At 39.3% G+C, this 65,341-nt stretch overlaps 2 protein-coding genes across 2 annotated transcripts; both read right to left on the bottom strand.

Annotated features, from left to right (window-relative positions):
• Positions 1–2,256: 2,256 nt before the first annotated feature.
• LOC132774086 (di-N-acetylchitobiase-like) lies at positions 2,257–11,957 on the bottom strand. The gene is made up of 7 exons (XM_060773839.2): positions 11,678–11,957; positions 8,786–8,924; positions 6,132–6,340; positions 5,480–5,651; positions 4,330–4,427; positions 4,067–4,228; positions 2,257–2,598 (listed from the first exon to the last, which is right to left on the bottom strand). The coding sequence occupies exons 1-7, from the start codon at positions 11,828–11,830 to the stop codon at positions 2,401–2,403; spliced, it is 1,131 nt and encodes a 376-aa protein (XP_060629822.2). The 5' UTR covers positions 11,831–11,957; the 3' UTR covers positions 2,257–2,400.
• Positions 11,958–13,615: 1,658 nt separating this feature from the next.
• LOC132774087 (vitellogenin-2-like) lies at positions 13,616–58,900 on the bottom strand. Its single transcript, XM_060773840.2, has 31 exons — positions 58,853–58,900; positions 58,680–58,700; positions 54,885–55,036; positions 53,896–54,147; positions 52,345–52,506; positions 50,476–50,624; positions 48,785–48,935; positions 48,540–48,697; positions 47,843–48,008; positions 45,938–46,063; positions 43,598–43,813; positions 42,177–42,394; positions 40,993–41,090; positions 39,169–39,290; positions 36,838–36,939; positions 36,005–36,124; positions 35,740–35,911; positions 34,354–34,447; positions 33,175–33,360; positions 32,518–32,653; positions 31,921–32,149; positions 30,690–30,850; positions 28,566–28,778; positions 26,228–26,370; positions 24,561–24,699; positions 21,150–21,285; positions 19,119–19,305; positions 18,427–18,521; positions 15,790–15,887; positions 15,542–15,701; positions 13,616–13,933 (listed from the first exon to the last, which is right to left on the bottom strand). The coding sequence occupies exons 1-31, from the start codon at positions 58,890–58,892 to the stop codon at positions 13,911–13,913; spliced, it is 4,425 nt and encodes a 1,474-aa protein (XP_060629823.2). The 5' UTR covers positions 58,893–58,900; the 3' UTR covers positions 13,616–13,910.
• Between the last annotated feature and the right edge of the window lie 6,441 nt (positions 58,901–65,341).

Raw genomic sequence — 65,341 nt, 5'->3', positions numbered from 1 at the left:
ACTTTAAATCCATTGCTGTTTCTGGAGCATTGCCTCGTTTCTGGAACATGTGAAAACAAACTGGTTCCTTCCTCAATGTGGCATGCTTTCAAATAGTTAAACATGGTAATCATGTCCCCTCTCGACCTCTTCTTCAAGCTTAACATACCAAGCTCCCTAAGTTGTTTCTCATAGGACATGGTTTCTAAACATTTGGTCGTTTTAGTCGCCCTCCTCTGGACACCTTCCAGCTTGTCAGTATCCTTCAATTGTGGTGCCTCGCCAGGTGAGGTCTGACCATAGCAGAACTGGGGGGGACGGGGGACTATGACTTCCCTCGATCTTAACACTATACTCCTATTGATGCAGCAGCCTAGAACTGTGTTGGCTTTTTAGCTGCTGTATCACACTGTTGACTCGTGCTCAGCTTGTGGGCTACTAAAATTCCAAGATCTCTTTTACATGTATTGTTGTCAAGCCAAGTATCCTATATCTGTGCATTACAGCCTTTCTCCCTTACATTTACCCCGGTTAAAATTCATTTTGTTAATTTTGGAACAGCTGACATATCTTTTAAGATTCATTTTGGATTCTGAACCTGTCCTCTAAGATAACTACCACTCCTAATTTGGTGTCATCTGCAAATTTGATAAGTATCCCCCCTAGCCCACCATCAGAGGCGGCCCTAGGTAATTTTCAACAGTAAGCAAACAATATTTTGGTCCCCCCCCCCCCAACCAATCACTGATATATATTTTCTGTTCGTCATGGGAGTTCTGTGTGCCATATTTGGTTCAATTCCATCATTGGTGGAGTTCAGAATGCTCTTTGATTTTAGGTGAACTATACATCCCAGTAATTACAACTTGCATATGTCAAGGTCTATTTTCCCCCAAGAGCGCCTCAAGAGCGCCCCTGGGCAAAATCAAGTATACTGCAAATGCTTACTTTGCGTAATGGGTTGAGCCGCCCCTGCCCACCATCCAAATCATTTATAAACATGTTGAATAGCACTGGGCCTGGAACAGAAACCTGTGCCACTGGTCACTTCTCTGTAGGATTGGGAATCAGACAATCAACCAATTCCCAATCCACCTAACAATAGCATTGTCAAGCTTGTTTCAAGATTTTACCAGCTTGTTTTAAGAATATTATGAACGACCTTGTCAAAGACCTTAATAAAATCAAGATATGCTACATCCACATCATCTACCAAGCTTAAAGTCAAAACAAGAGATTAGACTACCATGACTTATTTTGCTATTAGTGAGCATGGCATCCCTTTCTAAATGTTTACAGATTGTCTGTTTAATTACCTGCTTTGGAATCTTTGATGGGGTCGAGCTAACTGGGAGATAGCTGTTTGGATCCTTTGTTGAAGATGAGGATATTTGTCCCTCTTCAATCTGGTATTTTTCACATTTTACAGTAATTATCCAAGATTATTGCCAGTGGTTCTGAGATGGCTTCTACCAGTTTTTGTATTATCCTTGGATGTAGGTCTACTCGCTCCGAAATTTTGAATTCACTTATAGTAGCCAGATTTTCATGTATTACCTCTTTTACCTATTCTGTGCTGCATTTTCCCTACTGCATTATCTGCCCTATTTCCTACAGGCTGATGTTTCCTTTTGGAAGAAGACCAAGGCAAAGTTGTTGAGCAATTATCTTTTTTCTTTGTGCTCTTTTAGCATCTATTCCATGTAGTAGTCCTACATTTCTTTGTTTTTCCTTTTGCTATGGATCTAGTCAAATGAATATGTCCTCACATACAACTTAATTTTTTTAATTTGATGTACAGATCTATAATATTCTTTCTTAGGATACATATTTTAAATCTAGACAGAAGCTATAGAAGTTATATTAAGTTCACAGCAAGTAGAATTATTTATTTCCTTAATACACAATACACTTAATGTGACTGCAATATTTGTTTCTACACACTTATAAACGATGAACAAACCATCCGGTTTGCAGTCACAATTCTAAAGCCTTCGCTTATGGATCCATCACTATTATCCCATCTCCTTGGAGAAAGGAATTTGAGGATCAAATTGTGGATTACAGATTATCTGGGCATTGTTATCGTGAAGGTAATAGGCAGAATAATGTATAGATGTAGAAGAACTATGGAAAAGAGAGGGGATTAATATTTAAGCGCTATTCTCCTTTTGAGTTCTTTTGCTTTCCCTCCATTCTGCATATTCATACTCAAAGCTAACAACATCAAGTACAGAGATGGAAGAAAACATAAATGGGATGATAAGATAGTTTAGATTAATTTAATATATTTCTTTATTGATTATGTTCATTCATTTGTTCTTTTTCCAAAAGGCAGTTTAACAATAATGCATTAAAATTATTAACATGTAATTAAGAAAAGATATATGTGAAAAGATGCACACAGCAAGAACAAGTTTCCTAATTAGACCAATCTGGGGTCAAGGCCTCCCACATGGCTTCTGTTTGCTCTTGTGCGACAGAACCTCCTGAGTAGTTAAGGCAATCTCCGTTCCACATACCGATACCCCTCAAGCCACGCTCTGTTACATAGGCTGCCTTCAGAGAAATGCTTCTGGGATCATCAAACCACACTTGATGAAAAACACCATTTGGAGCCTACAAAAGAATGAAAGGGAGAGCACATTTAAAGGTCTCTTTTTAAACCAAGTTCATAACCTTGGGTATTCCCATATTCAGCTAAAATAGGTTGATTATAGCTGCAGGAAAAAAGTGTGTGCTGTTGGTAAACTTCTCTGTTTCTACTTGGTTCTGCTTTTTGAAACAAGGAATCTGTACACTAACATGTTAGCATGCTTCCTGAATTCTTTTCAAACCAGTCTTACAAGTTTAGGTGTCCCTATACATACAGAAAAAATCCAAGGGACCCTATGGATTAGGGTTGCATTAAAAGGGTATAATGGTCAAGAAACTTAATGCTGTAACATAAAATAAGGAAGTCAATAGCTTTTTAAAGCACTGAAATTGCTCTTTAATTTCTGCTTTGTGTTTGATGCTTTTTCACCATTGTTTATATTTTCTTTTGTAAACCTATATTCTGCTCTGAAATCTCATGTTTATGGAAGTAAACAAGAAGGAAGGAACTTCATAAGAATGAAAGAATAAAAGCAAGAAAAGCCTCTCCCACTTGTTTACTGATTTCATATGTGTCTTTCCCTCTTGCTGTTGTCATCCTGTTTGTTTATATCCCATTTTCTCCCAATCCAGTATTCAGAACAGATCACGGGGCCTTCCAGACAGACCCTATATCCCAGGATCTGATCCCAGATTTTCTGCTTTAAACTGGATTATATGAGTCCGCACTGCCAGATAATCTGGGATAAACGGATTATCTAGCATCAGATCCTGGGATACAGGGCCTGTCTGGAAGGGCCCCACTACAGTTAAAATTAACATAGCAAAATAATGTCTTGTTCAGAATTTTAATAGGTAATGAAACTTATCAGTAAAATTAGTACCAATTGAAAGCACAGCCATTAGAAAGAAAGCAATGAAGAGACAGTACAGCACACGATAAAAGCCCCATGAGCTATCTTCAAAAGCTTGCTGAAACAAAAAAGTGTTTGACAGTCTCTGAAAAGATAGCACAGAGGAAGAAAGTTTTAACTTTTTAAGAAGACTTGTTGCAGAGCCCGGGAACAGTCACCCCAAAAGGCCCTGTCCCCTGTTAGCACCAGATGTTCTTGTGCAGGAAGTAGAAAGAGAAAAGGGCCTCCCAGAAGACATCAATACACAGGCAGGACGGCTATTATTTTTTGTTTTGTTTTCTAAGTTCCTTTGCATTATACAAATGAAATATCATAATGAGAATAGCTGAACAATATATTGTGCAGGCAGACATTTATGCATAGGATTTGGGGAAAGTAGAAGGGGACAGAATAGATATAATATTACTGAATTAATTCAGCTATCTGTTTTGCACTCAGTGAAAACGAAATATTGTATACGTGATTTATTCGACACCTGTCTTTAAAACTGCAGAATTGGGAAAGATGAGAGACATGATATTATTTTCTACTTGTTCTGCTTTCTTTTTTAACAAACAACTTTTAAAGTTGCAACTTACCTTGTATTCTAAAAATGGGGCTTTGTATTCATCATTCCACAGGATCCCAGTAAAAGAAGACTTTTCCTCAGACATTATTCCTTTATAGGGGACTTGACGTCCTGCAGCATCACTACATGGAGCCCCTCGGAAAGGGACTTTTGCAATGGAACAAATGTGATCCTGAAGAAAGGCAGGTTATGTTACATAATATAATAAAATACCAAGAAGAAATCGTTTTAAAATCCTCACACCCAAAAAGCAAAGCCTTTCTTTTCTCTTACCTTGGTTAAGCTTAGACAGGTATAATCATATCCATACCATGGAACACCCATCACAATCTTGTATGGGTCAATGCCCATGCTAATGTATTGTTCATATCCTAATTGAATATAAAATTAGAAAGTTCAAAAGGCTTGTATTCTTTTTTTATCTTGTAGCAACATTTGTATCAAAAATAATAAAAAGTTACCAATACAGACATTCAAGCTAAAATCTCTTTCACATTCAGAATGTTGTTTTTTAGTTTTCCTTGTGATTTATTTATTAACACAATCATGAAAAGAACACCTTAAATAAGAATATAGGAAATTAAAAGCAAGAAAAAGTAACAAGTAAATTAAGATTTTCTACTACTTCAGCTAGCCACCTATAGATAGAGTATCCCTTATCTGAAATACTTAGGACCATTAAAATTGTGGAGATTTTAGATTTTTTCAGATTTTTGGAATATCTGCATATGTACAAAATGAGATATCTTGGTGATGGAACGCAAGCCTAAATGTGAAATTTTCTTCTTCTTCAGAGCCTGATGGTTATTTATGTAGTATTTTAAAATATTTTTGTGCATGAAACAAAATGTGTGAACATTGAACCATCAGAAAGCAAAAATGTCACTATCTCAGGCAAACAACTTGCATGTGTGTTGCAACACTCTCATGTGTCTTTTAATGTGCCAAGAGGTCTCTTTCAAAGCATAGGTGGATCAAAAGGTTTTGCTTTTAAACAAGACTGATTATTCTTATTCCTAATATAAACATTTTTTTATTTTATAAACAAATAAAAATGAAAATGAAACATTTACATGGTTTAAAATAGCATCTTGCTATGTGTACCATTAAAGAGATGGTACACATCTCTAACACAGCTCTCCTATTAATTGTTATTCAAAAATATATTTCACTGTATTTAATGGGGTATATTTCCAGAAAAACCACAGTCTATATTTTGAAGAATTATAAGCACACCATGCAGTATAATTTTATGTGATAAACAGGGATTTTTGTCTGCTCTTCTGGGAACTTTTCTGACTGAAGCGCAGGATAAAAATGTTACTTAACATAAATTTTATTACTCCTGGAATAGCGAACCAAGTATTTCTCCCTCCACCCCAAAAAAAACCAACCTCAGCATTTTTGGCATTTTGGTTCTTACCAGCAATTGTTTGGTTGAATGGAGCATTGCCTCTTGCTATGCAGTCTGACCACACCTGACTCTGTTCATCGTAAGACATCACGAACACAAAATCACAGGACTCTGCAATCCCAGTGTAATTGTAACATCTTTTATCCACACAATCTGGACACCAAGCTATATCAAAGGTTACCTGTGAAAGAAACAAAGGGGGGAAATCTCTTTGAGCCATGACAGTTCAAGTGTCAAACTGCATTAATTCCGCAATGTAGATGCACCCAGAATTGTTTTACAATTAAAGATATGGACTGGAGTAGAGCCATGTTTATTGTTTTGAACTCAATGTAAGAAAGAACATTTTAGAAATGTTACTGATGATTTTTTTCTATTTGCCACGAGTCTAGATGTAAAAACTGACTTCAGCTTTTAGGAGTTTCAGAAGTTTGTTTTATTGATATTAGGCTACTGTTTGATTTCCTACATCCAAATTTAATTTAAAAAAACATGGTTTCTAACTGGGTGCTATACAATACATATCCTATTAATAATTTTTGCTTATGAGGCACTTTGAGGACTTTATACTTTTTAAGAGCAGCATATACATTTCTTGCATTAATAAATAAGATATCTGGCCAATGTGAAGTAATATTTCTGAAAGACTAGACATTTTTACCTGTGATCCTGGAATCTCTTTGTGAAAAGCATCCGTTGTTTCTTTAACCAAAGCTGTCAGTGCATAGTATTCGGGAGAAGATTTAGCCACTTCTTGCTCAATGTCTATATTGATTCCATCCATGTACTGCCTTTTGGCCAATTCTACCTGCTCATTTATCCAAGCTGCTCTGAAGGCAGGGTCAACAATTTTTGTCACAGCTACATCTCCTAAAGCACAAATAGTGATTAGTTGGCTATTACATTAATACAACAGAGAGACAACATTTATATTATCATGATAAAATATAATGGCATAAATTAATAAAACTGTGGTTGGGATTCATTTCTATCAGGAGAGACTGAAAATGAAGTGGTGGAAGGGCAAGCAACATTATGGGAGCTGATATACAAATACAGTACAATTAAATGACACCATTCTCAGTTATATGAGGTTTCACCCTACAAGGAAGGTCTTCAGGCAAGAGATCCAGTACAATTATCTTTACACATATAATTATTGCACTGCGATCCTATAGCCATGCTGGCAGAATCCCACATGAGGCAACAGACCCATAAGGAATAGGTTTTCACAAAAGTTGGGAGCCTTGCAGCAGAAGCTCTCTGTATGCATTGTAAGGCAAACATTATTTATCAGCAGGTCAGGGCTTCCATGAGGAGAAATTTCTATCCAAGGCAATATATACACACACCGGTATATGTAATTGAATTATTAGTGGCATTAAGTAAACTATGTATGAAATGCCTAGTAGAGGGTCACTTCTAAGCAAGATGTATCTGTGAGGTGCTGGTTATACTTCCACTGCTCCCAAATGTGAAGTCTTTCACTAATCTCTCACACTGGCACTGAATAAGAGAGTCTTGCCCTATCTCCAACTTTGCCTCCAATGTGAAGGCCTTTTCCTGTCCCACTGCCTTGGCCACCATCTGCAGAAATCTCCTAGATATCTGTGTGGTTCACATATGAGATGTCATTGATCTATTATCTTTATTGAATACCACCTTTATTATCTGCTGTCTGGACTAAGTTTTTAATATATTGCCTTCCCAGAGTCCAAAAGAATGTAATACAAAAATAATAAAGTAGGTTTTCAGTTAACCGGCATCCATAGGGATTGGTAGATGCTGTATAAATGTTCTTTTTAGTCACTTGAGAATTACCCCAATACTACACCCATACCACAAACTCTGTACTGATTTGATACAAATATTAAAATACAATAATTAAAAGCAAATTTATTTATTTTACTTATTTATTTGCATTATTGAAGACAAAAACAAACTTAACTGAACATAATGTAGTTTTACAATATAAAAACTGCATTTTCTTATATTATAAAAATGATTTTATTATAATTTTTATTTAAAGTAGTTTTTTTTAGTTTTTATTTATTTAGAATCATAGAGTTGGAAGATATCTCATGGGTTATCCAAACCAACCCCCTGCCATGCAGGGAAAGCACAATCAAAGCACACCCCCCCCCCCCAACAGATAGATATCCAACCTGTTTAAAAGCCTCCAAAGATAGAGCCTCCACCACATTCCGAGGGAGAGAGTTCAACTGTTGAACAGCTCTTATGGTCAGGAAATTCTTCCTAATTTATTTACTTATTCTTTGCTGGTTGCTTGAGTGTTCAGGCTGCTTGGGTTCTGGTTAATTGAAAGTCTACTGTGTTTACACAATTTGGACATAACATAAAAGTATATAAAATATTTAAAATCCTGTCCTTCGCTTTCATCTCCCATCAAACTCGAACCCTCTCCTAACTCGCTTAAATAATGCAAAGTCTTAAACCCTATTCACTAAAGAACCCTGATACCCTCTTCATTTCCACATCACCATCAAATTTATTCAAATTTCCTCAGACATTCCGCCAATCACCACTCACTGACAAAATTCCATTCTCTAACCCTGTCTCAACAGATTCCTATATTACTACTACGAACAAATTAAACACATTTTCCTGATTAATTCATAACATCACAGTATCATCAGACATGATTTAGGACAAGGTGACACTTAAAGCTTTCAAAAACATGTCCTGGTCATCTGAAAGGTTTGCCTAAAGGATTTAGTGAAACCTCTACTTGAGTCTTTTAGCCAAAAAATGAGAAGTAGTAGCCACCCTTTTTCAAGGGTGTACATTGTTTGCACAGAATCCCCTCACTGATCTGCATTTATCCCACTGTGATTGAAGTCTTCCAACAGAGTTGGCATAATATGAAGACGTTGGACTAGAATGAGGGGAAAATGGGTTCAAGTCCTGACTGAAATACAACATTTTCTGTGTGACCTTGGGTGGGTCACTCTTTCTCACATATTTATTGTGAGAATATCTTTGAGACCAGAGTATCATGTATACTACTTGGAGGAAAAATGGGACATTAATGTAACAATGAAAGAAAATAAATGACACAATGTACTCTTGTAGCATGTGGTTAATCAGAAATGATTTGTATCTTTTCCTGGATTTTTGCCCCAGCAACACTTTCTGGTGTTAAACTTATACTGGAGACTGGACTGGTTCCTTTTTAAAACCATGCCTAGTCCTGCCATTTTATTTTGAAGTGGAAAGAGTTTAGTTTGGAATAAAGGTACACTTAAAGATTTAAGAAGAAAAAAGATTTAAGAACAAACCCTTGTTAGAACAAACCTTTTAAAACGACTCTGGCTCCTCTTGAATGAGCATAACACATAAGTTCAGGATCATACTTTCCAAATATTGCTACTGTTGTAATATGTGTCCAGTTGTAGTATTTCCAGTTTGACCCACCTATATCAAATACCAAAACCTACAAAAATAATAATAATAATAATAATAATAATAATAATAATAATAATAATAAAACAACAACAACCATGGATCTCTGCTTTTTTTCTTGCAAACATTTCAGAATTTGACTGGAAAAGTTGAGAATGGGAGATCATAATTCAGTTGCTAATAAAATATAAGCAATTACATGAACAAAAACAGTAGAACAGTCATTAAATTCACACAAAAAAATGTTTAATTTTTACCAGAGTTTAAAAATTATAAAAGGGAAATGAAGGCAGATAAATACAAAAATTGCATTGTACATAGCTCCAAACACTATGGTAAACAACTGAATAATTGTTTATAATTCATAAGGTAAATCAACTACAAAAAGTGGATTTAAAGAAGACAAATCCTCTGTCAGGAATCCAGTTTCCTGATAGCTAACAAGTAAAACGCCTTTGCCCATTTCAGAGGTTGGTGAATCTACTCCAGATTTTAGATTCACCTTCAAGGAATTCAGTATCCTGGATAGTAGTACCTTTAAAATTCAGACAAAAATTAAGAGCACATTCATCACTCTTCTGATTTGGAGGGCAGGAGCTATGGATGCCTATCTGAATTAACTCATGCAAGATGTGAATATTCTTAATGAGATTAAATGTAATCCAAAGTAAAGTACAAAAAATCAAGCTGTTAATACAGTTCATCCCCCTCCCCCCCTTTTTTAGCAGCAACACAAGGAATCTTCTAATTTTAAATTATGTAGAATTATATAGAGCTTGACCTATTATTTTCGGGGTAATTGTAAACCAACATATGGGAATCTGCTTTTTGCTAGTTAGATGAGGTGGACTTCCCATCTAATCTGACTGTTTTAACATTTTATAACATGTCAGAAGGGGAGCAACTTTACAAAGCTATTCCTAGATAATAACAGAAAAACACATGAATCCTTAAAACTGACCTCTGATTGGGTTATTGTAGGTTTACCGGCTATATGGCCATGTTCTAGAGGCATTCTCTCTTGACGTTTCGCCTGCATCTACGGCAAGTATCCTCAGATGCAGGCAAAACATCAGGAGAGAATGCCTCTACAACATGGCCATATAGCCCGAAAAAACTTACAACAACCCAGTGATTCCGGCCTTGAAAGCCTTCAACAATATATTGGCCTCTGATTGTTTTAACTACTATTAATAGCACACCAAAATAAGAAGCACCGCTTCGTAAATATCTTGCCACAAGCTGTCTTCTATTTAGGTTGCTGTGACTTTTCCAGTCTGTATGGCCATGTCCCAGAAGCATTCTCTCCTGACGTTTCCCCCACATCTATGGCAGGCATCCTCAGAGATGTGAGGTCTGTTGGAAACTAGGAAAACTGGGTTTATATATCTGTGGAATAATGTTCAGGGTGGGAGAAAGAACTCTTGGAGTGAGTGGCTGAGCTGTATGAACAGCTAATAATTCCTGTTAATACTGGAGAGTTCTTTATTATGTTTAATGAGCCCCAGAAGAGGATGGAGCCACCTCGGGTATTATTTAGAATAGGCATGGGCAAACTTGGATCCTCCATATGTTTTGGACTTCAACTTCCACAATTCCTAACAGCCTCAGGCCCCTTCAGGCATAGGCAAACTTGGGCCTTCCAGGGGTTTTGGACTTCAACTCCCACGATTCCTAGCAACCTCGGGCCCTTTCCTTTTTCCCCTCAGCCGCTTAAGCGGCTGAGGGGGAAAAGGAAGGAGCCCGAGGCTGCTAGGAATCATGGGAGTTGAAGTCCAAAACACCTGGAAGGCCCATGTTTGCCCTTGCCTGATTTAGATGTTTACTATAGAAGTCCATGTCTATAAGAACTCTTAAGACATATGCCTTGTATGGCTCCCTGCAGCACATCTCAGATACTCTTCGTTGGAAATAAACTACAATGAATACATGGAGGGGGTGTCTAAGCGCACCTTGTAGTTGCAAGAGCCCCCATTGAATCTACACTGTACAATGAATGCAGTGTGACCCCACTGTCATGACCCAATGTTATGGAATCATGTTATTGTTCATTCGTTCAGTCGTCTCTGACTCTTCGTGACCTCATGGACCATCCCACGCCAGAGCTCCCTGTCAGCCGTCACCACCCCCAGCTCCTTCAAGGTCAGTCCAGTCACTTCAAGGATGCCATCCATCCATCTTGCCCTTGGTCGGCCCCTTTGGAATCATGGGAGATATCATTTTGCAAGACTTGTCTGCCAGAGTGCTGGTGCCTCATCCAACTCCAACGATCAACACTGAGCCATGACAGTTAAAGTAGGATCAAACTGCATTAATTATAGTGTAGATCAAGCATGGGCAAACTTGGGCCCTCCCTCCAGGTGTTTTGGACTCCAACTCCCATAATTCCAAACAGCCTCAGGCCCTTTCCTTTTCCCTTAAGCGGCTGAGGGGGGCAAAAGGAAATGGCCTGAGGCTGTTAGGAGTTATGGGAGTTGGAGTCCAAAACACCGGGAGGGCCCAAGTTTGCCCATGCCTGGTGTAGATGCACTGGAGACTCTGGGATGCACTGCCACTGCTTAGTTAAGGACGTTTTAATGATAACGACCGGTAAAAGGAACTTGCCATCGCCCTTGCAAATAGATAACATTAATCAAAGACTGCCTATCAATGTTGGTTTAGAAAAAGAAGAAAACGGTTCCGAACTCCCTGGGTCCTAGATTCCTCCTCTTCCTCCTTCTTCCCACCCCAATTTTTGCCTTTCTGTGAGAAAGCTTTGCTTGCTTGCTTGCAATCCAAGCGCACCTCGAAGTCCCGGCTGCCCGAGATGGGCTTGCAAAGCTCGGGCTCGCGACACGGGCACGCGCCGGAGGCCAGACGCAGCTGCAGCATTAGGAAGACGAGGAGCGCGAGCAAGGAGGAGCGCGCGCCCGCGCTACCTAGCAGCCACCGTTCCATGCCGAGAAAGTGGGAGGGGGGCGGCCGGCCTTTGGGAACAGCGTCTGGGGTGTGCGCGCGCGCCTGGATCCAATCGCTCTTGCTAGCGGCGCGAGAGGGAGAGTTGCAGGGAGAGCCTGGAACTTTAAAGGGGCCGAGGAGGAGGAGGAGGAGGGCGCTTGGCCCCGCCCAGAAAGGGAGGAGCCTAAAGGACGGCCCCGTCTTATTGGCTAGCCATCCCCATAGGAAAAGAAGTGCCTTTGGCTACAACTCCTTCACCCCACCCCCACCTCTTGTGCAGGTAAACATAGCACTCTCTCAAGCTAAAGTTCTCACGACTCCACTGTCTTATATTACATCTGTGCAGAGCTGATCATCTTGCAATCAAGAGCCAATCCAGATGAGCCTCCCTCAAGCAGTGAAAGAAAGCTGTTTGTTCTACCACATTTGCTTCAGATTTAATATACAGGCAGTCCCCACGTTACGAACAAGATAGGTCCTGTAGATTTATTCTTAAGTTGAATTTGCATGTAAGTTGAAACAGGTACATTTTTTAAGTGTAAAGTAAAGGTTTCCCCTTAACATTGAATCTAGTGGTGTCTGACTCTGAGGGGTGGTGAACATATATCCATTTCTAAGCTAAAGAGCCGGTGTTGTCCGTAGACATCTCCTAGGTCATGTGGCCAGCATGACTGCAAGGACTGCCGTTAACTTCCCACCAGAGCGGTACCTATTGATCTACTCACACTTGCATGTTTTTGAACTGCTAGGTTGGCAGGAGCTGGGGCTAACAGTGTGAGCTCACCCTGCTCCCCGGATTCAAACTACCGACCTTTCAGCAAGCAAGTTCAGCAGCTCAGTGGTTTAACCCGCTGCATCACTGGGAGCTGTAGTTTTTAAGTGTAATTTCAGCCAAATATATTGCTTTGGCTAGCATAGGGAAGGGTCAACACCCCTGTGATGTTTGTTTTGCCTTCTGTTCCCCTGTTGAGAAGATTTCATCTCACTTTCTGCCTTTCTGAAAACTTGACTCGTGGAAACAATGATTGGTGAGAAAGCTTCAGTGGAGACACTTTCCCCCCATGATAATAGCTCTTTCAGGAGTGAAATTCCCTTCTGGGCGGTAGATTTCTCTCACTTCCTGTTGTCCTTTCCCCGTTCTTAACTGTGATTCATTTGTAAGTTGGATGTTTGCAACTCGGAAACTGCCTATATACATCCGGTTGCTGAAGTGGGTTACCTCTGAGGACACCGGGGGAAGGAATTTTTATCTGGAGGGGCAATGCCCTTATTTTGCTTGATCTCACAATGTAGGAAAATAATGTGGTATTTGAGTGGATGTGAGTTTTCTGGGCTGTCTGACCATGTTCCAGATGCATTCTCTCCTGACATTTTGCCTACATCTATGTAGGCATCCTCAGAGGTTGTGAGATCTGTTGGAAACTAGGCAAATGGGGTTTATAAATCTGTAGAACAATGTTCAGGGTGGGAGAAAGAACTCTTGTTTGCTTGTGTCAAGTGTGAATGTTGCAGTTGGCCACCTTGATTAGCACTGAATGGCCTTGCAGCTTCAAAGTCTGACTGTGGTATTTCCCAAGGGATGGGAAATCACTAAATTGGGAGGAGTGGGAAGAGGGGAGAGCATAACCAAACATAAATATTGTTTAGATGTTTGGAAGAATTGTATTGGATATACATGCATATAGATTTATTTCACTCTTTTATTAATATGTAAATTGAAAATAAATAACATATTAATCATAAAGAAAATAATGTGATATTTCATTAGACAAAATAACATGCAGCTTTGTTGCAGATAATAATTTATTGAATATGTTATGATTCAGATTTTTGAAAGTATTGATTATGATCACAGGGAAAATCAGTCATTGAAGGGAAAAAAACGATAGGTGGTTTTGCAGTTTGAATTAACTTCATGGCTCTGCAGAAATACATTTGTCTTCCATCTTGAAAATGCTGGAACCTCTAATCCTTGGCCCTGCAGCATTCAATTATTCATTGTGGCTCTTAGAAACATGCTGTACAAGCATCAATTATATCTTCTGTCTTGTTGAATGTTTGGTCTACTGTTCTCTGTTCTTTAAGCTGGAATAGCAGCAGACTCTGGAATAAAAAAAATAAAAAGTTTGGTGGCTATTCAGAAATTATTTTTTCGCAGTGTGACAATGTATGTCTGCTTTAGAAGTTTGCATCTTGAGTAAAAACTTGATAGACAACTTTGTTAAAATTGACAGCAAACTGAAGGAAAGGTATACTGACTTTTGTGGATGTGATTATTCACAAATTTGATTAAAATGTTCTCTTCTTTCAGTGATGCTGGAGGACCTAGAGATTTCTAACAACTCTGTGGTTAATTTCTAGAAACTCCTAGAAAGGTGCTCTCTTAGGTAAATAAATAGCATTTTTTTCTTTGCAGCCTTTCACTTTCATGAAGGTCCTAACTCCAACAAATGTGGAGGGCTGACTGTAATTATTTTGTGGGCAAAAAACCCCTGGATATCGAAGGAATTAAATATTTTTTCTTACTACCGAAACCAGCAAATTCTGTGCCATAGCAAGGTTTCTGCAAATTCCACACTTTTTAATGAGTCTAAATATTTTTGCATGCAAATTGGCTTTCCCCACCACGGCTCCATTCATAGCATGAAATTCCTGCATGAAACAACTCAGTCAAAGATAGAATGGCCAAGGAAGACCTGACAACGCTTTCATGCTGGTCCAGAGTGGTGCAATATACTTTGTGTTGGTTTAGGAAGTGGGAATGGGATATCTGCTCAAATTATTTCCAGTTCTGAGTCTTGAAAAAAAAATTATGCCCCAATCTTTATATCTCAACAAGCAACCTGTGATTCACTCTCACCACATCTAGTTTGACTCATGTGAAGGCCAGGCAATTTGCCCAATGGAGCAAAAATGACCATATTGCTTTGTATATATGTGTGTACAGTTACCCTATATATATATCTGTTTTCCAAAAAAGGTTACCCTATATATATATATATATATATATATATATATATATCAGGAGTGACTTGAGAAACTGTAAATCGCTTCTGGTGTGAGAGAATTGACCGTCTGCAAGGACGTTGCCTAGGGGATGCCCGGATGTTTTGATGTTTTACCATCCTTGTGGGAGGCTTCTCTCATGTCCCCACATGGGGAGCTGGAGTTGATAGAAGGAGCTCATCCATGCTCTCCCCAGATTCAAACCTCTGATCTGTCGGTCTTCAGTCCTGCTGGCACAAGGGTTTAACCCATTGTGCCACCAGGGAAAAATAAGTCAAAAATCAGTCCCCAAAACCTGGGCAAACTTATCCTCTGATCAATGTTAGTACTGTCCATAAACTCTTATTTCAAAAGGAACTATCATCTGAGTGGAGCAGCAAAAGAAAAGAGCTAAGTCCAGAAAAACCTGAAAGAAGCACCAACACTGTTCTACTCTCTTCTCTGTGGTACCAATTTTGGCTTTTTTGAATTCAGGGAAATGATGGCAGTGACCAGGAGCATCTGGCCACCCAAGACAGCATTGGTACTTTCTCTTCTCTGCAGAACCCACAGGTCATACAAACATTCATAATTTTGGCCCCCAAATCTGCTCTTGATTTATACATGAGGTCGACTTATAAAGGAGTATAGTCTATACGGTAAGTAGAGGTGAAGAAAAAAGTAAGTTTGTGCCTAAAAAATGAATATTGTGCATAGTTTCCTGACCTGTGGCACAAGAATCATCTGGGACTGTCCATGACTGAACAAAGCTCATAGCATTTTCAGCTATGTATCCACTGGGCATCTTATATTCTTGTTCATATTCAGCATCATATCTTCCACATAATCCACAAGTTTTCCCAGTCATCCAGAAAGGTACTTGAATCTGCATAAAGCATAACAGACATCAATGGAGTGCTGGCTAAATATATTTTTTTAAACTGAAACATTAGGTGTGTGATAAACAAGAGTACCTTAAACATGTTCCCGTCATAGTAGAGCTTCTCGATACCAATTTCTGGAGCTTTTAATAACAAGTCATTCTCCTCATTGGTGTTATAGATATACACAACTGTAAGCAGAAAATAAAATTGCTTTATCCATTGAAATAATTTTTTCATCCTAATTGCTTTCTATCTATTTTCCAATAAATAGGGAAGAAAAAGAGTTGCAACTAGAATGCTGACAGTGCTTCATAAAAAGTTGTTTAGCAAATCACATTATCTCCTGAGACAATAGGAAGTTAGAGAAATCTACCCCTTGGAAGGGAAATTCATTCCTGGAAGAGTCATCATGGGGGAAAGGTGTCTTCGCTGAAGCTTTATCACCAATCCTTGTTTACATAACAAAACAAAATTTCCAAAATCCAATTCTCACAGGGACAGGAAGGAAGGTGATATTTTTTTGAACAGGGGCATAGACAGCAAAACAAACCTCACAGGGGTGCCAACCCTTCCCCATGCTACCCAAAGATATGTGTGTGTGTGTGTGTGTGTGTGTGTGTGTTACACTTATAAAATGTCCCTTTTCTGACGTACATGCAGAACCTATATTGGGGACTAACTGTATAGTTAAGTATAACATTAATATGATAAAAATAAATTAAATCTTGGTTTTATGTTTCAAAACGATTCAATGATAAATCTTGGATTTTTATCTTATATCAAGATCATTTGGCAATTGATAGTTGTGGGTACTGCATTTTCTGCATAATTTTATTAAAGTTTTTTAAAGGTTTTAAAATTTAATTCTGTTTTGATGTTTGAACATCTATCTTTTTCTCATTCCATCATACTGTGAGCTGCCTTGGGTCCTTTTTTGGGGAGTGAGGGCATATGCAAACCCAATAAATCAGGCATTGGGCAAACTTTCTAACTTGGGGGCCACATGGCAGGCCGTAATGGGATGGGCAAGCCGGGAGGGAGAGGGCACTCCTCAAGCCCCTTCCCTGCCTTTCCTCCCCTTCCTCTTCCTTTTCGGAGGCAGAAAGTGAAGGAAAGACAGGAAACGTTTGGATCTCAAAAGGGTTAGCTTTGGTCAGGATGAGATGGTGGATGGGAGAGAAAAAGTGTATCCATTAGATCCCATATTGCCCACTCCTGATATATAATCCTAGAGCTGGAAGAGACCCCCCAAGGATCATCCAGTCCAACTCCCTGCCATGCAGGAAGGCACAATCAAAGCACTCCCGATAGACAGCCTCTGTGGAAAAGCCTTCAGAGAAGGAGTCTTCATCACACTCCAAGGCAGCCTATGCCACTCTCCAACAGCTCTTACTCTCAGGAAGTTCTTTCTAATATTTTCCGTCAAATATTTTTTCCTGCCATTTGAAACCATTGCTCCCTTGTGTTGTAGTCTCTAAAACAGAAGAAAGTCAGTCCCCCCCCCCTCCTCCTCAATGGGACACCCTTTAAAATCTTGAAGCATGGTTCTCATGTTCCCTCTCAACCACCTCTTCTCCCAGCTAAACATCCCCCAGGAGGAAAGGAGGGGAGGGAGGAAAGACAAAAGGGAAGAAAGGAGGGAAAAAGAGAAAGGGGGAGGGAGGGAGGAAAGGGAAGGAAGGAAGTGTAGAAGGGAAAGAAGGAGAAAGGGAGAAAGAGGAAGGTAAGTAAGGGAGGGAGGGAAGGAGGAAGGAAAGAGAGAAGGAAGGATAGGATAGGATGGTGAGAGAGAGGAGGGCCTGAGGGCCGCATCCAACCCCTGAACCCGGGTTTTCCCATACCTGCAATAAATGAACCCATCAATATTTTTTAATGTGTAGTCCTGTGTTTAACAGACTTCCTATAGCAGATATCATCACCTGTTGATCTTGGAGCACAGTTTGACTCCCTGGGAGGTACTACCTATCCTTTTCCAGTGACCAGGGCCTCTTCTTCGTTGCCATATAATCCAGATTATTAAATCAGATAATCCAGATTATATGTTTTGAATTGTTTTTTCTGAGTCTACACTACCATATAATCCAGTTCAAATCAGATAATCTGGATTTTACATGTCATCTTTTCCAGCCGCCAACAAACAATGGCTTTGGCTTGCAGCTTTTCTGAGGCTGTAAAAATCCAGATTATCTGCTTTGAACTGAATTATATGGCAGTGTAGACTCAGCTAATCCAGTTCAAAGCAGATAATGTGGATAATCTGGTCTGATATTTTGGATTATATGGCAGTGTAGAAGGGCCCTCAGATAATCCAGTTCAAAGCAGATAATCTGGGATCAGATCCTGGGATATAGGGAAGTATAGATCCAAACTTAGTTATGACAGTGGACTAGCTCTAGCTCCCTACTCAAGTCTTTCTTCCAAATTGCTTTCTAATCTTAATCAATTACCAACCTCTTTGCAAATTATCTAACACATAGATATGTCAAGCAGTCACCCTAAAGGTTCAAGATTGTGTCAGATCTTGGAAGCTTGGATGGGAGATTGCTAAGAAATACCAGGAGCTGTAGGATATATTGCAGAGGAAGTAATTAGCAAAACCAGCTCTGAGTATTCCTTGCATAAGAAAAATCCTATGAAATCCTAAAAAGGTTGCCATAAATTGACAGGTGACTTAGAAGCACACACACTGCACACTTAAGAAAAAAGTCAGGGTGTTTTGTTACCTACCAGAACTGGAAACATATGGAAGATTCTCTGCCAATATTTCGGCACCGTTAACCAACAGTTTAACGATCCCATTTGAAGGAACCATGACAATTTCCCTTCAGATAAGAGAAGAACAAAATTAATTAAACAGCTCAATAATATTCTAATCATCACACAGATCTAAATCAAGCTGTCCTTTATCAAGTACTTCTATTGGATTCAATCTCCCCCTCTGCCCAATGGAAGACTCTTACATGGAGTCTTCCTTGAGTAAAGGAATAGTGTTTGCAGATTCCCATTTTTACTTTCCCCCCACTCTGTCCCATTATCTATATTGATACAAAGGTCTTCTAACTTTATGGAGCAGATTTTTGGAGAAATATATAGGGGGGGGGGGGGAGAGAGAGAGATTAAAGAATATCTTTTTCTATTTATGGAAGCATCTGCTAGATGAAGAAGCTTTATGTCATGAGGATAAAACCTTGGATTCAACCCACTGGAATAATAAATACTCCATCTTGTTATCAATCATACTGAATACAGAAAAAAAGGGTGCCTTGGCTACGTCATTGTAAAATATTTGAATTGTTTCTGGCAAACGTATGCATTCTAGTAGAGTACCTACTAGGGAATTGTTTGTTGCTATTGATCTTATTGCAAATTTTCATTCAGTAGCTGGCCTTTTAGATATTAATTTATGATGCATTACTTACAGATTAGCAAGGTTGATGTGAATGGTGCTCAAATTATTAGGGTCTTCTGCTTTTTTCTTCATCACCAGGAACTTCAGCTGTGAGCTACAGTCTTGAGCCAAGATGTGGTTGCAGCTTGCAGACATTGAATAGTTAAAAGTAATACCATTGAAAGTTGTGACACTATCTTGAGATATTGCACAAACACCTGAAAAATAAACACTATGAGTAGGCATTGGTAAATTTTAGTGATTGTATGCAATTTTCATATTTGTAACTAAACAACATCTCTTATCCTAACTCACCTTAATATCCAGCAGCAGCATCCTGAGATGGGATCTGTTCAACTGCCAATTGGAGTGGAAGGTGAATAATATTCAAGCCCCCTTTGTGAACAAGACTGAGATGAAGGGTTCAACTTCTGGGGTTCAAAGCTTCACCCGCTGATGGAAAAGGGCTATCAATAACTAATCAGAACTCCTTTACCTAATGTGGCTGTGCTGTTGTCAAGATTATTAATAGGAGCTACTTAGATAGTGGTGTAGTTCAGTCAATGCTTGCGGCTGATATTGATGTAAATTGGGAAGTGGATCATGGGGACTCTGGGCCTGCAAGCCAACATGGGATTTTAAATCCTGCAAATGATCAGTCTGTGTCTCCAGCAGTTAGTGAAAATCACATTTCAGAGAGGTGCCGAGATGGTGCAGAAGAGTCGTTCTCTAGGGAAATGAGTTCAGAGGCTGAAATCCCAGGTGGATAGAATAATGAGTTGTAAGATAATGAGCTGGTTGATAGGAGACTCCGTTTTTGTAAACTTCATGCTGCTCAGCAGAATCTCTGAAGGTCACAGCACTTGTTAGAGAAGACACCCGTATCAGGAAGTCATGGGAGAAGGCATGATTTCATGTGTATATTAGAGAGGCCGGGGGATTTTCCAGCCAGTCTGGTCAACAAGTCCAAGTCAAGCTTTATGAGGGAATTATAGTTCCATGTCTTTGCTCCTGTTTCATGCTTACAAATTTGAAGGCTTGTTCCTGGATTTTTGCATTGGATTCTATGTTGCCTTGTACTTCCTGGTTTCCTTATATTCCTGTGCTGGGTGTCCTGTTGCTTTAGGATTTGGAATAATCTTGTACCTTAAACCTTTTGGACTATTTTATATGTATAGACTTTGAAGTCTTGATTTTAATTTTTTTAAAATTAATAACAGTTTTTAATACAATATCTTAAAATGGGAGAGGAAGGGCAGAAAAAAGGTTTTGGGGTAGAATAGGGAAGAACTACCAGCTTTTTTTAAAAAAAGAATTTTCTATCTAAGGATATAAGTTAAAAGGGAGAAGGGAGAGGGATTTTGGTTTGACCTCCAATGTTTATCAGGGTTTTTAAAAAGTCTATTTTACTTTAATTCTTGATAAATTTGTGCTTCAACTTGTTCACTCTTTCCAATATGGGAACAGTTTTTCTTTTTATCAAAACTTTAACTACATTATCATTATCATTTTCTCTTGTTTCAAATACTCTAAATAATGTCCAGCCTGTTGTTTTTCTAACACTGCCTTAGTGGTGTGCAAGGAACTGAATTAATTTGTCCATATTCATTATATCTGCCTTGAAGTTTTTACTATTTTTGCTACAGTGCTTTTTATATAATCTTTAATAAGCTGCTTTGCTGATTTAACTTGGACAGGAGTGTGGTGGTTAAGTACTGTACATAGGTGTTTCCTGATCTGGAGTGCAAAAGGTAGTTTTACAGTATAGTTATGTAGTCTTACTGAAAATGGATCTGTAACTCTAAATTACAAATCTGCAACAGCAGGGCAGAGTGCCATCCATTTTTTTCAAACAATCCAGATGCTTGCATTATATTTTCACCTTCAGTTTGCAAACCCAGAAGATGGTCCAGTAATTTGTGTGGGAGTGATAGTTTGAGGCATGTGTTGAAGCATCTCCTCTTGATGAAATTCCTTGAGAATGATGCTTTATATTCCTCATAAACCATTTCATACTTACTACTTGCACAGGGAGAGCAATTGTCTTGGATAAACTACTAACCTTTAAGATTTTCAAGGACTGAAGGTGGCACGTCAGATATAAAACTCCAGACATGGGATTGCCTTGCTAAGGGTCCTGCATCTTGACCCACTGGAAGTGCGAGAGGGAGCTTGATGTTGGTGTTGTAGATTATAACCTGGAAAAAATAATTGGGATTATCCTATACTTTCCCATCATTTCAAGGGACAGTAAGTGGTTGGAAATGCAAAACAGGTGGAATTTAACTAAAGGCCCTTCCAGATAGGGGTAAAGGGGGGGGGGGGTGGTCAGCCAGGGAGAGCATGTAGCTAGCCAGCCCCAGGGAAAGCATGGGATTTGGAGGAGGACTGGGGCCTCAATTCCAGAAGGAACTGGGATAAAATATCCCAGTTCCTCTCGGGATTGAGGCATGTGTGGAAGGGCCCTAAGTTACTACATCTACATTCAGTAAGACAGACTTCTTTAACTATCAAAATTTAATACGTCATACATATCTCAATATGAATGTTTAATAGAACTGAGTTGTAGTCCTATTTGTTGTTGTTGAAGATAACACTTCACGGAGCACAAATTTTAATTTAAAGAGGCTTTACAAAATTAAGGGATCTTGTTTCCTAGTAAAGCAAAGTTAATGGAAGAAGTACTATTGGGCTTTGCTACACACTGCTGCACTTTGTCTTTTCTATAGTACTACCACCATCCAGTCTGAGGATGACAAACAGTGATATGTACAGTCCCATTGAAACTCATACCTCTCATTGCAGGAGAAAAGAGAATATCTCTGAAGATTTCTGTTCTATGGATGTAATGTCCTTGTGTACTCTCAAGTTTACTTCATTTTAAAATAACAGGAATAGTCATTTCAGGGAAGTCAGTATGCAATGCAGAATGAACTATTTGCTCACTTTTTTGGCAAGGTTAATCAACATGTGAAATGAGCAGTTTTGAGAGAAAAACTGGTTGCTGAAAACAACACCCTTGTCCTGTGATAATTTTGACTTTGTTGTAAATGTCATGCTTTCATCTCCACACTCTTTCCTCTTTTCAGTTCCTTACTTCTTGACCACATTGAGTTCTTTGGAAGGGAAAAAAACCATTTCCTTCCCTTATACAATACATTATCTCATGACAGGATTATTTCATATTGTACAGAAATAGTTATTGGAGAGTATTGCTAACCTTGTTCCCGTTTACATCAGTCCTTCAAGATCTGTGAGGGAATTATCTTGAGAACTGAGATAACATAACTTGTGGGGTAATTTGATTTTATGTGCTGATCTGTAATTTATTAACTAAAGCAAATAGATGGAATTTATCAGTATTTACAATTGGCAGTTAAGTCAGTGACATGTCCTTGTGATAGAAATGCACGTGGGTAATTGACAAAGGAAAATATTGCTGTAGAATGGGTAAAACAATTAAAAAAAACCCCTAATTCCTCATGTTACTCCCTACAGAGCCATTGAATCAATAAGACTTACCTATGTGTTGACATAAGGTAAAGGTAAAGGTTTCTCCTGACATTAAGTCTGACTCTGGGAGGTGGCGCTCATCTCCATTTCTAAGCTGAAGAGCCGGCATTGTCTGTACACACCTCCAAGGTCATGTGGCCAGCATAACTGAATGGAGCACCATTACCTTCCTGCAGAAGCAGTACCTATTGATCTACTGACATTTGCATGTTTTCGAACTGCTAGGTGAGCTGGGGGGGCTCACCCCGCTCCTCAGATTTGAACCAGTTACCTTTCGGTCAGCAAGTTCAGCCGCTTAGCAGTTTAAACTGCTGCTCCACTGGGGGCCCTATGTGTTGACATACCATTCAGCAATTGATTTAATGGGTCAACTCCAGTGAGAACTAACCAACTGGATTATAGTCAGCTACAATAAAGCTCTATAAGTAATTCATCTCTACAAGATCAAAACTGTGAGGAGACAGTTACTTTCTTTTCTATTTTAACATCCACAAGAGAAATTTCTAAAATGGAAATTTTAGGGCTGCCCTTGCGATTTAAAACACATAAGGTCAAAGTTTGATAAATATTTTTTTACAACAACTCTCCTCCATACCATCTCTAAAAGAGTAGTTCAAAACACTATGTTGTTGAAGGCTAAACGGTTCAGGCCCCGCCTATCTTCGCGATCGCATCTCCCTCTATGAACCGGCGCAAACTTTAAGATCTTCCGGGGAGGCCTGCCTTTCGCTCCCACCACTGTCACAAGCACGGTTGCTGGGGACGAGAGAGAGGGCCTTCTCAGTGGTGACCCCCCACCTCTGGAATGCCCGTCCTAGAGAAATAATCCCTCCCCTCCTTTCGTAAGAACCTGAAGACCTGGTGGTTTAAACAAACCTTTTAGAACGGCTAGTTCTCGCTCTGCCCCAGATACTGTTGAAATTGGCCATATCTTTTTCTACCAATTACCCAGGTCACTTTCTTCTATTAGGTCCTGGAAATGTGCAGGCATAGACTCTACCTATTTCCCGGGCCCTCTAAAATTGCACTAGCCCGGTCCAGCCTTTTAAACTGCCTTGAACAGGCAGGATTAGCTATATAAATAAAAATGTAATGTTCGTTTGTGGGATTGACGGAACTCAAAAACACTGGATGAATTGACACCAAATTTGGACACTACACCCCTAACAGACCAACAAGTGACCATCACACATGAAAACACTGAAAAACACAAAAACAAAACAAAAATACATTACAATGCATGTGCAAAACCACACACACACACACATATATACACACACAAACACACACACACATATACACAGACCGGGTCACAGCAATGCATGACAGCGGAAGGCTAGTTTTAAATATATGTGCTATTGTGGTTTTTAATGCTTATATTGTCTTGTTAATTTTATGTTTATGTTGCTTTCTTTGTATGTATTGATTATGTTACTTGGAAACCGCTCTGAGTCCCCTTGAGGAGATAGAACGGTATATAAATAAAGTTTTGTTGTTGTTGTTGTTGTTTCATGACCAGAACCACTGGGTTGCTATGAGTTTTCTGGGCTGTATGGCAATGTTCCAGAAGCATTGTCTCCTGACGTTTTGTCCACATCTATGGCAAGCATTGTCAGAGGTTGTGAGGTATGTTGGAAACTAGGCAAGTGAGGTTTATATATCTGGAATGTCCAGGGTGGGAGAACATTCAAAACATTGTTTTTTATTCAAGGTCTCATTAGTCTCCTAAATATGAAATTTAGATAAGTGAAAAGGAAGTGGGATGGAGCAGCAGCATGTGTAACCACGTGAGGACAAAAAAACTGACACATACATAAGTCATGCTTAATTCCCCTTGGAATCAGCATGACAACTTTGTCATGCTATCATTTTCAGGGGGACTACCATGACTCATTTAATCGTGTGGAGTATTGTTGTTTCTACTGGAAAGTATAAGAAAGCCACAACATGAAGTATTTACATGAGGTAGTTTGGCAACAAGACTGCAGGTCCTTGAAGAGGTGACAGCCAGAACTACAGAAGCCTGTTGTGAAGGATTCTTCTGTTTCACTTCAGGAAATCCAAAGATGTAAGCAGTGCCTGGAATGAACATAGAAAGCCTGGAGGAAAAGTAAGAAGAGACAGAAGGTTGCATAGTTATTCATTGATGGTCAGAGATGCAAATTCTTACTTATTTCATTCCCACATGCAAGAATATAGAAATGTGAATATTTTCTCATGGCTGGGAAAATTGTTGTGATCATTTGCTAGTGATTTTTCATGTTTCAGATTTCTTAGTCACAAAACGATGGCTTGTTTTAAAATTCTTTAAAAAAATAAAACCCAGGATTCAAAAACAAGCTATAGTTATTCTCACACAAAAAGCAGTACTGGGTGCAAGATATACTTTTATCCATATGACAATGTCATGTTTTATATAAGATTGTACACAGTTCTCAAGGTTTTCTACTCTGATTTTTTCCCCAAAAATACCTGCTGAGTTCAATTTATTTTTCAGGACTTTACTATTGCTAAGGCACTCTTTCCTCACTGAAATAATTTCATAAATCATCTGAACATTATTCTAATTGGGTTGCTATGAGTTTCCCAAGCTGTATGGCCATGTTCTAGAAGCATTCTCTCCTGACGTTTCGCCCACATCTATGGCAGGCATCCTCAGAGGTTGTGGGGTTTGTTCGAAACTAGGAAAATGGGGTTTATATATCTGTGGAATGTCCAGGATGGGAGAAAGAACAATTGTCTGTTTGAGGCAAGTGTGAGTGTTGCAGTTTGTCACCTTGATTAGCACTGAATAGCCTTGCAGCTTCAAAGTCTGGCTGCTTCCTGCATGGGGGAGCCTTTGTCGGAAGGTAATAATAATAATAATAATAATAATAATAATAATAATAATAATTTATTTGACCAGTCATATGACCATTTCAAAATAGAACAAGAGTAAAAAAAACAAGGCAAAAAGATGAGGACACCAGCTGACCTTCTATTTATAGAATCTTATTTTCCTGATTCTTCTTTCAGAAAATCTGCGCTTTTCTTAATAGCTTTCAGAATAAAAAGGCTTACTCTGATTATGCTGGATCTTTCCTGCCCTTGCAAGAGGGATGTCAGAATATCATTTCTGTTGGGGGACCTGCAGTTGGATAATATTGGAAGTAAATATCTGTCTCGCAGTTCAGTATATGCTGGACAGTCAATTAAGAAATGTTCAATGTCTTCCACTGTTTGTTCTCACCAGACGCCGAATCTCTCACTTCTTGGGAGAATTGTTAGCCAACCTTTATTGTATCCTGTTTGGAATTCCCCAGGTTTTTTAGTGTTGCACTTTATTTATGGTCCTGATTTTAGAGTTTTTTTTAATACTGGTAGCCAGATTTTGTTCATTTTCATGGTTTCCTCCTTTGTGTTGAAATTGTCCACATCACAGCAACCCAGTGATTCTGACCACGAAAGCCTTCAACATTATACTAATTGTTTCACTTCATCAATTTGTTTTTAATTATTTTATGAATCGGACTGTACTTCAGTGTTCATATAAACCTGGTCTAAAATGGCAGAAATACATCCATTAATTTCCTGAATTTCAGTATTAAACAATTTTTAAACCTCAGTTTCATGTTATTTAAGCCTTACTCTCTTCCAACTTCTTCTATTCTTGAAGGAATTCGGGGCCATTCCAGCTTAATCTGCATAGCGGGATGACCAGCAAAATGTCCATATGCAATCTTGGTTGAAATCTTGTAGTCACGACAATCCTTTCCCCATCTCAGGTAACCCTAAGAAGGAACAGGTAGCAAGCAATTTTTTAAAAAAATTAAATGGGAAAAATCTCACAGGAATTACTGCACTACAAATGCTTCCTTAACTACCAAAGGAATTTTCAGCTCTATACAATGTTTTGGACCAAAGCAGAACAGTAAGCACTTTAATATGCTTTCAAAGTCACCTATCACTTTCTCACTATTACAACCAAAGCCATAGAGAATGTCTGTTCTACAAGATGAATAGCACATCCTCTGACTATCTTGATTTGTCAAGGCAGTCCCAATTGATCCTTTTTCAGCTGCTTTTAAAATGTCAAAGTTTCTAACTTTTTTTTTTCTTTTTGTCTTTGCCTTCTTTTGAGGCTGGGAAAGTATGACTTTCTGAAGGCTAGTCAGTAGATTTTCATGGCCAAGTGGAGATCTGAATCCTTCCAGATGTTTTGGACTTCAACTCCCACAACCCCTAACAGCTGGTAGGCTGGCTGGGATTTCTGGGAGTCGAAGTCCAAAACACAAGAGGGTCAAAATTTGTCCATGACTGTATATGCCCTTAAAGCTTCAATTGGGTTGATTTCAGTAGTTTTTGCAAAAGTTCATCTAAAATAACACCATCTGAGAAGTATAACTGGAACCTCTTGAGCCAGCTATCCATCCATCTATCTATCTATCTACATAATAAAAGTGAAAATATGTATGTGTGTATGTGGCTGGGGTGTCCACTTATACAGACAAGCTCCTGCCTCCACAAACAGCTATAGCTCCCACTACTCAGGAGACACTAAAGGCCATCCCTTCAATGACATTGCAGGTTTTAGTGAGTGCCATGAACATATACAAGAGTCCTGCCAATGTCCTCCACAAACACCATACTGCCCACCAAGGCTTTCATACGGGGGACAATTTCATCCTACATTTATGTGTTTCCTCCAACACAGACATCCCAGTGTTTCTTTCTCTTTCCATTGGTGTGGAAATTGCATGACCCTGCCCATTGCCTCTGCCTTCACCCTTTCTTATTATTTTCTATGGCACACAGCAAACAGAGGGGTTGATCTACAACTGGACATACTAGAGAGGTTTGGGGAGAATTCACCATGATTTATAGGATTTGTAGGTACTGGGGTGAATAGTTTACCGGCAATCTAAGAACTGCACTCTGTACTCCACCAATGATGGACCTGGAACTAACTTGGCACACAGAACCCCCATGACCAACAAAAAATACTGGAGGTCTTTTGAGGATTGTATAGGAGTTGCAGTTCTCTTATATCCAGAGTGAACTATGAAACCAAACGATGATCAATCTGAACCAAACTTGGCATGCATACCCAATATGCTCAAATTTGAATACTGGTGGGTTATGAGGGGAAATTTGCCTGGACATTTTGGAGTTGTAGGTACTGGGATTTATAGTTCACCTGTAATCAGTGAGCACTCTGAACTCCACCAAAGAGGGAATTGGACCAAACTTGGCATATAGAGCCCCCATGACCAGCAAAAAATACTGGAGGTCTTTGGGGAAAAATCACCTTGATTTAGGGGAGTTGTAATTCACCTACATCCAGAGAGTACTGTGAACCCAAACACCAATGGATCTGGACCAAACTTGACACACATAGCTGACATGCCAAAATTTGATTACTGGAGGGGTGGGGGGGGGGGAACTGACCTTCCTTTCTGGGAGTTGTAGTTCACCCACAACCAGAGAAGCTGTGACCTCCACTGATGATGGACCAAACTTGGCACACAGAACCCTCATGACTAGCTCAACCTACTGGAGGTGTTTGATGGGACTGACTCACCATAGTGGGAGTTTTAGTTTACCCTATAGCCAGAGAGCACACTGAACCCCACAGATGATGCATCTAGAGCAAACTTTCCCAACATAACACACTTTAAGTAATGATGGAGTTTTTTTGGAATTAACCTGGCATGGTGTCAGCCCTGGGTCCCTTCGAGGATATAGAGTGGTCAATAAATAAAGTATTATTATTACATTATTATTATCATTATTATTATTATTATTATTATTATCATCATCATTTAATCCACAACTTTATGCATTTTGTAAAATGTTTAAAAAATGACTTTTTCAAATAACCTGGGCAACACCGGGTAACAGAGCTAGTTTATAATTCAACACATGATAGTGTTGAATGATTTGACTGTGAAAAGATGATTGCTTTGCTGAAATGGCTGCTTCTTACCTCGGCATTGTGAGAACTGAGAATGGAAACGTCACCACAGAATTTCATTCTTTTGAATCCTTGGAGGTCTGACACAAATATTTGTACTGTAGGTCGGGAAGAATGTAAATCAGCACCCAGTACAACTTGAAATATTTTTAGCTTCTTATTTTTCTGGATGGTATTGAGGGTTGCAACTAGCCCTGATGGCATATTCATTCTCGAGACATTGGACTGGTCAAAGGAAGAAAAAGAAAGAGGTGGGTAGGGATAAACATTTTGAACATTATAACAACCAACAATAAAAGATTTTATAAATGTGGGATTTTAATTTTTATCTGTGCCTTGTCCTTACAGGGCACATATTATCCAATCGCTGCTACACAAACTACATGACTAGTACTTCAGGGAAATCTTCCAGTCAAGCAAACACTTATATGAAATTCATCCCAGGAGGACTAATTACACCTTATATATAGCCCGCCTTGTTGCTGAACATCTGTCTTTGTTAATCTGCTGTATACCATCTTAACCCCAATTATTTTAGTCATATTTTAAGAGTTGTTAATGGTTTTAATATGTTAAATGCATTAAATGTACCATGTCACATTTACTTAAGTTGTGTTTTGATTTGCTATGTGTTTTATTTATTTATTATTTATTTATTTATTTATTACTTCGCTTATATACCGCAATTCTCAGCCTAATGGCGACTCATTGCGGTGTACAACATGGAAAAACAGGTGCAAAAATTCAACATACAAAAAATAATACACAGTACATCATTATCAAAACATCTCATCAAAAACATTACTATAACTACAAGCCATTCCGAGTCGTCTCATCGTCAAGTTCACAATCCAATATCATTTCCGTTGTTCCATTCCTATAGTCGAGTTACCCGTTATTGCACTACTATTCAAATGCCTTCTCAAACAACCAGGTCTTTAACTTCCTGCGGAATATCAACAGGGAGGGGGCTAGCCTGATGTCTACAGGAAGGGTGTTCCACAGCCGAGGAGCCACCACCGAGAAGGCCCTATCCCTCGTCCCCGCCAGCCGTGCCTGTGACGCAGGCGGGATCGAGAGCAGGGCCTCCCCGGAAGATCTCAAAGTCCTCATGGGCTCATAGGCCGAGAGGCGGTCAGTTAGGTATCTTGGGCCGGAACCGTTTAGGGCTTTATAGGCCAATGCCAGCACCTTGAATTGAGCCCGGTAGCAGATCGGCAGCCAGTGGAGCTGGTACAGCAGGGGGGTTGTATGCTCCCTGTGCCCCGCTCCTGTTAGTATAATGGCTGCCGCATGTTGGACCAATTGGAGCTTTTATTGACATTGAATGCCATTGTGTTTTATATTGTTGTAAGTCACCCTAGGCCCCTAGGGGAGATAGGGCAGGCTATAAATGATGATGATGATGATGATGATGATGATGATGATGATGATTGAGTTGACAGAGTTGGTTTGGACCCAAAAGTTCCCTGTTTGACTTGCCCAGGGCCCTCAGACCCACACTTGTTCTCGGTATCAAATATATCTAGAAACAGGATGGTACAAAGAAGAGAGCAAAGGATGTAGTCATTAAACTGGCATGGGGTAAGCAAAACATGCCAGCAATGTACACCCACAATGTATGTTTGTGTGTGTTCCTGAACAGTTCAAAATACACAAAATGATTATTTTTGGGTTCTAACCTTCCAACCTCTCCTGGTGACTCCAGGACAACCTCCCCAAAAACAACTTCCCCATAAGAAATGGCTGAAAATGGAAACATAAGTGACATGATCAAATTGGGAGTGCTAATGAAGCCCAAAGAAGAGGTGTGTGCTACGGAAAATGCCCAACTCTCCCTTCTCTGTTAGCCAATTCTTCCTGTGTTGCCTATATCTATGGGGGGAAGCTGCACACCTATACCTTCCTCCATGTGATCGCCCTCCCAGACGGCAATGTGGGCGAGGTGGGGTGTGGGTGCCAGATTCCCCATGCCTTGTGATGAACCAGAGCACTGCCACCTCCTGCTGTCGGCCATCTAACGAGGTCATAAGACTTGTTTTGAAGATGTCTCACCAGCCTCCTTCCCTACCCCCTCCATACATTACTCCTTTCCCACCACTCCCTTTTTTGGCCCTCTTTTGAAATCATACAAACTTGTTCATGTTCTCTAGTCTTCTTTACTTTGGTCTTTCCCCTCTTCCCTTTACGTCTTTGGTTCTCCTCTGAAGACGATTCATCATATTCCTCATGGTTTATTTCAGAATGTGTTTTAGATCCTAATTTAATATCCAGCTGTATTTTGGTTTTAGCAACTACTGTATGGTAGAAGGGAGGTAAAAAAAAAACATTTATGAGCATTCAATTGTTGATTCTTAAATAATGGATAGCAGAAGGGACTTGTGAGCATTGCAGGTACAGATTACATAGCCCAACAAAATATTTCTTGGTGTCTTGATTTTTAGGTCTGTTCCTAGGGTTCTTTGGGGCACTGATTCAAAACATTTCACTGGATAGACTGCATCAGATCTAGTTTCTCAGATATGGTTATCATGATTTTCTTGGGCAAGCAGATGGCAACTGGCAGCATATGTTCTGTATATCAAAAACTAGAGTTGATAGGGGAAAACTGATGCCATCTTTTAAATTAGCAGGTCAATTATACCAAGAAACAGGTTTAACTTTTAAGTGTGTTGTCTGGCCAATAATTCTGTTAATTTAGCACATGCAAATTGCAATTATACATTTCTCCATTACTATTTTTTTTACTTAGAAATCACATTATAGGTTTTTTCTTTTACTGGGTTGATGAGACACTTCAAAGTTGACAGATAATTCACTAGCATTTTGTTCTTCAACTGTAAACATACACTGTCTTTGTTAATGCTATACTTGACACTTCCATTCTTGTAATGAATTTTGAAAACTTCCAGCCTCATCATAAAGGCCAGGCAAAGCATCTCATGGGTAAAATTGTGTGCACTTATTTTAACTGTGCCAATGGGCACCAAGGTTCAGGTTCATTCCAATTGTCAGCCTGTGTCATCATAGTGAATGTACGCATATTTGGCATAGGCTGAATTCCTGTTCCATGACCTGCTTTCCAATTGGTCAGAATTGTGAATATCCTTCATAGATTAAACTTCTTTTTTGCCCTCATCAAATCCATTATTGATATTTGGCACCTATTTTGAACCAAACCTGCATCTCCAAATTGGCAGGAGAAATGTTACTGGTGTCAAAAGCTCTGGAACTGCAGTCAGCTTGCTCCAGTAATTTCATGTATACAGTATATTAAATATCATGATGGTTAACAGAACATTTTTAATATGATGTATGTTGATTTTGATGATTTGATTAAGAGACCAGCTTGTGATATAAACTGTACCTGGTTTCATAGCTAGTTTGATTTCACAATTTCCCAAGATTTTGTGTAGGTATGTTTCTTCAGGGAAACCTGTGTTGCACTTTTTCATTGTAAAACAAGTCTGAAATCCTAAAGCTGGTAGTTTGACATAAGAGGCAGTTGGATATGATATTGCTGTTTTGCTGTGGTGAAAATTATCTTCACGGTTGTATGTGAACTTTCTTGATTTAACACCAAACTTTGGTTTTTGCTGTTTTAAAAAAAAGAACAGCAGATTACAATTTGATACCCAGGGTTGTTTTCATGAGTAAAGAATTTTTCTTTGCTTTTTCCTGATTGCTAAGAAAATGTGGTTTGCCTAAGAATACTTAAGAAAATCTTATATGTAGATAAGCTAGAGAATTACACTGAAGGAACACATTCAGCAGATAGCTTCTTTCTTATACAGATAGGCAATCTATTCTTAATTTGTAGTGCAGCATATTTATCAATACAAAAGTGAATATTTTAATTCTTTAATTTGTTGAAAATGTCCTTAAAGAGAAAATCAAATTAATTGGGAATTAGCGGGATCTAGGTCTTTTGACATGTTTACATTTGCAAAGTAGTATGATTTACCTGCACAACATCATATAGTTTTGATGATTTAAAGCACTGATCTAGAACATCAAATCCAGGCACTTCAGGTAGAAGTGGCAACATCTTAGCTAACTTTGGTTCATCTGCAAATCTTGAAACTGTATAAAGTTTAGTCCTGAAAGAACAGGCATAGAATACTTGATGTGAACAATGAATCAACTATGCAGGTATATGCTTTACAGGCTATTTTTCTCATGCTTTTATGTAATTTAATCAAATATAGAGCTGATACAGTGAGACAAGATGAAGGAGATGTATTTTAGGAATCTGTTTGTGGAGAGGGAGAGCCAACCTTTCAGAATGATGCACGTCCCTTTTTGCTCTTGCACTCCTAGGTATTGAGAATGACATTGTGATCTGGGCCCAGCTTAGAGTCCATTGGGCCTAATCCTGAAGTCCTTACTTAGGCAAAAATCTCATCTACTTTATTGCCTTGGTAAGAACAGCAAGATAGAGGCCAACATAAAAGAGAAACCGCCTGTAAAGGTAAATACATTAAAGCACCGGCAAAAAAGAGCAACAGACAAAAGAGCAACAGTGACTATTTACTGCATTAAGAGATATGTAGATATTTACAATATTAGGAATGCTGCAATTCACAATTAGTTGCAAAAATTGTGATTCTCATTACTGTACCTTATAGATAGCAACTCTGTCTCCCGTTGGACTGGTGTGCTCTCAAATTTAAACCTTTCCTCTTTCAAGTCTATGTTGGCATTAAAATTCACTGGAACATTTGCATGGAATTTAGCATGGACTTCAAGACCAGTCTGGAAATGTGGTGTGTTGATTCCCATCACAGCTACTAAATGGGTACGTACACTAAACGAACATGAAAACACCACCTTGAATAAAGGATGTAATTTGTCCCCATACAATTGTACTTCACCATACACCAACTTATTTACAGCCTAGTCAGCAAATGTAATCTAAATACCAGAAACATAAGAATAATGTCAATATTTTTACTAGATCACATAGTTCATCAGATGGTGACTCACATCTTTAGCCGGTCAGATATATTTAAACAAAACAGCAGCTAATGGTGATCCAATCGATTGTTAATTATGTTTACTATGATTGAAGTCAGTGTAAATATAGAGTTTGGTGTATTGGGTGAAATTCACTATTTCAGCTTGCTGTAAAGTGTGACATGGGTAATAAATTTCAAAACATAATGGTTCTACTTTGACCATACTGCCTAAGCACCAGTGCTGAGACAGAGTTTTTCCTACATTTTCTGGTGGACAATATTATCAGTATTTAAAGTTGTCTCAATCCATGGATTTAAAATATTTTAAACCCCCAAAAGTAAACCTTTATTTTGCCATTTTACATGACTAACATTATTTTACTAAGGCGTTGTATATCATAGGACTTGAGCAACTATGGATTTTGTTATCCATGGGAGTCCTTGAAACAAGCCCCAGCAAATACCAAAGACCCACTAGAAATTCAAATAGGACATATCAACTTGTATATTGGTAAATAAACTCAAATATTACAGAACTTTCTTTAATCTCCTGACACCTCTTGTTCTAACAGAAATTGAACTTCAAACTAAGCTGCCTCTAAACTTCTCACCACTTCTGGAATACGGGCATGCAACTTTTTTTTCTTGGCCTTATATGTCAAATGTTTTTGTTCTTATTGGCCTAAAAATATGACTGGATTTTGCAATTCCACGAGAGCATCTTTTTCTTGCTGCTCATCTATCTGTTCATTTTTATAGCAGACACAATACAAGTAATGTATTGCACATTCATACTTGAAATTATCTCTCTTTAGGCACCCCAGTTTCTTACTCCCACATACCTGGAGTTAATCTCAGCTCTAAGTTCCATGCTGGCTTCAAGCAGCTGTTTGGATCTGAAGTCACTAGTCAAAGCAGGGGATAGCTGCCCATTTACTGCAAGAAGGGAAAGGCAATTAAATCCCAAAAGCATGGAATAATAAGTAAACACCAGTGCTAGTCTATTAACTTATAATTTAAGATATTTACAGTCAATTTTAATGTGTAAATTTTAACCTGTATGTTATCAGTAAATTTTAAGATGCCGTTAACCTGTGTAAGGTAAATGTAGCTATCTTCAAATTTCAAAAGATAATGTATGGAAAGAAGGAGAGGCGGAGAAACATCCCTAAGAGTAAGCATTCACATCATAGAGGAATCATTATAGGTAAATTTAGGATCCATTTACAATATAGAGAGAATGACGTCTGTTATCACTTTACCTGCCCTGGCTCAATGCTATGAAATTATGGGAGTTGGAGTTTTGTAAGACTCTAGCACTGTTTAGTCAAAAAAGTAAACATACTGTAAAATTACAATTCCCATGATTCCACAGCATTGAGCCATGGCTGTTAACATGATAAACTCCCTTAGGAAAAGTACACTTCAAGTTACTTAATAGTAAGTAAGTTACTTAATTTCATTACATAATAGTCACATTCCCCCCCCCCTTTTTTTGAAAAAAATGGAGGGGCGACTATTATGAGAGGAACTATTTTTGCAGCAACAGGACTTCCCTTGACTACCAGCCAAGGGAAATGCTATAGCAGAAAAGCTGTCCGTGCACCTGCTGCCAAGAGCTATGATGCTTTCCTCAGCTGTCTGCAACTGAGGGAGGCCTTGCAGCTCTCACTGGCAGGCATGTGGGATAGTGAAGGCTCTGTGTCCCTCTCCCCTCCAAGCTCCATATGGCTGCCTTGGTCAGTGCAACCCTCCGGAATACAGAGATATAATGTGGAGGGAGGGTGTAGGGTGGGTTCACCCACTGGGTTGGCTCTCCCCTCCAAGCTATGGAGAGTTGCCTTGGCTACTTCTGTAGCTCGTAGGGAAGTGGCAATCAGGTGGATGTTGCCCCATCGCATTATAATCACACCCATGAACTAAGGGTGAGACTATTATATGAGGAATTCCTAAATACCAAAACTGTGACTCAAAAAGGGAGATGTGACTATTATGTGATGAAATATAATACATAACCCTGTTACTACTGCCTCCTGTGAGGCATTCTTCACTCTTCAATGCTGAGTACTATTGCACTTCCTGAAATCCACCCACTTTCTTTGAATTTCTAAATACCTTCTCATATTTTTTTTTGCAGGGAGAATGTGGCTCCCAGAAGGGGACAAAGTGTAAGGCAAAATAACTGTTGGAAACACAACTTACTGATGCTTCTTCCTGACAATTCTCACCTTTGGCTGCTGCATGGACCACACCAGTGGTATATAACCCGAATTCCAGTGGGAAACCCACACAGGTGGGCACAATGCGTCTGAGTTCTCCGGCCAGTATGGGCTGAGTCCATCTGCCTGTTAGGCCTTTTTGGAACAGAGTGGTCAGCAATTCTCCTGATCTGGTCACCAGCTACACAAAGGCAAAGATGCAAGCATGATTGGTAAATGGTCTAGGAAGGCAAATAGTTACATGTGCTAACAGATTTTTCAGAAACTGCCATACCTTCTCAGCCTTTTGGAATATTTCTTTGTCAGCAATTCCATAAGCAATTTCATGACTAAATATCTTCAGATAAGCTGCCACCTCTGGATTTTCTAAAGGTAGTTCTTTCAATCCTTGAAGCTGATAAGACATTAAGAAATTTTAAAAATGAATACTTAGCAACATTTGTTTTCCTTTCTCCTTTTTTACACTTATATATGAACTATTAATGAACCTTTTATCTTAATGACTATTTAGTATTGTGAGAAGTATAGTCTATTTATATGACTATTTAAATCTTGACTTGAAATAGTTCATACTGAAAAATTACCCTTTATGCAAAGTTTTTTTTAATGCTACAAGTCATTTTGAAGTTGGTTTTACCATGGAAAAGCAGCATACAAATAAATTGATTATGGTTTAATTTCCAATTTATTTATAATCATTGTTTATCTTGTGTAGTTATTAAAAGAATCACATCTCTGTGATTGAATGTTTAACTAAGTTTTATCATCATTACTTCAAAAAATTTTTTTTTGTATTGTCGAAGGCTTTCATGGCCAGAATCACTGGCTTGTTGTAGGTTTTTTCGGGCTATATGGCCATGTTCTAGAGGCATTCTCTCCTGACATACTCAGAGGTAGTATTTATTTTTGTTTTGAATGGAAAAAGATATTTTGGAAACAACCAGAACTATGCACGTAGTCTAGCATATATGCTAACTGGTTTGTAATAGTCATTGTAGAAATTGTATTAGCAACCTTCTCAGAAAAATGTACTGGAAAAATGAATTGGCTGACTGCAGTTCTGAAAAAAATGACGCTTATTTAAACACAAAAGGAAAGCTCTCATACCAGTTTCCCAAGTTCTTTAATTTTTTTGTATGCTGAATACTGTTCAAAAGGAATATTCTGTCTTTTGACCACATCAAAGAGGTTTTCCAGTCGAAGACCAACCTATATAAAATGGAAGGATAAAATACTTCAGGAAAGGGAGATGCACTAAGTAATCAATCACATAAATGGCGAGCCACTCTTGTTAAACAAAGCTTTACCAATAAAACAGTTTATAAATGCTGAACAAGTGAGGCCTCTTCCACACAGCTGAATAAAATTCAACATTTGTATTGTCGAAGGCTTTCATGGCCGGAATCACTCAGTTCTTGTGGGTTTTTTCGGGCTATATGGCCATGTTCTAGAGGCATTTCTCCTGACGTTTCGCCTGCATCTATGGCAAGCTTCCTCAGAGGTGAGATCTCACCACTGAGGAAGCTTGCCATAGATGCAGGCGAAACATCAGGAGAAATGCCTCTAGAACATGGCCATATAGCCCGAAAAAACCCACAAGAACTGAGGAACATCCAACATTATTTGCTGTGAACTGGAATATATGTCAGTGTGGGCTCAGATAATCCACTTCAAAGCAGATATTGTGGGATTATCTGTCTTAATATTCTGGATTATATGGAAAGGCCCTTTCTGTGTCTAAGGTCCCTTCCACAGAGCCTTATATCACAGAATATCAAGGCAGAAAAATCCCACATTATCAGAGTGTGGATTCAGATAACCCAGTTCAAAGCAGATATTGTGGGATAGTCTGGGATATAGGGCTGTATGGAAGGGCCCTCAAAAGCAAAGCAACTCAATCAAGGGAAAAACTTAAATGTGCCTATCTAAGGACCCATTCACACAGCCCTAATATCCCAGACTATCAAGGCAGAAAATCCCACAATACCTGCTTTAACTGGGTTATCTATAGACCTTTCCATACAGCCCTATATCCCAAAATATCAAGGCAGAAAATCCCACATTATCTGAGTGTGGACTCAGATAACTCAGTTCAAAGCTTATATTGTGGGATTTTCTGCCTTGATTTTCTGAGATATAGGGCTGTATGGAAGGGCCCTGAGTCCACACTCAGATAATATGGGATTTTCTGCCTTGATATTCTGGGATATCGGGCTGTGTGGAAGGGTCCTGAGGATGTTTGCTGGAGTGGCTCTTGTCTGCATTCAATTGGTAGACATAATGGTTAGTGGAAGGAAATGACAAATGGTTTTCTCTGTTGTGATAACCTAATTGTGGAATGCCATTCTCTTAGAGCAGTGGTTCTCAACCTGTGGGTCCCCAGATGTTTTGGCCTTCAACTCCCAGAAATCCTAACAGCTGGTAAACCGGCTGGGATTTCTGGGAGTTGTAGGCCAAAACACCTGGGGACCCACAGGTTCAGAACCACTGTCTTAGAGGCTTTGCGTATATCTACACTTACTAGTAAATCTGGGGACAATATTGAGCAGAAATGCTCAGGACTGGCTCCAGAGGCAACCATATACAATACACCCTTCAAAACTTGCTATGTTGGCAGGTTGGAGTTCACATGGTCCAACCAGGTCATAACTATATCTTCATGCTGGATCATCACCTTGCCTTCTCTGTCACCGTTACCACTCCCAGCTCTGTGTGAACTCCTGCAATAGTGTGTGCTTTGTGCTCATATCAACAGAAGCACCTGTATAACCAACAAGAAGGGGTTTTGAATGCCTATTTAGAAAAACCCTTAGAAATCAAAAATTCTCTAAAACTCAATATTGTCCACATGAGTGGCTGGGATAGTGACATTTTTGCTTTCTGACAGTTCAGTATACTGTCAGATGCAAGATTAAAATATTGTGTCTGAAATTACCTTCAGGCAATGTTTATACTAAGGTGTATATGAAAAATACATGCATCTGTGTTTAGGCTAGGATCCCATTTCTAAAATATCTCATTACATATGTGCAAATACTCAGAAATTCAAAAAAAGCCCAACATTCAAAACATGTTTGGTTCCAAGAATTTCAGATAAGAGATACTTAATCTGTATTGTGATTCAAATTGGGCTATGTCAAGACCATAAAACCAGAATAAATTAATGCATTATGTCAGTGCACCTGATTTATTAAGAGACAAATAGAGAATAAAGTCTGTGTGCAGATTTACTGAAGTCATGACTCAATGCTTACAGATGTTTATTTTAAAACACTGCTTAATCAAACTGTCAGAGCATGTTTTGGGGACACTGGCTCATGTAGTTGATCATCTTGAATTTGGAGAGCGAAAACTAAAAACAAAGCCAAGTGTTCATCTATTGAAAAGTGAACATTTTTTTGCCAAAATGATGATTATTTTCCAGTATTACGTATTTACCTCTACAATATCCATTGCTGCAGCTCCATAGAATCCTCTGATCTTCGCAAAAATGATTGGAAACAGCGTGTTCGGCTCGTTCAGGAGATAAACTCTCCCAAGTGCACCAGCTGCATAGTTTGCTACAGTAGGAATCAAATGAATACATACATAAATCCAATTTCCTCAATTTTTTGTGATTTGCAGGAGTGGCAAGGGGATCACTATGTATTTATGGTAGCATGGTGGTCACCGAGGATTTAATGTTCAAGTGACTGAATGACCAATGGGATTTTGAGGGAGGACTTAATGAGTTAAAGTTCCTCTTACTTCAGCCCAAGGTGAGAAAGAAGCAATCCACAGAGAAAAGCTGGTTTGGGGCTCCCAAAACCAGCCCCCCCCCCCCCAAAAAAAATATTTTTTTTCTAGGTATATAGATAAAAGTGAAAGGATATCTCCTTCTATGTACTGGTATGGGCACAGTTGGTAGGGACAAGATAGAGGGCCTTCCCAATGGTGGCCTCCCAGCTCTGGAACTCTGTCCCCAAGGAGATCAGGTTAGCCCCCATTCTGTCCACCTTCCGGAAAGACTTGAATGTGCCTTTGAATAACGGTTTAGCACCTGATTAGGACTGACCAATGCCTAACTTATGGTTTTGATTTCCCAGCACTTTACTTCTGGCCTAGCCCTCCAGTTTTTGCATTTGCACAAGCCCTTGCCCTGCCCTATCAAATCTGAACATGCCCACTTTTCCTGGCAACTGGTTTATATGCCTTGAATAATGATTTAGCTCTCCAGTTTTTGCATTTGCACAAGCCCTTGCCTTGCCCTGTCAGATCTGACCATGTCCACTTTTCCTGGCTATTGGTTACGATGTTGGTTGAGGTTTTTAAATATGTTTTTATTGTTTTGATTTTATTGTTTTAATTATATTTTACTGTTATGTGTTATATGTTTTAAATGTGTTACTTTGTAACCCTTGCTTATGCTGGGCTTGGTCTCCATGTAAGTCGCCCCGAGTCCCTTCAGGTAGAGGGTGGTGGGATAGAATAATAATAATTATCATCATCATCATCATCATCATCATCATCATCCACATGCCAAAATTTGTCTCAGTGTTACAGAAGAGTGGACACAGACCAAACAAAAGACTTGGATCCCTATCTTGTCCTCCTGCTGAGCATTTATGATGGCCAAGCTGTAAGAGCCCTCCCTTCCGTTGACTTCATAAATCAACGTAACAGAATGAAGAGTGAGAACCTCCTTAAACTAAGGCAAACTCTTTCATTTTTAGTTCTTAAAATAAACCCATTTAAATTGACTGGAAGACTGATGAGACCTAGAGGTAACAACAACAAACTTCTCCATGCTGTAAAACTTAGCCTTCATTGTGGAGAAGAAAATCATTCCACAAGTGTAAAAACATTTCTGTTAATATTTACTAATAATATTTGTACAAAGAAGATAAAAAAGAACAAAATCAGGATTATAATCAGGATTATCTGAGGATGCCTGCCATAGATGCAGGTGAAACGTCAGGAGATAATGCTTCTGGAGCATGACCATACAGCCCAAAAAACTTACAACAAGCCAGTGATTCCAGCCATGAAAGCCTTCGAGAATACATCATCTATTTTGATTGCACACAAAACAACCCTCCCTCATCCTTCACAGTATTTGGAAATTATATTCAATTGACCTACTAATTCAAAAAAACCCCATGGCAATAGGATTTCTGGGAGATATAGATCAGACAAGTAACTGTTCCAGGTTCTCTTATTTTCCCCCTCAGCAGCAGTATTTTATCAGGAACATCAAGAAGTTATGTGACAAGCATGACTTACCCATATAGCCATCAATGTGAAGAACTCTGCTGTAACGAATACTCAGCCATTCTAGCCTGCGATTGATTAGTTTAATGGCAATTTTGCAAGCAGCAGATCTATGAAAAAGCAAGGAATTTTAAATATAGAAAACCTGATATTCTGATGTTTATATATAGTTAAAGAGAACTGCTACATATGCAAAATCTGACTAGCTTGGCAGCTGAATGTTACTTTCAGTTGTGGCTTTCCTGTTAACAGGGTGGCAAATCAACTCCAGGTTTTCATCTGAATTGTAAATGAGCTGTCCAGGGTGCTAAATCCATGGTTTCAGCATCTTGGATAGTTTCTTTGACATTCAAAGGACCCCATCCCACTGTCATGGTAGAAAGTAGCTTGATTGACTTGTCCTACCATTAAGCAAAGTGAGGCAGACACGCTGGCCTCTAAGATCATGTGGCCAGCATGACTGCATGGAGCACCGTTATCTTCCTACAGAAGTGGTACCTATTGATCTACTCACATTTGCATGTTTTCGAACTGCTAGGTTGGCAGAAGCGGCCTAATAGTGGGAGCTCACCTGCACCCCGGATTCAATCAGCAAGTTCAGCAGCTCAGTGGTTTAATCAGTGAATGGCTATCGTTGTTAATTATATAGGATTGTTTAGGTGTTATGATGTTACTGTTTTTTACCGTGTACTGTATTTTGCTGTTTGTTGTTAACTGCTGTGAGTCGCCTACGGGCTGAGAACAGCGGTATACAAATAAAGTAAATAAAATAAATAAATAAATAAATAATCTGCTGCGCTATTAGGGGGGCCCTGGCAGGCTTTAGGTAGCATCTATCTTGGTTTAGAACAACGAGGAATTCTCTTTGTTTGGAGAAGAAATTTGGTGTCAAATTTCTTCCGCAAACATCAGTATCCTCCACTTGCCTTCCTAAATAATAGGGTCTATGCCTGCTTTATGATGGACATGCCAGGATTCTTAGGGACAATTAATTGTATTGGAATGGGAAGGGCTATCATTTTACAATTAAAAACAAACAAAAATGTTTGTTTCAGTCCAAATATTCTCTCCGCTTCCGGAGATAAACTTAACAATAAGTGGTTCACAGTATGACTTTGTAGTTATCGCAATACTACATGGGTTCCTTGGTCCCTTTCCAAACTTTCTTCCTGGTTTTTAGTCCTCTTTCTACTTACAGTTTATTGAGCTGTGGAATCCTGCCCATGGCCAATACATTCATGTGGGAATATGCAAAGCTGGCAACCTGTAAGTTGTTTTCCTTTTCCACAAAACTGGCCATGGCAGTCACTAGAGGGAGAGTAGGCTTGGTTTCAAAGAAAACAATACAGGCCACCATTCGGGCTTGAGGATGGACAGTGCGATTCCTGAAGATCTCAAAAACGATATCTCGGACCTGGAAAGAGAGAAACGTACAATTCCACAAGGTATGTGGTACAGTATAAGGAGGTTCTACGCAGGCACAAAATATGACCCTGAACCAGCTTGAAACATCATGATTGGGTGCTCCATTATGATGTTGTTAACTGTCTCCACAGCAGGACACAAGACCCACAGCCCAAGATGGTTCGGCATGGCTGGGAATGGAGCCAGATTCTACTCCACCAAGCACCCCAACCACCAAATACAGAAAATCACCACTTATCTGTGCTCCTGATGTCTAGTTCTGGTACTCCTATGTGGCCGAACAAGGAAGCTTGGGAAAAGCAAGTCCCCCTCTCACTCATCCTAAGCTGCCTTTCTCAATTACATGGCAGGACCAAAATTCCAGATCTCAGGTAAATACCAATGTTCTGTTTTTTCATGGGGATGGGGGTCCCTCTTCCCCCCAGGCTACTTGAGGATTGATGTTCTCACTGCTTCAACATAGCAGAAGGATTCAGACTTTCTGGGAGTTGAAGGTCAAAATATTTGGGGACCCATAGGTTGAGAACCACAGTCCTAGAAGTATTTAACAGTAGTCCCTATGGTATGGTTCCTTACTATGGATAAACTGAGTATTGAGAAGGAAGTATTGCTGTTGTAATTGTCCATGAATACCTCACATGCAGTTCATAATTTTCAAGTTTACATACCAACAGGAATGCTATTACGGCAATGGAGTGATTGCAGTTTCTTTTCTCTGAGTATAGGAAAGAGATCGTGAAAATGCCATGTAATATTTGCCATGAAAAAAAGGCTGGCTTTTGAGCTTTTGGGCAAAGAGCAGGTGGTTGGCCTCCATGCCACTCAAGAGTGAATCTGCTTCTGATTTAAATTTAAACTTTAAAGAAGCTAAAAGTAGCTGCTCTACACGTTAAGCCTCATCTCCAAAATAGGATCAACATCTTCATACTCAAGCTAAAGTTTGGAGTAAATTTACAGTTTCATTGAGTTGGGATCCACTATTTGCAACTGCCTTTGAGAATCCAAAATAAAACTATGAGGACTAGAATCTTTATTAAGTTAATTGATATATGTTTAGCAAAATCATTTGTGCTGTGGATGTTTTCTATGTGTCCTGGACCTTGCTCACTCTCCTACATCAAAGCACTTTCTTAATAGTCTTGGATTCCATTGTCTGTGTACAATTTGTTGATATAATAATGACTTTGCTTACTGTTGCAGCTTTTTTTCTTGATATTTTCCTCAAGGCGCGGATTGCAATATTCTGGAGTCTCTCTGACAGGACATTAGCATTAGTTGAAAAACCTGGCAGGAATTTCTTGATGTAGTTAATGCTGGCAGGTTCTCCGGCATTGCCCATGGCTTTCAGAGCCAGAGCTGCATCTTCCTCGTGGCTCTTATAGGCGTGCATGGCAAGATCATGGAGAGGCTGAAAAAACATCATCAGTATCAAAAGTTAATCAATAATGTGACAATCTTTCGTATCATTTTTATTATGTTAGTCTTGCCTTTTATTTCTTGCTATTCCTCTAATGAGAGCAATACAAGATACACCACTCTCCTCTCTATTTATCCTCACATCAGACATTGGAGGCAAGTTTACCAGAGAAACTGTGATTGGCCCAAAGTGACCCAAGAAATTGAATGGTTCAGTAGGGACCTCAAGCTGGAGCTCCCACATCCTCGTCCAACAGTGTAACTGTGCACAATAACACACACACATTCCAGAAGAATCTCTGTGTTGTGTATAAACAGATTTCAGAAACACACCATTTCTGGGGTGTGAAGTTTTAAGCAAACACTGAAAGGTGTTCTTTCTTGCCGGTGTTTCATCATCTGTCCCACCCAGGTCAGCTTTGCTTTTCAGCCCCTTCCCTTTTCTGTGTAAGTTCTACATTCACTTCATCACAAAGCACCCAAGGTTTAAGGCCAGTCCAGCTTTTCTCGCCTCAAAGCTCCAACTTTTGCTGTTCAGGATGTGAATACACAATACAGTTAGGGTGGAAAACAGCAGTTGCAGGGTATTGTTGAAGGCTTTCTTGGCCGGAATCATTGGGTTGTTGAAAGTTTTTCGGGCTGTATGGCCATGTTCTAGAAGCATTCTCACAACCTCTGAGGATGCCTGCCATATATGCAGGTGAAACATCAGGAGAGAATGCTTCGAGAACATGGCCATACAGCCCGAAAAACCTACAACAACCCAATTGCAGGGGGCAAGATTGCTTCCTTGCCCATCTGAACTTTTAGGATCTAAAGTTTTTTTTTCTGGCCCATTTATGGAGCAATCATACAAATTCCTTGGATTATTTAGCAATGGTGGAATTAAACCACCGGTATTTATGTGGATTCAGGTCTACAAAATTGAGGTACAGGCAATTCAGTTCATATCAAAATTCGCAAAGGTTCAATCCATTAAGCATCCCAATGTAGTCAGCCCCTACTCAGGAAATAATCCTGTTGAAAGATTTTATAGCAAGCCTAATCAGTTTGCTTTCTGATCTATCAACATGGTTTTGTTGAAGTGATAGTGTATAGAGATCAGGGTATTTGATTGAAGGGACTTCATAATATTATAATAATGAATGTTAAGGAAACTCTTTTATCTTGAGGGCTAAATTCAGTTTTGGAAAAGCTCTAAAGGCTGCACTCTAGTGGTGAATTGAGTCAAAGGCACATGGGCAGGATCAAAAACAATATGCAAACGTTGTGTGTGCATGTGCCTTCAAACTGCCTGTCGACCTATGGCAACTCCATGAATTTCATTGGCTTTTCAAATGCAAGAGTACTCATGTGTGATTTTTATTAATTTCTTGCTCTGAAACATAGTCTGCAACACCTGGTATTTTTTGGTGATCTCCCATCCAAATAATAACCAGGGATCTCCCTCCTCAGCTTTCAGGATCTGACAAGATCAGATACCTTTAGGATATTTAGGCTCCCATATCTTTGATGATGAATTTTCACTCCTTAGAATAGGGAGGGGGATTACAAAAGCTGAGAAACTAGGAAGCAATAGTGTGGTGGGGATGGGGGCTAAGTGTGATAATGGGAGAGGGAATACCTAGAAAAGGGTTTCCAGTGATAGCCCCTGAAATCCCCTTTCATTACCCACAAACTTTCAACCTCCTAAGCTTTAAAGGATCTGTTCTTTTACTGACAGGACACATCTCCTACAAAAGCAAAGTTTGACAAAAGAAACTCATCTTGATAGCACTAGGTTTAGAATTTCTTGTCATCTGGAAATATATGAGAATGAAACCACGTTGACATTCTCTGAGTCTTGGGTGGGAAACTTCGGTACATGTTGTATTTCATGAAAAGCACAATGTAAAAAAGTTGACGTTTTTGGGACGGGTGGTTTAAAAAGCAACTGAATTGTCTCATCCAAGGGTCAGATGTCACTGCGCATATCAAATTAGGTCCCTTGTAGGGTTTTTTAGGCTTCATCAAAATATGCATAGACTTGTCACTGATGAGAAGACTTAAAATGGTATAATTAATCAAAAATGCATTGGGCAACTTTTTTGTGCACCCTGGGAAACAGGAATATTACCTGAAGAATTTCGATAGGGCAACGTGGAGAGTCATAACAATGTCTGTTTATCATGGAACCATATGCCAAATAAGCAAGTTTGTGAAGTATCAAGGACTTTTGGAGAGCCTGGCTGGTCAGTAGATCCTACAAAAGTCAAAACAAAGTAAATGTAACATAACCGTCTCCTAGAATTTGATTGAAAACAATTACAACCCAACATTCTCATGTTCAATGACGCATAAAAATAATTAAATGAATAAAATCTATTGCTTGGAATCAGACAGGGAGAATGTATAAATATGTGAGGGGAAGTCATAGGGAGGAGAAAGCTTTTCTACTGCCCTGGAGACTAGGACGCAGAACAGTGGCTTCAAACTACAGGAAAGGAGATTCCACCTGAACACGAGAAAGAACTTACAGGGAGGCCTATTGAATTAATGGACTGGCAACTATTCAAGGACTATTTGAATTTGGAGCAAAAGAAGACAATTAACAAAACCTAACAAGAGACTGTAAGAAAGAAAACGATTCTGTAGAGAATAAAGAAAAGGAGAAATGCAGTATAGTAAATATGAGAGACTAAAGACTATCAATCAACGCAAAGGAGGAGATTGGAAGACAAGACGCCCCCCCCCCCATTTTATCCACCTCAAGCCCCTACTACTCTATACTTCTCCATACCCTAATTCTCTATCCATCCCACCCTTCCAATTTCATTTTCCATTCCCCCTTCTTTTTAACCTTATTCCCCCTAATAAAGATTATTTTTTAAAAAAAAAGGTTTTCTGAGGTGTGTGTGATAATGTCCCATGTTTGGCAACCTGTGCAAAGCAAATGTATAGAGGTTCATACCATTAAATTCCCTTTTGCCCTCGCTAATTTTAGCCCTATTTGTTCACAGTGTTCTCATTGGCCATTGTGCCCTTGTGTTCCTCATTATATTATGTGTTCACTATTAACATAATGACATTATGAACCCTGTAAACAAAAGGATGTTACATGAAATTGTCTCATAGGCATTTAAAGGACAAGAACAGTGAGAACAAAGAAGTTAGAGGGTGGTAGTGTGAAAATATATTTGCCATAGAAATGAAAGGGAGCCATACATTGAAACAATTCTATTCTTTTCAAATATTACTTCACTTCCACTGAATATAATAACTCTGGAGTTAAACGTCGATGTTAGCAGTTATTAAACATAGTCCTTGCAATATGCACCTAGTTGCAAGGTCTCTCAGAAATTGAGGATGTTATTTTTCTAGATGATATCTTCCAGAATCTGCTGCCACTATAGCCAGTGGCGTTGGTAGCTAGAGGAAACTGTGAGTTGGAGTCCACAAATAACTCCTCCAAATTCTAAACACACCTTACTGTAAATTAAAACAAAAAAGGAATGGAAGGTCCAGGCATGTAGCCGGGGGGGGGGGGGGGGGGGCTCAAGGGGCTTCACCCCCCCCCCCCAAATTCTCATGGTGGTCCATGAGAAGGCATTATTTAAACTGTTACGTTTATTCATATCATGATCTGATCACCATATTCAATATATCCCATATGCATGGGGGTATTGGGGTAATGATACAAAAGGTTTGCTAGGGTAGACCCTCTTTCACTCAGACTCAGCCCCCCCCCCCGAATCAAACTCAGCCCCCCCCCCCCCGAATCAAAATCCTGGCTACGGGCCTGGGTTGGTCTTTCCAAGCATCTGGATTACGATTTAACCAATCATTACAAATCTGAGCTGTAAGAGTAATCAAAATGTTTAAAGGTCAGAGAAGATCTGCATTTCCTTTTCAGTTAAGAGATGGCAGAAAATATATATATTTATGACTTGCATGTCTATACATCTTTGAACAATGCTGTATGAAAAAGAAAAAGCAGCTTTAGAAAATAAAGTAAAACCATACACCAAATCAATATACTCACTGCTGCAACTTTGAAGGTAAGCTTATCAGTTTTTGTTAAATGGAAGGCCAAAGTGAGAGTGACCGCTGACTCGAAGGTGTTTAGGTCCTCACTGAGAATTCTTTGTTTCAGGAACACCAATGTGTCTGAGGTGCCTGCAACAGCAATGGCACTCAGTAGCCAATACCTGTAAAGAGAAGGGTGAGTTGGGAGATAACTGGTGGACAGGATGGTTGGATCCTGTGGACCCTTAATGAAGCAACAAAACATTATAGAAAGTTGGAAGGACTGGTTCTCTCCATGCAGTTTCCAATGGCAAGAACATCTTATGACTATCTAATCATGAATACACAGCCAAAAAAATATTTTGGATATAGGTCAGCTTACATTAAAATCTGCCCTGTGCCCATAAGTACATTATATATTCTCTTACCATTTTCTCTGTCTCTCTCATGTTTTTTCTTCTTCTTTATTATGTGCAAATGATTTTGTAAAGGGGGAAAAAATGTACATTCCATGATGTAGTGTGGCTACCAAATGACAAAAACTTGAAAAGGAACTCCCACTGCCAGCTACCAGAGGATCCATAGACTAAGGAAGGGCATACCAGTGAACAGTATGCTGAAGTCGCTTCATATCTGAGTGTGGCTGTGCCAAAGCATGAGTCCAAAAAGAAAGAAAGAAAGCAATGCAACGTAAAGCAAAGCAAAGCAATTACCTATAATGCTGCCTTTCAGCACACTGCTTCCAAACAGATTCCAGATTTTCATGAGTTGCTGCACGAGAAAGCTCAATAAGTTCCAAGAACTTAGCTGGAGTTTCTTCATGGATTTGTATCTGGTTCTGCTGAACTAATTGTTCTAACTTCTGTGTAATCTAGAATGTAAACAGAGGTTGAAAACATCATGTGTCATCATGTGAACAATTGGATTATTTATCCGGGCCAGTCATTGGTTTTCTTACCCCCAGCTCAGGGTTGTTAGTTCTGATCAGATGCAAAGCCATCTGAGGCAGGTCTTCTTCAAACTGGTAATACAGAGTCCCATGATTTTGCATTGGGATCTGTGGCACTCTTTCCTGGTTGGTGATAGTTTCAATCAGAGTCATATTTTGTCTGTGTGTGGCAAAAAGAAAGAAAAGCATGTACTGTATTTATGATAATGGAAAAAGGGGTGTGTGTGTGTGTGTGTGTGAATGTTCAGAGGTACAGAATGTAAAATGCATTCAATTTCAATAAGAGAATCCCATTATCCAAAGCATTATTCCCAAGCTAGTGGCTTCCATATGTGTTATATTACACTTCCCACCATCCACAGAAAAAATTGACATTGCTGGAATAGTTAGCTGGAAAAGGAAAGCCAGGAGCATCATATTTTAGGCCCTAGAGCAATGATCAGTGTAAGGATCGTTGAAGACAAATTCTGTGAAGATGCCAGCCACAGGTGCAGGTGAAACATCAGGAGAAAATACTGCTAGAACACAGCCATACAGTCCGGAAACAACACAACCAGGCCTGTAGCGAAGGGGGGTGGGGTGGGGTTAGGGGTTCAACCCCCCCCCAAATGTTTAAGATTTTTTTAAAAAACTTGTTTACTCATGAATTTTAACTGGTTAACCAAATCCCCATGCTAAGTCTATGAGATGCAAAAATTAAGAGTCCCTCCAGAACTGCAAGCACTATCTCAGGCAAATATTGACAATTTATTCACGCTGTTATTACTTGCATCAATAGCCGATGTAGTGAAGCAACCAAGTTGGGGGGGGGGGGTGTTGAATGCTCTCATTAAGGAGGCCAGACTTGGTGGAGGTGGTTGACAGGGACGGAGCTGCAGGCTATGGAAGGCTGCTCTGCCCTCTGCTGTGCTCTTTGCTTCAGCGTGAGCTAGGAGGCAGGTTTCAACCCCCCCTGAAAATTTTAACCCCCCCCAAAATTTTCAACCCCCCCCCCAAATTTTTTCAACCCCTCCCGAAATTTTTTTCTGGCTACAGCCCTGCACACAACACCCCAGTTTAAGGATCTTTTGATTAGCTCAGCATTGCTTCATGGGAATTCTGTGTGCCATATTTTCTGTGTGCCATATTTGGTTCAATTCCATCATTGGTGGAGTTCAGAATGTTCTTTGATTGTAGGTGAACTATAAATCCCAGTAATTACAACTCGAATATGTCAAGGTCTATTTTCCCTCAAGAGCGCCCCTGGGCAAAATCAACTATACTGCGAATGCTTACTTTGCGTAATGGGTTGAGCCACCCCTGCTTCAACACATTATGTTGACTTGATTGATTAATCACTGACCAACACACAGTTTGACGCCTCAAACATTAGACCTGTTTCTTGGTTTATATGACCTGCAGATTAAACAAAATGGAACTGGTTCCCCCTATCAGCTCTGTTTTTTGAGATACAGAATAAATGACATATAATAGATGCCATCTGCTCACCCATACAAAGCCATGATAACTATATCTATGGAACTAGACCTGATATGGTCTATCCAATGCATTTTACTGAATCAGTGCCTCAAATAACCCCAGGAACAGGCCTAAAACCATGACACCTCTCAGTTAACAATAGGAGAGGGAGAACTCACATTCATATATGAACAACAACATAGTCCTGGTGACAAAGCTGATTCAATGCTCATCAAACATACCTTGCCTCCATAATCGCAGCACCTCTAAATTCATTGAATGGTGAGATCACATAAATTTGGTGGGATTCAACATGTATAATTAGGGCTCCAGAATCCATTCGTTTCAGGTTGTAGTTGAATGCCACAGTTCCTCTTGTGTTTGTGATATTCTTTAAAAAGGAACAAATAAACAACCAGAACAACATCCATCAGAAGACTGTTCATTTCTCTTTGTCTCTGAAAAATGATTGTTTACATGAGTTTTTAGCAGACTTGCCTCATTTTATTTCCCTGGATATCTCAAAGGTTTAGTGTCTCTTTTATTACTTATCTGTTTCCACATTGATAGCCATGCCGTAGGCTGTCTTCTGATTGTTAGTGCATTATACATTACATGATATTTTTAGGTGCAGCATATCTTTCTTAAAGTGTCATATTTGGACCGATTGCTTCACATTCGGGTCAATTTAAAAAAAGGCCCGCATTTTATAAGGAATTAAGAAAAAGGTCATATCCTCTAAGCTTCCTTTTGAATTACCATTTTAGATCCTTTGTTCTTGTTTCCCAAAGCTCTTAAAATGTCAAAGCAGTGGAGCTCTTGTATTTGTGGAAGTACTCATCTATACACCTATACAAAATGATACATCCATAGCCAAATCAGGAATTTTCTGTCCTAAACAGTCTTCAAAATCTGTTCTGCAAGATTAGAAAAGTCCCTGGAAAAGATTTTTTAAGGGTAGCTGTAGGACAGAAGATGAAAAAGATCTATTGTAGGTCCAGTGAGGAGGTATGATGTCATCCAGGATCAAGGACCACATGACCTTAGAACAGTGGTTTCCCTACCTGTGGTCAATGGACCACCAGTGGTCCCCAGGAACTAAAATATGGTCCGCAGCCTCACAATTACTACACGGTTGCAATGAGAGTGACTGGCCTCGTGAAATCCTCTTATAGTGCCAAGACAATGTGGGTGTTGGAAGGGGAGAGGCTGACTACCCACTAAAAGTGTGACAACAAGTCCCCTGACTGCTGCTTCTCCTCCTCCTCCCTCTTCCTAAGTGGAGCCATTCCATGTGGTGCCTGGAAACAGAGACACCTTGGTGTCTTCATTTTTAGGCCTGTTCCTGGGTTTTTTGGGGGTGCTGATTTAGAAATGTACATTAGATAGACCACATTAGCTCTATATTATTAAATATGGTTTTCTGTGGATGAGCAGATGGTGACTACTGGATGGCATATGCTCTGTTTCAGAATCTAGAGCTGATGTGGCACCACAAATAACCAAACCGAATCTAAAGTTGACCAAAAACTGATTCATAACCCCTTTGGTACTAATGCAGGAGAGTGGTCCCTAGTCAAATTGGTCCCTGGTCAAAAAAAAATGGGAACCACTACCTTAGACCAAAAGGTCAGAACTTTATTGCCACAACTGAAAAAACCTGGCCTTGGGTGGACATGAATTCAGGCCCCAGAACCCCATTCCTATCTTCTACTAACTAGTGGAAGCCAACAATATTTCCTGATAGTGAATGCTGAGTAACTGGAATGATAGTAATTGGATATCAGGTGGGCAAAAGGTGATGTGTAGTTCTTTGCCACCTTGAACCACAAGACCAACTTCCTTAAACTGACTATCACCTGATCAGTTATATCCCCAAATTCCTCAAGAGGTCAACAATCTAGGGATGATGGACCCACAGTCTAGACTCCCTCAGTTGGTTTCAGGCTCCACACAAAAATCCCCAAAAGGAAAGAGCATCATAGAGAACGAAAGACCAAGATGCATTGTAAATTGCTTTGGTTTATATTTTTTGAAGTCAACTGGTTTTTGAAACAACCAACATCAATTACTAGTTTTGTTTGTCATGCAGTACCATCAAGGCTCCTTACCACTGGGCATGTGGGGCAAGGTCTCACATAGGCCATTCCAACATCTTTCACAACTTTATCTGTGCAGTTGTTGAGATCTTTGCTTCTCAGAACACTGACTCTGTTGTCTTTCCTTTTTTCTTGGATAAGGTATGTGGTGAAGCAGGTGCCCCCAACACCTGGCTGAAAAGATGAACTACACAATTAAATCACATCATCTAAGGTTACAAGGGTCTAACAGTTACATTCAGATACTATAACAAGAGCTGATCCTCTACAAATCTTCTTCTCCTCTCCTCTTTGAACCCATATAATATTATTTAAGGATTGGATTGCCTTTGAGCAGTAGTGTATTAGAATCAAGGCTTGTTGGATCAAAGCAGCAGGACTTTTTGAATAGTAGGATTGACAGCATCATTGGCTGCCCAAATCCTCTTATTTTGCCTTTAATCCCTACCATAATGCCAGGGAAGGAGATTGATTTCTTCAGTAACCATCTACTCCTATGGTAGTGGTGTGTTGGTCTTGAAAGATCTATTAAGATCTATTAAATTTAGCAAATAATAATAATAATAATAATAATAATAATAATAATAATCTTTATTTATATCCCAGCACCATCTCTCCAATGGGGACTCAGGGCGGCTTACATGAGGCCAAGCCCAACAGCGCATTACAATAAAATAAAAATAAAATCACAAAAGCACAAAACAACAGCATAATTAAATACCTAAAACATAAGAATACAGTAGGCAATCACAGTGACAGTGAGCGGGCCGCATGTAAAAAATAAAATACTAAAATGCTAAACTCAGGGTGAGATAGGGATGGAATATATTATTTATGGGGGAGAAGCTCATCAAAGCAGGGTTGTAACAAGGCCTTCATATAGGAGGGGGGAAGTGTACTGAATGGGCAAATGTTGAGGGGGTGTAACTGTGTATGGTTGTATGGTTACTCTCCAAAAGCGCAACAGGTTTTGAGATCCTTCTTGAAGGTTCCTAAGGTGGGGGCTCGCCTAATCTCACCAGGCAATGAGTTCCAAACTTTGATCCAGGTCAGGAGTAGAACTGCTAAAACTGGTTGTTCTTATGAATACTTGCTGAATAATTGGACTTCACTTGAAGTTGCTGCTATGGAGACTATAAAGCTGAGGGACTATACTTCAAAGTCTATCACTACCTCAAAGAACTTCACTAGGAAAGTGACAAAGAGGACCTTTATATCATATCAAAGTCAACAGTTCTATATTTTGATCAGGTGGTTCCCATGCACATGCATTTTCCTTTGACTATTCCTGCTTCAAACTGAACATGTAAATGACATTAATCAAGTAGGATCCATGGAACAATTGTATCCCTTTACATTTTCCCCCAAATACAACACTTATTGTGAAATCAGTTTATACACCTAGGTGTGGTGCAACATTCATTGCTGAATGTTGAGAAAGCAGCCTGCTACTGGTCCATACTTTAAGATGGTGCTCCTATAAAACCTTCTGAGCATTTTATAACTTGACTATGGTTTCGCTAATAAATAATCTTAAGACTCTAAAAAGAAAAAACTCCAAACCTCTTGCAATTCGTACACATCCATTGATTCCTTTATCGTTATCTGCATCAAGTTCAGAATGCCCTTTATTATATTAACACACATAGTGCCGACATCTTTAGGAGCATAGATGTTTCCAACGTGACCTCTTCTGTATTCAAACTTAAATACTTGGGCAAAACATTGCTGAAGTATTTCAGTGGCTTTGGACGCTTTGGTGAATGAATCCCTGGACCAGATTCCATTGTATTCTTCCAGTTGTGGAGACAGCAACTGAGAACAACAGACGGGTGAAGATTGAATTGAGTTATATTTTTCCCACACACAGTCATACAGGAATGAAGAAACATGTAATTCAGCTGGTATGTGAACCACAGTGAGATTTATCTTATAAGTGTAACTTACATGGACTGCAGTATTATAGCATTTGACACTATATTAATTGTGATGGCTCAGTGTTACGGAATTCTGGAATTGGTAGAGGTATTTATCCTGCTGTGGTGCCACCACAAAGATTCCATAAGATGGAGCCATGTCAATTAAACTGGTATCATCTCCTATAATGTTGCAGTAGGAGTTATCTTTTAGCCCTAGGTGAAGGTGCATAATGTTGCAAACAAAGTAATTCTTTTCTGGCACAGTAACAGAACCCCGTTTTATTGTAAAAGGTCCTTGAGCTGCTCATCTTTATACAAAGCTTGGGCAGTCACTTTTTTTTAGACTGAAGCAATCAAAATCTCCCAGCTACCTAGCTGGGAGATTCTGGGACTTACAGTACAAAAATAATTTCCCCAATCTCTGGTTTTACACAATCAGCTTGAGAAACAAATATTTCTTAATCATATATTCTGTCACCCACACCCCTATTCTTTCATAATCATCCTATTTTGTCCAGTACGATACCTTATATTTTATCTGTACCCGTCTCCAGAAAATCCCAGTGGAAAAGATATGCAAAGAAAGAGATATTCTTAGGTTTTCTTAATAATCAAAATTGGAATCGTATCTACCTTAAGAAGATGGTTTTCCTCAGACACTTTGCTGATCTTTACTTTGCATGTCAGTTTTAGGCCAGACTTTGCGGAGTTCTCTTTTTCCAGCCCATTCAGAATAAGTCCTTCATAGTTGTATAGGTATGTTTTGCCATCACTAAAACCAGGCTCTGTCAATGTGAATTTGTTTTAGTTGCTACTCATAGTCCCAATCACATACAAGAGCTGTCATATTTAATTATTGCTTATATTAATGGGTAAAATTGTATGATATAAATTAAATACACCCAAAATATTTAATAATAACCAAAAATCAATTTCAAGCTCAATAATCATGGAAGCAAAACAGCAAAGATTAAAATGCTGTCAAACCAAGTTGCAGTGCCTAAAATCCACTCCCTTTCCCCAGTTATCCAGAAAACATAATGAAAAATGTGAAATGCAGACATTTTAATGTGAATATTAACTGCTTTACAAGATTTAAAAAATATCTCAGGAAATAAAAATGGTTTTCAGCAGGCACCAAAAATACAGAAATAAGGTAAGGTTTTCTATGAAGATCATTTCATGATCACAGGATGAAAAGGCCCTTTCTCTTCAGGTTGCCTTTTGTATTTCATATAACAAACTTTATCTCTCAGAAAACCTACTATTTCACTGCAGTTGCATTTTTGTTGCTATTGAATACACATCACATTGAGCGCCTTCAATATTTTTATTAGCTCAGTTGCGGCAATTCACCAATTCATGGTCCTGCAATTGTACTTATGGACACACTCATAACTTCCTTCACACAATACTGCTCTTCCTTTTTTAAAATGTTAATACAATTGTGGAATTCTAGCATTTTTTAAAAGGCAAACATAAATATAATATATAAAATAAAAGCAAAATGGCCATCTTGGGAATAGTGAACAGGGCAAAGAGGGAAGTAGAGCTCAATCCTGCTCACAACATCACTTTACCACTACAGAAGTGGAAGGGACCCATTGCACCAAGGTAGGTGATAGGAACATTGTGGGATTGGGAAATATTGATAGGCTTTACCCAGCAGTGGGATAGGGACTGTCAGAAAAGGTGCTAGTCCAGCTCCAATGTCAGATTCCTTGCAATAGTGTCCTATGACTCAAAGAAGGTCCTTGGCCCTCAGCTTAAGGGTTGTCAGATGATGAGATTCCAAGCCACCTAGAGTTTTATATTTCACACCACTAGATTGAACCATACCAAGAAAGGGAGCAAGAGCCAGTGGCACTTCTACCTCCCTTCTCATGGTTCTTTGGCAAAAACTGCTGTGCATTTTTTTCAGGTTGTGTAAAAATCGTATCTGACCCTCTTATCACACTGAGGCTTTAACTTGGGCAGCCCTGTTCTAATGACGCATGCAGAATTCTGGGAAATGTAGTTTGGACCTATGTAGCAGTGTATTCAAAAGGCCCTGCCCCAAGCTGCATTTTCCAGAATTCTGCATGTGCCAGAAAAACTGGGCTGCCCAAGTTAAAGCCCCAGTGTGATGAAGCAGTTAGTCAGGATGTTTCAATCCCTGTGTGGCAAATCTCTTCTCCCAGGCTGGACCCCGGGAATCATACCATATTCACTGTACTCTTCTTCATGAGCCTCAGGGTGACCATTTAAATGTGAACCTGTGACTGTGTTGTGGTGTGGGATTGTAAACTACTGCACAAGCAATAGCACTATATAGAGCAGCTTCTGTGTGGTGTTTCTAAGTTAGGTAGGCAGTTGATTGTTGTGCAACGAAAGAGTACATGGCTGTGCCAGCTGTTAGACAAGTAATTGCACAATAGTGTGCCACATAGCTACATTGGCACAATTTTATGCTACGCAGTCAGTGAAGACAGTCTTGACCTTAAACTTAAATTAGATTAGATAGGGCAAAATGGTCCTCATATTGTTTCAGGAATACTACTCCTATGATGCCCTAGAGCAGTGGTTCTCAACCTTTTTTTGACCAGGGACCACATGACCAGGGACCACTTTGACCAGAGACAACTTTGACCATGGACCACTCTCCAACATTAGTACCAAAGGGGTTACAAATCAGGTTTTGGTCAATTTTACATTTGGTGCTGATTCATTGGATAGACCACATCAGCTCTAGTTTTTGATTCAGAACATATGCCATTCAGTAGTCACCATCTGCTCACCCACAGAAAACCATATTTCATAAGTCTCGGGACTATAAGAGGGTTTCGCGAGACCAGTCACTCTTGTTGCAACTGTGTAGTAATGGTGAGGTCGTGGACCATATTTTAATTCTTACGGACCACTGGTGGTCTACGGATCACAGGTTGGGAACCACTGCCTTAGAGATTAGTGCTGATGGGAGATTTAATCCAGTAATGTCTGAGGGCCTTAGTTGCCTAACCCAGAAAATAAACTGGTTGTCTTCAATGGAACATCTATATTCTGCCAGTCCTTCAAGTAGAGGACAATATTTAGTAAAGTAAAGACCTTCCTATTCCCTCCTCTTCAGTCAGTAACTTGAAGCAAGAGCTTGGATCCAACACATTACAGGAGTAATGCATTAGCTATAATACTTTTTTCCTATTATTGCATATGCTAAACACATTTACTTTTAGGCTGTAACAGTGTAGCTCTATGGTATTCCCTTACTCTTGGAGTTAAAGGGACTTCCTCATGTGCACATTTGGGTGTCTGTGGCAAGCTTTCCAAGCTATAATTTTAGTGATTCTGTGCATAGGAGACACTTGGCTTCTTCAGAAACCTAACAATATCCTGCAAATCTTCCCTAAAGTAGTAAAGATACAATTTCTGGAGCATCCTAAGCTCATGCCATGTGAATGCTGGAGTTGTCCAAAGCACTCTTAGGCTTTCAAAGAACCTTTCATTTGCTACATGGTTTGGATTTACAGTAGTTTAAGAAAGTCTAAAATGAAGTCAAGAAGACAGTTGGTGTTTGGCTACAACTACCTCATGTTCTGGGGAACAGACTTTGGAGGAAAGCCTTCTAAGAGGGAGGAACCATGGCAATAAATGACAGATTGTGTTAGTAAAACATAAGAGAATGCATGGCTCCCATGTAACCAAGTATGATGACAATTTTCTAAATGGGCAGAGCAATTATCAATGCAACACTTTCTTTTTTCTAGCAATATTCTAATATCCGTCTAAGTCAAATACCATTATTTTTAGGGAGCACTTGATTTCTGATTATTGTGAGGTATAGGTTGATAATCCATTATTCCAGATGTCTGGGACAAGAAGTGTTTTGTATTCTATATTGGGGGTGGATTTTGCAATACCTGTGTTTCCATATATATTCATATGGAGATGCCTTGGAGATGAAACCCAAGTGTAAAAAGCAACATTCATTTCTGTTTCACATACATTGTATCATATAACCTGAAGGGAATTTTGTACAACATTTTAAATAATTTTGTGCATGAAACAAGATTTGTGTATGTTGAATCATCAAAAAGCAAAGGCATCACTATCTCAGACACCCATGCAGATAATTCTGTAGTATGTTGGAATTCCAAATAAGGGATGCTGTACAACATATAGCTATTATTACTTTTTAGCATACAAGGCTTTTCTTCCTTGCTTAGTTTAAGAGCAGGTTTATGATTTTTGCTCTTGATCTTGTCTAAGGGTCAAATATCTTTTCTGTATCCTCCCCCCCAAAAAACCACTTCCCTTAAAAAAACAAGAACAAGGTAAAAAGATAAAACAGTACAAATATATATTTATATTGTTATTTTCAGGGAACCTCCATACAGCAATGAAATGCTGTTAAAAATCTAACATATTAATTAAAATATCAAATTGACTCACCGAGGTCATTTTTCTGGCACCCTGTGTATGGAAAAATACATTTGTAAGAAGAAAGTATTTGGGCTTCAAATTATTAAACAATTGGGGTGTGGAAGCGGGGAGGGGTCCAAAATAAACAGCACTCCCACCCCCCTTTGTCCCCCATTTAGTAGCAATGGAAGTCGGAAGCTTACCCACAAAAGTGATGAGCAATACAAAAGTGATTCCCCTCATGACGCAGGTGAATGAAAAACCTTGGGAAAGTGGACTGCTTTTATACACAACAAATTATTAACTGACATTTGCTGCTGAGAAGGAGGAGTTACTGAGTTATCAACTTCTACCCTGAGTTATTCAAACATTCCTTGGGCAGCCATTCTGACATTTTGCTTTGTACTATGTGCCATCATCTTAAGTTATCTGTTTTTAAAAAGCCGTAAAATGTGGCACAGCATTATCTTATATAGGGTTCTGGTTCACCAGCCATGTCTTCTTCCAAATTACTTTCAACCAGTGTTGTCTGGTAGCTTCCTCATTAGCACAGGCAGTGAATGAAATCCAGCTTTGAACCCACCTTTTCACAGAGCTATCCAGAGCGCTGAACCTTACCCCACACAACAGATTCAACACCTTGGATAGCCCCATAAAGCTCACCTCCATCCTTGTTCTCCTTCCTCCAGACACAGCACTCTGTGATCAATGAGCAAGTTCAGTAACCACTGATGGAAAGAGGATGTTACTTTTTTAGTCTACTCTACTATTTCCTCTTTAATCCCCTCCTTTCACTTTTGCAGACACATTTGTCATAGCTCAGCACCTCTGCTCACTAATCATATATGCAAGTGGAAGTTATAACAACATTGTTGTATGGAATGCCCCTTTACAGTCCCCTATGTAGTTCAATCCATTACATTTCCCTCCCGGCAAATCTCCTGTAGTTCTTGCTGAACTGTTTTTGTGTCTTCTGGTCCTCAAAAATTATATTCTCTTGAACGAGTGAATGCTTCCCTCTTCTTTCTGTCATATCAACACACACATGATTTAATTTTAAACTCTAATGTAGTTTTCCATCATTTTATTCCACAACATTTTGGCAATGAAATATTTACTCTGGAAAATGAATTAGTGGGCATGACTTTTGGGGAGGACAGAGAAAAACAGTTTGACATATGGATTGGTAAGGTTATTTTGACCTGACACCGAGCACACGATCTTATCTTTGTTGGGTGATTGATTAATAGTTGCTGCAACATACAGGCATCATCTGTGGTCATACAGTACTCCTCAACCTTTATTCAGCCAGGAGGAATGCCAAAAAATGGCATTGCTTAGTAGAAGTTCACTTCTATATGGTTTAGTACATGGAACAGCAAACTTTTAAAATTAGATCTTGAAAAAAAATATTGTTTATGAATTATAATCTCCATACTCATCTGTTAAACATGTCCACATGTTATGTTTGCTAGGCATTTCTGGGGCTTCTAGTGCAAGATTGTATGTTCTGATTTGGAGAGATTACTAAGGTTTCTTGTAAATAAGGTCTTCACTCCTCTATTTTCCCCCTGAATGTTACTGTAAGGATTCATTTACCTTTCTTGATCAGATATTAGTGATTGCTTAGAATGCTTGTTCATGTTCAAAATAAAAGCTCTGGACTTGAGGTATAACACCGACCAACACACAATTTGGTGCCTCAAATGCTAGATCTATTTCTGGGTATATTTGATATCCTTATTCCAAAAATGGCACCAATTTTCCCTCACCAGCTCTAGTTTTTGAGATACAGAACATATCTACTCACCCATAAAGAATCATGATAACCATATCTAAGAAATTAGGGCTGATGTGATTTCTCAAATGCAAGTTCCTGAATCAGCACCCCAAGGAACCTAAGGAACAGGCCTAATTACCAAGAATCAAATAAAAAATAGGACTGAAAATCACTCCCCCGCTTCATGAAGCTGTTATAGGTCTCTGAAGGTATCATTCATTGCTGATACTATCAGTAGCTTCATAAGGGCTTTGTTAAGATTTGTCTCCTATTTTTAGAATGAATTAACTTAATACTTCTCATCCCCTGAACAAATTAAAGGACAGGAATGCAACATTTCCCCATGTTTCACAGATGGGGAGAAAGATTCACTATGGACCTTGTCATAAAGGCCCATGGATACGCCACATTGGGGCAAATCCATGTGAAGGGATGGCAACACCGGAAGCCTCCTGTATTGCCTTAGCTGCAGCAGAGGCTGTTTCACCTCCCTTTTTGGCATGGTCCCCAGGTGGAAGTCCCTTTACGTTGTGTGTGGGGTCCCATACTGAAGCAGTGTACGACAGGCAAATCAGCCCATCTGATGAAGTCGCAACACTATTGGTGCAGCTTGTACAGACTTTATGACACCAATCTCCTATCCTGCAATGGCTGTGTTAGTGTAGAACAAAGGTTCTCACACTTTTAAAGCAGAGGGCTGATTCATGGTCCCTCAGATGTTGGGGGACTGGACTATAGCTTGAAAAAAAAATGAGCAAATTCCTATGCACACTGCACATATCTTATTTATACTGCAAAAAATCATGAAAGAACAATACAATATTTAAAATGAAAAACAATTGTAACAGTAATAAACTTACTAGTATTTCAGTGGGAAGTGTCAGCCTGCTTTGGGCTGATGAGTTAGTCAAGTTAATGAGGATTGTTGTTGTTGTGTACCCAAGTCATTTCAGACTTAAAACAACCCTAAGTCTAAAGTTTAGGGCAGAGGGCTGTATGTGGCCCATGAGCCTTAGTTTGGGGACCCCTGAGACAGTGGATAAATACTGTGTTGAGCACCTTCAATATTGCACTTCTCTTCAGTAGCACATTTGTGCTGATTCACCATGCCCCCTTGATCATGCTTGTATACATCCTTGTCATCCAGCCTTCCTGCAGTGCTGTGGTTCCTTACATTTTGATTACAATTTGTATGTTCAGTACAATTGTGAAATTTCAGCCTTAAAAACAAAAAAGGCAAAGATATGTATAAAATAAAAGGGAAACGCTAGCTTGGGAAATACAAAGGAAGAGAGGAGGAGAACCCCAACCCCCGATGTCACATAACTGTTGGCATGTCGGCACAGAAGTGAAAGGGACCCATCACACCAAGGATTTGGGGCAATTGAAAGGTTTTATCTATCAATATCTAGAGAGGGGAGAATTATGGAAGAATCATGGGGATGGGGGAAAGGCAAACTAGTAACAGCATGCACACAATATTGTGTGGTAGGGTTATGGTCCAGCTACAATGCCATTTTGCCTCATGTGATAAAGTCCTACTTGACTTGCTCTTGGATTTTTAAAAAGCAGTCCTTAGTATACAACTTGGTGGCAAGAGGGTAATCAGGTAAAAAGGTGAGACTCACTGTAGAATTCAAATTTATTTATCTTCAGTCATGTCTGGAAAAACCTCTTGTCATTTTTCACCTTGAGTTTGTAAATATTTATGTTTATTTATTGACTTTATTTTTGTTCTATCTTTCATTTTATAGGGAGAGACATGTTGGCATAACATGACACAACAGAACCCAAAAACAAAGCATATATAAACCATTTTTAAATAAATAAATAAATATTTGTTTCATAGATACAAAAGTTAAAATATAGTTAAAATACAACCAAGATGCAATTAAAATTAATTGTAAACACCCCCCAATTGCCTGACTGTTATCTGCAACTTCATGTTAAAAGGTCCAAGTATATCCATAAACAATCTCTTTGCACACAATAATCTCTCTCTTTGTCTTTAAATGGCTTTTTAATGTTTTTTGAAACTTGAATGTAGGCATACTACCACAGGTTTATGTGCCACATCATTTCCACCGGAAGCATTTCTAGAAAATTAAAACTGCACCTTCCTTTACTTTAGCATTGTGACCAGCTGCATAAGAGAAAAATAAACCACATGGTGATAGAAACCATGCGAGTGTTTGGTCCCCAGGTTCTTGCCTATTTCTCTGGAAATGAGACCAGGATAATTGTTTTGACTGTGTGTCAAAAAGTGGTGTGTTTGTGAATATATGGTGTATCTTGTTTGTTTATTTTCAGGTAGTATGAATGGGAGGTACATTGCCTGGGTTTTGTGCATTATTGTACAAGCAGTCCATGCCTGTACTATATGTTTTACTTGGGTAACATGTGTGTATGTTTGTTGTATGTGTATTACATATGTAGTTTAGAAGTATTTTGCATGGGTGTGTGCTTTTCAGTTTCCTTCAGTATTGCTAGTTTTTCTTCTCGGAAATGTATTTTTGACATTTGAGTCTTAAGTCCCATTTCTCTGCTGTTTGCTTGGCTAGGTTGCTCACCCATGAAGCTCATCACTTTGTCTTCTATGAAAATATGTTTTGGAATTAGAAAACCATAGATTCACAAGCATAATTTTGTGTTTGGGGGCTGAAATCTTACTTCTGGTGTAGCTTCAACAATTTGTGTTTTGGAAAACCGGTAGGACTTTAGGACTCTCAATAGCAGCCATTTTTTTATCATGTCATCAGCAACCAGACATTTGTATTACATTTTTAACAAAAACAAACAAACAAACAAACAAACAGACAAACAAACAAACAGACAAAACACAGAATTTGCAAGCTTGGTAGCTGATTAAATGTCCTTTGACCAGTATCTGGCCACTTGGAGTGCCTCTGGTGTTGCCGCAAGGAGGTCCTCCATTGTGCATGTAGCAGGGCTCAGGTTGCATTGCAGCAGGTGGTCAGTGGTTTGCTCTTCTACACGTTCGCATGTCGTGGATTCCACTTTGTAGCCCCATTTCTTAAGATTGGCTCTGCATCTCGTGGTGCCAGACCGCAGTCTGTTCAGCACCTTCCAAGTCGCCCAGTTTTCTGTGTGCCCAGGGGGGAGTCTCTCATTTGGTATCAGCCATTGATTGAGGTTCTGGGTTTGAGTCTGCCACTTTTGGACTCTCATTTGCTGGGGTATTCCAGCGAGTGTCTCTGTAGATCTTAGAAAACTATTTCTTGATTTAAGTCATTGACGTGCTGGCTGATACCCAAACAAGGGATGAGCTGGAAATGTCACTGCCTTGGTCCTTTCACTATTGACTGCTATTTCCCGGCGGATGTCAGGTGGTGCGATACCGGCTAGACAGTGTAATTTCTCCAGTGGTGTAGGGTGCAGACACCCCGTGATAATGTGGCATGTCTCATTAAGAGCCACATCCACTGTTTTAGCGTGGTGAGATGTGTTCCACACCGGACATGCATACTCAGCAGCAGAGTAGCATAGTGCAAGGGCAGATGTCTCCACAGCAGCCATGGAATATTGGGAATGGGCAAGTTCTCCATTACAACCATTTTGTAAGCATATCCAAAACACCATTTCAAATTTCTAAATTTACTTACTAGTCCTGAAACTCCGAGGATCTCTGTTTTAAATCAAGTCTTAGCATACCATTGCAGAAAAAGCCAGACATTAATTTTCTTCCCATCCTCCTTTGGAATTATTAAGAAATTGGAGCCATCCCCTGATTTTAAGCTAGCTAAAATTTAGTATTCACTAAATGATTAGTTAGTATGTAGTTAGTATTAACAATTTTGCCTTGTTTCAATAAACCATAGATTGAACTAGGAAGGAAAGAAATATTCACTATTGTTCTCAAGTTGAAAAAAAATGAGATTTCTGATAATCTGGAACCTTCATCAAGAAGAACAAAAGACAAGGAAGAATTTTGCCCAATTGTCATTCCATTTTTGATCACCCAGAATTGTTTCAGAGGAGCTATGCCATTTCTTTGGCTTTTTGTGCAGTAGGGGAAAATATAGCAATCTGTAATATAAATATATATTTTATTTATAATCAGCAGCAATTAGGATTTTACACAACAAATGCACAATCATTGCATATTCTGATAAGAAATTTAGATTTCTAGCCAGAAAAAAAGACCAGAAAGAAAGGGCTCACTCACGCATGGCTTTCCAGATATTCTTGGACTCTGTCCCTCATTAGCTCTACGAGCCATTGCCAGTGGTCATAGGAACTGTAGTCCAAGGACATTTTGTTGACTAGAGTTGTCCTCTCCACTGTTTAAAGCCAGCCAAATAAATCAAAACTTCCCAAATACTGCAATAAAATGGTAAAGGAAGAAGATGTGATTTTTCACTCAGTTCATCTCAAAAAGAATTAAATCCCTTCCCCCATTTTGTTGAGGGGTGGGAGGTGCTTTGCCTTCTCCACCGAAGAGAGACCAAAGAAAATAGCTCTGGCCAGAACTATTTTCTGGGAAGGCGGGGCCACGTAGTTCAGCAGCCCACCCCTTGAGCTATTCAGGAGCACTTTCATATAGGTCATCGTGTGGAAAACAGCAAGGGGTTTACATTTTGGTGTACACCTAAGACACCCCTTTTTTGCCTTAGGAAATCCTCACCTGTGGTTCAAATAACCGAGGTGAGGGTGAATGGAAATGGCCTTGAAACAGGGAGAGTCTGGCCCCAATAAATCATTGGGGCAGAATTCCCCATTACATTTCCCTTAGTGGCAGGCCCGTAGCCAGGATTTCGATTTGGGGGGGGGGGGGCTGAATTTTTTTCAGGGTTTTTTATGGGGGGGCTGAGTTTCGGGGGGGGGGGGCTGAGTCTGAGTGAAAGAGGGTCTACCCTAGCAAACCTTTTGTATCATTACCCCAATACCCCAT

Source organism: Anolis sagrei, chromosome 4 (assembly GCF_037176765.1).
Source record: "Anolis sagrei isolate rAnoSag1 chromosome 4, rAnoSag1.mat, whole genome shotgun sequence".
Classification (NCBI taxonomy): Eukaryota; Metazoa; Chordata; class Lepidosauria; order Squamata; family Dactyloidae; genus Anolis; species Anolis sagrei.
This window is presented reverse-complemented; position numbering and strand designations above follow the sequence as displayed.

Coding starts and splice junctions, on each gene's coding strand:
- LOC132774086 (XM_060773839.2), bottom strand. CDS start 11,830: ATGGAACGGTGGCTGCTAGGTAGCGCGGGCGCGCGCTCCTCCTTGCTC. Junction 5,652..6,131: donor AAGAGATTCCAGGATCACAG/GTAAAAATGTCT, acceptor TTTCTTTCACAG/GTAACCTTTGATATAGCTTG. Junction 2,599..4,066: donor CCCCATTTTTAGAATACAAG/GTAAGTTGCAAC, acceptor ATTCTTTTGTAG/GCTCCAAATGGTGTTTTTCA.
- LOC132774087 (XM_060773840.2), bottom strand. CDS start 58,892: ATGAGGGGAATCACTTTTGTATTGCTCATCACTTTTGTGG. Junction 58,701..58,852: donor ATTGCTCATCACTTTTGTGG/GTAAGCTTCCGA, acceptor TTCCATACACAG/GGTGCCAGAAAAATGACCTC. Junction 42,395..43,597: donor CAAGAAAAAAAGCTGCAACA/GTAAGCAAAGTC, acceptor CTCTCTTTCCAG/GTCCGAGATATCGTTTTTGA.